The 71,603-nt window shown below is 39.9% G+C and overlaps 4 protein-coding genes and 2 long non-coding RNA genes across 7 annotated transcripts in view; 5 read left to right on the top strand and 1 right to left on the bottom strand.

Annotated features, from left to right (window-relative positions):
• Nucleotides 1–1,828, top strand: part of LOC119485802 — a 3,042-nt gene extending 1,214 nt beyond the window's left edge. Inside the window, exons 2-3 of the long non-coding RNA XR_005206372.1 lie at nt 295–410; nt 716–1,828. This is a non-coding gene — a long non-coding RNA (uncharacterized LOC119485802). The remainder of the gene's footprint in view (nt 1–294; nt 411–715) is intronic.
• A 2,669-nt stretch (nt 1,829–4,497) lies between these two features.
• LOC119484920 lies at nt 4,498–10,674 on the top strand. The gene is made up of 6 exons (XM_037764102.1): nt 4,498–4,623; nt 5,910–5,941; nt 7,330–7,445; nt 8,451–8,486; nt 9,668–10,341; nt 10,424–10,674. Exons 3-6 carry the CDS (start codon nt 7,330–7,332, stop codon nt 10,672–10,674), a joined length of 1,077 nt encoding a protein of 358 aa, XP_037620030.1. The 5' UTR covers nt 4,498–4,623; nt 5,910–5,941.
• A 5,393-nt stretch (nt 10,675–16,067) lies between these two features.
• On the top strand, nt 16,068–22,887 carry commd1 (copper metabolism (Murr1) domain containing 1). The gene is made up of 3 exons (XM_037765347.1): nt 16,068–16,276; nt 18,104–18,394; nt 22,516–22,887. The coding sequence occupies exons 1-3, from the start codon at nt 16,103–16,105 to the stop codon at nt 22,621–22,623; spliced, it is 573 nt and encodes a 190-aa protein (XP_037621275.1). The 5' UTR covers nt 16,068–16,102; the 3' UTR covers nt 22,624–22,887.
• A 3,429-nt stretch (nt 22,888–26,316) lies between these two features.
• b3gnt2a (UDP-GlcNAc:betaGal beta-1,3-N-acetylglucosaminyltransferase 2a) lies at nt 26,317–32,444 on the top strand. Its single transcript, XM_037765871.1, has 3 exons — nt 26,317–26,813; nt 28,257–28,387; nt 30,101–32,444. The coding sequence occupies exon 3, from the start codon at nt 30,101–30,103 to the stop codon at nt 31,334–31,336; it is 1,236 nt and encodes a 411-aa protein (XP_037621799.1). The 5' UTR covers nt 26,317–26,813; nt 28,257–28,387; the 3' UTR covers nt 31,337–32,444.
• An 877-nt stretch (nt 32,445–33,321) lies between these two features.
• zgc:66455 (uncharacterized protein LOC393502 homolog) lies at nt 33,322–41,305 on the top strand. Of its 2 annotated transcripts, XM_037765869.1 has the most exons (10): nt 33,323–33,537; nt 33,624–33,654; nt 34,592–35,196; nt 36,732–37,167; nt 37,406–37,447; nt 38,387–38,487; nt 38,620–38,681; nt 39,136–39,302; nt 40,561–40,716; nt 40,807–41,305. In XM_037765869.1, the coding sequence occupies exons 1-10, from the start codon at nt 33,448–33,450 to the stop codon at nt 41,184–41,186; spliced, it is 2,070 nt and encodes a 689-aa protein (XP_037621797.1). In that variant the 5' UTR covers nt 33,323–33,447; the 3' UTR covers nt 41,187–41,305. The 2 variants fall into 2 exon arrangements, with proteins under 2 accessions (XP_037621798.1, XP_037621797.1); XM_037765870.1 differs by lacking the exon at nt 37,406–37,447 and having other exon boundaries at nt 33,322–33,537.
• A 19,004-nt stretch (nt 41,306–60,309) lies between these two features.
• On the bottom strand, nt 60,310–70,242 carry LOC119485500. The gene is made up of 4 exons (XR_005206283.1): nt 70,233–70,242; nt 69,485–69,490; nt 60,810–60,813; nt 60,310–60,426 (listed from the first exon to the last, which is right to left on the bottom strand). It is a non-coding gene; the product is annotated as an uncharacterized LOC119485500 (long non-coding RNA).
• Nucleotides 70,243–71,603: the final 1,361 nt, after the last annotated feature.

The raw sequence follows: 71,603 nt of genomic DNA, 5'->3' as shown, positions 1-71,603 counted from the left end.
GGGTAGAAATGGAGCAAATATGATTATAAAAAAGTTATTTTTATAAAATTGAGACATATAATCTGAAAAAAATCATGTGCCTCTGTGTCCTCCGGTGCTCCTAATGGCATTTGCAAGATTTCACATACCGGAGGAAAACAACCAATCAAGTCTAGTTTTCTCCCAGAGCACCTAAATTACAATATTCTGAAAGGTTATTATAGGATTTTTGCCCAATGATGCCAAAAACGTTCTGCCTTCTGAAGCTTTAAGTTTAAAACTCTGCTAATCATAATAAACTTGATCTGTGTGCAGATGGCTGGCCTATGCTGGATGGCAGTGATGCTGGTATTCTTCCTGTCTGCTGAAAACGGTTTGGCTGTTGTGGACCAGAACACGCTTGCAACGATTGTAAATGACATCTTAAGAGAGTGAGTCTCAGACCAGTGTTCCCCACAAAGAAAGCAATTCATCCATGCCATCATTTGTTTTTCCTATGAAATAAAGTTGAACAGAATTGGCATTTTACATGGAAGACACTTCAGCACTACGGAGTCCTGTGGAGGACAAACCCAGAGAAATGCTGCATTCTCCACAGAGTAACTGGTGCAACGGGGCCACTTTGTGGTTAACTTAGGTTACTGCCTTACACATCCATGTATCAAACTGCCTGCAGTATATTGTGTTCTGTACCAAAACATTTAAGATACATGACTGGATGTTTTTCCTTTGACAGGTACAACCCAGGAGGCATGTTCAGTCTGGCTGTAAGGATCCCATATGACCAGAACCAGAACATTAACACTGCCCTTCAACAAGTCTTTACAAGTGATCCTGGTAACAACGTGGTGAATACGATCAACAACAACAACCAGGACGTGTACAACAGAGGACGGGTGGTTGCAGCCAAAGTTCGGAGACGGCCCAATGGAGGAGCTGATCATGCAGAGTCGCGCGTTGTGAACCACTTGAAAGACTTGTTCAACAGGGGTAATGTGAATGATCACGATTTGTTGCTTTTCTATGTTTATTCCTCCCCATGTATTGACAAATGTTCAAGCGACCGACATCATGAGAGCATCATCGGAAGGATAAAAAACATTAAGAAATGGACCAATTATGCTCTGGTGTTTTCTAAAATATTCAAACCCAACAATGATCATACCTATACAAAGGAACAACTGATGGACGGCCTTAAGCGTATTGGGAATGCAATCGGTCTTAACAACATATTCCGTTGTGACAGGCGGTTTGGTCAGATGAAGTGTACCAGCTGCGCCGATGGTCAACGGGTTGCAGATTATTGTGTTTCTGATCCATAGCCAGCCTCCACTTCAGGTTAAGGGCAGCAGACTCAGTCAAAGCGGCAGTCTGTAGAAAAGTTCTTGGGACTGCTGTGATTCAGGTCTTATAGATCTGCAGGGACTTGAAGAATATACTGGCTATGGTGGGTCAAACCACTGCTGTATTGCCCTCAAACATAATTTAAAGGGATTGTTTGGGTTTTTTGAAGTGGGGTTGTATGAAGTACTTATCCATCGTCAGTGTTACCTACAGTAGAGCACGCCCCCAGTTTGGAGAAGCAGCCAGGGAGTTAGCAAAGCAACCAAAGCAATGTACTGCTGTGTACGGGGTCGGCAGTAAAACTTATTTTAGCCACCTAAAAGAAAGGCCCACCTAAAAACATCAATATCAGCTTAATTGTATGTGTTAATATTTTCGCAGGTTTACCTTGCCGTCAGACAGCTATACAGTCTTTTATACTGTATGTTTCCGATGACAAAATAAAAATAAATTCGTTTTTTCAACGGAGTCTGGTAGCTTTGATGGATATACAATGGCTTCAGTTCCTTTTCGGAAGCGGCCGTCTGAGAGCAAGGTAAAGCAGTGAAAAAATTCTAAATATAGCATACACATAAACTGATAGATTTTTTTTAGGTGGCTAGAATATGTTTTGCTGCCGGCCCGTCCACAACAGTACATTGCTTTGGTAACTCCCGTTTGCTTCTCCAAACTGGGGGCGTGCCGACTGTCATCTACTGTAGGTAACACTGACTATGGATAAATACCTCATAAGACCCCACTTCAAAACACCCAAACTATCCCTTTAACTATTGCTGGTGCTGTTATTGTAATAATTACAGCCAAATTATATTATTGTTATTATAGAACAAAAGCATCGGGTGATTTTGGAATAACAAAAGACAAGATGAGACACAATCTTAAGAAAGACCCAGTTCAGAGAGTTAAATGTATAAGTGAAGTTTCTTTTAAGCCATGCTCGCGGGAGATGGTTGGATTGCCATGTCATTTGACAAAGACATTCATGGTCCCCAGAGGATGAATCATAAAAACGTTAATACCCTGACCTTTCATCAAGCACCATCTTCAGGTCAATTATATGTCCAACAATTTGGTTTGTGACTAAATATCTGCTAAACTAATGATTCCCGTCAGCCTCAGCTGTTCTTTGTGTGTACTGCTAATTAGCAAATGTTAGCATTATAGCACACTAAACTAAGATTGTAAACATACCTTGATACCATAATCAACCTGTTAAATATTAACATGCTACCATAATCATTATGAGCATGTTAGCGTGCTGATGTTAGCATATAGCTCAAAGCACTGCTGTGCTTGAATACAGCCTCACAGAGCCCCTAGCATGGCTGTAAAGAGTCTACTGTCTTGCTAAATCTTGTTTTACAATAGTTACTGTGTGTGTGGACAAGTATTTCATTAAGATGTAGTGAGCCAACATTAGAATGAGGAGACCCACAATATTATTGCACGTCCCTGTAGATTTGTTAGAACCTGGGCTCGAATGCACAGCAGTCCCATGATCCCACTGTACCATCAACTAATGTCTCATGACTGAATACAAACCCTGAAACATCTCATTTGAGAAGCAGTTTGTTCTCCGACAGAGAAAGGTTATATAAAATTGGATTGTACCACAAAGTCAATAAGATATCTTCCTCCTTTTTGGGCTCTACGGTTCTCCGTTCCCTGAAAGGTCAACACTGTCAAAATAGCTTGCAATTGATCAACGGTGCCAAAACGCATACCAAAATGTACTAAAGTTTAATTTTCTGTTATCTAACTTAACCTCAGTATTTACAGTACTCATATCATTATACTCTATACTTCTGTAAAGCATTACCAAATGCTCTGAATTTCTTTTCTTTGTGATTAAATCTTGGCTGAGCATCTATCTGGTCAGTTTGTGTGTCAATCATTTGGGAACCCTTGCATAACAGCACTATTATGAATTATCATTTTAATTTCTTTTGTTTCCTTATCATTTACTTTCACAAGTGCTGCTCGTCACGCTTTACTCAGGTCAGAGAATTGTATAATTGCTTGTGTAGAGAATCTATACTGAAAAATCCAGTACTTGCATATATATATATATATACACATGTATATATATGTATATATATATACATATATAAGTATATGTATATATATATATATGTATATGTATATATGTATATATACATATACATGTATATATATATATATATACATGTATATATACATATACATGTATATATATATATATATATATATATATATATATATAGCTGCCTCCCACATAAAGAGAGATACAGCAGTCAAGACGTGAAGTAATAAAAGCATCTAAGACTGTCTCCAGATCTCCAAAACAGAGGACAGTTTAAATATTATTATCAACCTAATATGGAAGACGTTACTACTAACCACAGAGTTTATTTGTTTATTAAAGTCTAAAGCAGACTCAAGACTTACACCCAGCTTTCTTGCATATGTTTGGACGTTTGAAGGCCCAAGAAAATCTGCTTCGTCATTAGTGACACTTTCAGGACCAACGATAGGGACCTCTGTCTAACTCTGGATATCCAATACTGTAGATATCAAATATTTGCCTGTTCAGCATTTGACATCCTTAAGAGAACTTAAAAGAGCCTAAAGGTCTAGTTTAAGGAGAAGTATAGTTGTGTTTTGTTTGTTAAAACTTTAGGGTACACCACAGGAAACAGTTTTTATGCCTTTGGCTGTCAAATGTGTGCAAGGTGCTCAGAATTAACCAGTGCATAATGCTAACAGCCATGATGAGAGAATAGCAACGTTCTTAGCACTGGTAAGTTAGCTTTATCCTTAAAAACCTTTGTACATTTGTATACAGTCAGAATTACATGATTGGAAAGCATACATTTCAAGGACTGGAGAAGAGACTCATCAGAAATCACTCTATTTTTCAGGAAAACCAAACTGTAATATCAGATTGTGTTACTGAGAAAGTGTTATTGTTAGTTTCAGCATTATCTTATGTTGTCTTAAAAAAAATCACTTATACAGAAAATATGTGAACAACAGACCTCCAAAGGTTATCAGTCAGGGTTAAGTATCAACACTTATTGTGCGATGTTCAACTTCCTGAATGAAATGGCAGAATGTCTTTCTCCTGTTCTTCCTTCTACATAATTTTTTAGAGACGTGTTCAAATAAGGGCATGGTGCCACTCTGAGGGTTTGGCCAAGGTCAGGCTCTCCTTTCTAAACATGTCACTTCCTTCTGACTGCATTCACTGCGACAGCACCTTGCACTGAGAAGGAAACAGAGTCAACAGCATTTGATCAACATCTTTCTCCACCAAAGCAGGTAATACGATTTCACTTGGCTGGATTTCTTACTTAAAATACAGAACTAGAAACTCAAAAAGGTAAATGGGGGTTTTCTCTTCAACACCTCAAAGCGAGGTGTTGTAATGGACTGAAAGATCGAGAAAATAAGTGGTATTCATTTCCATGCCTTGAATGTAAAATTTAAATGTTTCACTCTTTGATTTTGGTAAAGCTCTCAGCACCAAAAAGACATTTTTGCTTGCTTTTTATGATGTTTCGGAATTTCAAAAGTTCAAAAGGTGCAGTTTGGCAAACTATGTGTTTGAACTAATAAACAAGTTTTAATTAACCCATTTGTGCCCAAAGACTATATTTAGTATGATTTTTTTTTATTTATTTTTATTTTTAGTCTATTGCAAACACAGTACTCACATCATGTGCCCAAATACTAGATATAGTGTGATAAGAAAAACTCACTTTTGTTTTTTGACGGAATTTGAAAATGTCTTCACATTTGTGCTTAGGCAAGCCCAGAGAACACTTCCAACAAAGGAAATTAAAAATTTCAGTTGCAAGCACAAATGGGTTAAAGACTGTATTAACAGTAAACCCTTGTTTTTACCCGTTTACAGGTGTTCTTACATATGTTCTTTTTACTAAGTCCTAACATCTTGCAAATATTTCAAAAGCTTTTCAATAAAGCCACATCAAAGTGAGACTACGTAACCTATGCTGAACAATTGCAGGATGACGGCACACTGAATTCCCCTTCGTTTCCCAAGATTGTCACGAGTCAGTTGCTTTACAGAAATCACCTTTAGGCAACAACAAACATGTCTACTGGTTAGATACGGTATGTTTACTTATTGAGCTTGACAGTTCATTTTTCATCAGGTTAGTGTTATACTACAGAATCTTTTTATATTTTTAGCATAAAACTATTTTGATAATCAATTGTTTCAGTCATTTTTTATATTCAGCTTCTCAAATGTGAAAGCATATCTTTTATGTGCAGGTTGGAGGCGGTGGGTCGGACAAAGCAAGACATTTGAAAACGTCACCTTTGGCTGAGGGAAACTGATGGATATTGACACGACATTAAGTAGACAAAACTAAGAATTATCGAGAAAATAATCAGATAATGAAAATAACCAATAGTTGCAGCCCTAGAAAAAACACTGATATGTTTATCTTCTGCGACATAATAGTGTTAAAGTAGCACAAGTAGAAAGGAGTCATGAAGTCAGGGAACTGACTCAGCAACAACAGTTATAAAATACACATTTTTCCTTCTACTAATGGTTTTGTGTCTCTCTCTTGTAGGGTTTTAGATCCTGTTGGCAGCAGCAGTGAAGGTGAGCATTCTCATGATCCTATTTTTGTGTTCCCTTTTTCTCTGGAAAGCCAGTCTTTGTAAACTGTGAAACTGCAGAACATGTACTGTCCAAGTTCAGGGCACTGGACTGAAGAACGTAGTCTGCAGTGGTGGAAGAAGTACTCAGAGCTTTTACTTGTGTAGCAAGTAGCAATACCACACTGTAGAAATACTCTTTCACAAGTAAAAGTTCTGCATTGTAAAGTAAAAAGTACAAAATACACTTAAAGTCAGGGTTGGGATGGCTACTTTAAAATGTAATCCAATACAGTCACTAATTACCTGTAGTCAGTAAGCTAACCCAAGTACCACAATAAATAAGTAATGCAATCTGATTACTTTCTGTTACTATTGGATTACCTCAATTCTTAATATACAAATAAAGACAAGAGAAAAGAAACATGCTGAAATTTCGCCATTATTGTTTCTGGTCCTGTAAATTATTAATAATAATTTGAATGTCAACGTTATGAATGAAGCTTTGAACTATTCGGTACAGCCCCACAAATTTCTTTTTTTTTTCTGCAACTGTAACGGAATACAGTTACCTTGTTTTGTATCCTAATTAGCTAACGCCGTTTCATGTAATCCGTTACTTCCCAAGCCTGCTTTAAGTACCAAAAGTAAAAGTACTCATTATGCAGAATGGCCCATTTCAGAATAATATATATTAGATTATTAGATTATAATTATTGATGCATTGATGTGTTCATCGTTTTAATATTGCTTGTAGCTTGCAAATTTCCCCCTGGGGACCAATAAATTATTAAAGATTTAATAATATCATAATTTATTTATTGATTAAATATTGTAGTATTTATCTGAATCTGCAAAGTAACTAAAGCTGTCAGAAACATTTTGTGGAGTAAAAAGTATAACATTTCCTTCTGAGATGTAGTGGAGTAGAAGTTTGAAGTAGCAGAAAATAGAAATACTCAAGTAAAGTACAAGTACCTCAAATTTATACTTCAGTACTTTTGTAAATGTACTTAGTTACTTTCCACCACTGCTAGTCTGTAGAACAGATCAGACTGAATCTAATGAATTTACTCAGCCAAAGACAAGGGACGAGTATGGAAGACAGATTATTAAAGTTTTAAACTTTAGCCAAATTTCTAAACAATCGGCAAAAGATTTGACTGATTCTTCCACATTACTGATGCCTCACTAAATTTCAAAGAAGGAACTTTAAATTCCAGTTCTTTTGTGGCAAATCTTAATGTTACATCTAAAAATGAGTGTAAAACTTAAATATTAAATAACCTATGTTTAATTACAACAACCTGCTGCAAATTATAAACATTTTAAGATTGTAATGTAGTCTCATTATCTTAATCATCCCTGATGATATTTGTTTAAAACACTCAGATGGCTGCCCTGTGCTGGATGGCTGTAACGCTGGGCTTGTTGTTTTCTGCTGGAAACAGTTTGGCTGATGTGGACCAGAACCAACTTGCACGAATTGTTAATGAGGTCTTGAACAGGTGAGCAGGCTCGTAATAAATATCAGACTGGTTGAACACCTTCATTTTCCTTTTCTCTAAACAAAACACATCCAATAATCCCTCAGATATAGGGCTGTTTTCTCCCATTGGATTTAATATCAGTGGACACTGTGGACACCTTTAAAGGGGACATATCATTCTCATTTTCATACTTGTATTTGGAGTTTCTTTCTTTCTATAACATGTTTAAATACTTTAATGTTCAAAAAACTATTTTTTTTCTCATACTGTCAGTCTGAATATACCTGTATTCACCCTCTGTCTGAAATGCTCCATTTTAGCGCATGTCTCTTTAAGCCCTCCTCTTGAAAAAGCCCAGTCTGCTTTGATTGGCTTGTGAGAAAATAAGCCGCTCCTTTACAAAGGTATAGTTCTCAAGCTGTGGGTGGAGATGGGGGGCAGTATACTGTATATATATATATATAATGTATATATATATACATATATGTAATATATATGTATATATATATACTTTTTATTTCTGTTATATGGTTTTATGCTGTTGTTTATAAAGGCATATATAAAAAACTAAAACTAAACAAACATTATATGACAACCCTCCTTTTTGCAACACCTGTTGGATTGATAATTTCTAAATATTAGAAAATGTGCGTAATGTATTGTGCCATTTAAAAAAACAAAAACAATAAATGCATAAAAACAAAATATGTAAACATGACAAATTTTAGTGAAGTTGCTTTTGTTATTCCATTTCATATTTTTTTTTTAAAGAATCAGCAGTCTAAAGAGCAGCTAATATTTTGCTTTTAATTGATTTTTATGCTGAATTGGGCTCGTAAAATACATTTATATTGATACAAATTTTATATAATACACTGTGTGTTGATTGTCTCTTTTTAATATTTAGTTTCTATCAATTCGATGATCAGTGCATCCTTCCATCTATCAGACTTTCTGAACTTCTGTTCTGTATCCAATGATCACACATACCAGCGACATTTTGTATCTGTGTTCATTTGGCAGGTATAGACCAAGCTACGAGGGCAACAAGGGTCACAGGTCAGTAAGTGGTTAAGTAAACATTACTCACAGAGTACTTAAAAATAATAATATTTATAATGAGCTTTATAGCAGAGAGAAAAGACGGAAAAAGAAACAAATGGACCAGACCACTATGAAAACAAGCACCAGAGACTGACAGAACAAATGCTACATTACGTAATACGTAAGCCCTCGATGATTTTCCATATTCCCGCTTTTTAATTCACCATATCAAGAAAAAATTACATCTAAAATTCAGGACAAACATTTCAACTTTGACTTTCTATATTTAACCAAAAATAAAGAGAATAACAGATGTCCGGAGTAACATGTGACTGACATCTACATTTTAATCTGATTTCTATTAGGACTGTCAATCAATTAAAATAGTTAATCGCGAATAATGGTATGATTGTCCATAGTTAATCGTGATTACTCGCAAATTAATCACATATTTTGTATCAGTTCAAATGCACCTTAAATGGAGATATGTCAAGTATTTAATACTCTTATCAACATGGGACTGGACAAATATGTTTGCTTTATGCAAATGTTTGTATATATTTATTATTGGAAATCAATTAACAACACAAAATAATGATAAATATTGTCCACAAACCCTCACAGGTACTGCATTTAGCATAAAAATATGCTCAAATCATAACATGGTAAACTCAAGCCCAACAGGCAACAACAACTGTCAGTGTGTCAGTGTGCTGACTTGACTACGACTTGCCCCAAACTGCATGTGATTATCATAAAGTGGGCATGTCTGTAAAGGGGAGACTCGTGGGTACCCATAGAACACATTTTCATTCACATATCTTGAGGTCAGAGGTCAAGGGACCCCTTTGAAAAAGGCCGTGACAGTTTTTTCCTTGCCAAAATTTAGCGCAAGTTTGGAGGGTTATTTAACCTCCTTCGCGACGAGCTAGTATGACATACCAATGGATGGTACCTGTTGATTGCTTAGGTTTTTTCTAGTTTCTTATGATGCCAGTATCTTCACTCTAGCTTTAAAACTAAGCCTGGTACAACCTCCGAAAGATCGATTGTGTTAATGCGTTAAAGAAATTAGTGGCGTTAAAACAAATTAGTGTTAACGCGTTAACTTTGACAGCTCTAGTTTTTATACCTTATTAGAGTACTGTTTTACATGACACCTGCTTAACATTTTGTGTATTTGTTTCCTTTGACAGAAGATTCCCCATGTTCAGTCTGGCTGTAACCATCCCATACAACAGTGACAAGAGAATGTATGACATCAGTAAAGTCATTGACTCAGCTGACCAAGTGAAGAATACGATTCTAAGATGTGAAGTGTACACCGGCACGAGGGTGGTGGCAGCCACAGTTCTGAGATGGCCCAATGTTCTGGATCAGTGTCCTGATGAACGTGTGCAATGGCCTCATGTTCTAAGACAATGTCGTCAAAGGTCTATGACATGGGCTAATGTTAAAGAACAGTGCCCTGATGCAGTTTACGATGGTAAAGCTGATCATGCAGAGTACCGTACTCTGCAGCACTTTAACACCTTGACAAAAAATTGTATCAAAACTGATCTGTTACTTTTCTACGTTCTCTCTTCCCCATGTGATAAAAGATGTACAAGCGAATCAAGTCCCGGGAGCATTCTTGATAGCATAAATCAGATTCTGAATTGGAGTAACCATGCTGTTGTGTTTTCCAATGTATTCATGCCCAGAAATTGTGTACACATACCTGAGGATAACCTGAGGGGAGCCCTTGAGCGGCTTGGGACACATAAGGGTTCCCTAGGATCAATTGGTCTAAGCAACATATTCCGTTGCGACGTGGACGACGTGGACGACGTGGACGACGTGGACGACGTGGACGACGTAGACGGACGATGTGCAGTGCAGTGCACAAGCTGCTCCACTGGAAAACAAGTCACCCGCTATTGTTATACATATGATTCATCACCTCGTTTCAGCAACAACTTGCCATCCACTTCATTCATACAGCCTCAACGTGGCAAAAGTGATTCCACACAGGTACAGAGACAAAAAAAACAACATTAATACAAGGGCAGGAGATTTCACTAATGTTGACAGTAATACAGAAGGGGTGGTGGGTCAGGGTGGCAGTGGAAGAAGAGGAGGGGAAAAAGCAGAAGTGGGGGTAAACACAGAAGAGCTAGCAGGAGCAGAGGAGGAGGGAGGTGCGGAGGACAGCGCAGGATGAGCTTAAAATCTATAAACTGCTATAACTTTTAAAACGTGCTCTTACATCCAAACTGACTCATTACATGTCCATGTGAAATAAATGCAAGTTGCAGAGTCAAATCAGAGACAGTTCAGAAAGGAGACGCACTGAGAGTCAGGTTCCTGCCTATTTCTTGAATAAAATGTTTTCAGAAACATCTTGTAGTGTACTGTTTAACTGTAAAATGAGAAAGTTTGTGACCTGGCAGCCATGTTAAGATCTGTTGAGGAAATACCAAGCACCGCCCACCAGCCGGAGCAAACTTTATGATATGATATGATTGTAGCTTCCATTCAACCTAAAAAGTTACTGTGACTCTGAGAATAAAGCAAAAACATATTCTACCCAATTACAAAAAGTCAACGAGTAACATTTTACACTTACTTCATAAAACTACAATAATGTTAAATGTGGATGTTATATCAACCTCCGCATTAGGAGGACTCATGTCATTGTACTCAATACTTGTGTAAAGCATTACCAAATCTTCTGATTTCCTGCTCTTTCTGATTAAAGCTTAGCTCAATATTGTGTGTGTCAATCATTTTGGAACTCCTGCATAACAACACTGTTATCTGTAACTGTTTGAATTATGTAAGTTCAACCTACTTTTCTAACAGTATACTTCATAGTTTAAGTGCTCACACCTGAAGGCCGGTGGCGGTGTGCTACAATAGCACAAAAAAGAATGAAACAGGTGTAGATGATATAAAAAGATTATTTTGGAGGGTGTAGTTTATGGTGCTGCTGAACTGTATTTCATACAGAGAGGTGTCTCTGTTATTTAGTCTACGCTCATTGATATAAATGGCATGAATAAATTAATACAAACACCTGTCAGTATAACGCAATACAATTCAACAGCACCTTAAACTACATCCTCCAAAATGATGACCGTTTGAATGCATTTAACATAAATGTCAGTATATGGGTGCTCTAAAGTTGTACCGTCGGCCAATTTGACCACGGAGATGCCAGATTCAGATTCAGACAACTTTATTGATCCCAAGAAGGGCAATTCAATTCACAGCTTACCCCACAAACACACACAGAGACAACATCCGGACAAACATCCAAAATGTTATGTCAATCACAGATCAGTAAAACTGACAAACAGAGGTCGGTGAAGGACAGCAGATAAGTTAATAAAATATAATAAATAGCAATAAAATAGATAAAAAGAGAAAACAAATAGATAACAAATAGACATTGTTACATGATTTATCATGTGAGGGTCAATAAAAATCTCACATGAAATGACTACTGTCTGAGTTTAATAACCTGATAGCAGAAGGAATAAAAGAGTTGGAGTAACGGTTAGTTCTCCTCAGAGTTGCCTGATAACGGCGACCTGAAGGCATCAATGAGAACTCAGGAGACAGAACATGAAGTGGTTGGCTGATAATATTCTTAGCCTTCTTTACCACCTGATTCTCCCAGAGGGAACACAAGTCTCTTTGTTGTACTCCAGTAATCTTGGAGCAAACCTTAATAATGCTATACAGGCTGTTTTTATCGTTAATGGTTTAGCCACTGAACCAACAAATAAAAGAAAAGGTTAGAAGACTTTCGATAAAAGAACAATAAAAGTTACCGATGTCTAGCTCTGCTTTTCCTGGCAATGTGTGAAACCCAGAGTGTTTCCATACTTTACTGTATGTGTAGTGTTTACCACTTTGGATTTAAAATGTGAGGATGCAGGTCGTATCCATGCGGACCCTCCGCCGTTTACTTTGTAGTTTCAGCTCGCTGTGGCTTGTTTTGGTTTTTGACGGCTACATAACGGATATGACGTCACGTTACTCAGACTACAACAATAAAAGCGGTAACTTCCTTCTACCTCCGCATTGACTCAGATGAAGCAAATATATCACTTCTGGCATTAATAAAACAATTTCAGAGTTGTAATAAAAGAAATTACGATACGTAGGTGAATAGACTTCTTTCCCCACCCCTAACATTAAACCACATTTCTGTTCACATTATTTGTTTATTTTGTAATTACTGTACACCTGTCTACCACAATTATATTCTTTATTTTATATTTTAGTTCTGTAGTTAGTTGACTAGTAATGTATAAAACAACATCTAACGGACTCTCCGACACATTTAAAATAGAGTAATTCAATAGTTTTGCTGTAACAATTATGAAACTACAGTTTTTGACTATAATCATTTTGACAACAAGGGATTAACCTTTAACTGCAGTCTCATAAGGCCAAACGTTCAGTAGATGTGCATCCACAATGAATGTCAACACAGAGAGCATACAAAAAGTGAATACAAAGTAAAGAATTAAGAATTAATATCAGACACTCACAGTGTGGCTCTCCTTTGCCGGTCAGTCACTGATTCAAGCGGGGAGGAGATCATTCAGTTGAACCCCAGGACTCACAACGACACCAATTCCTCCCATCAAAAGGCTGAAACAAGGCAAACTGTCCAGAGCAAGATCTTCATCTACATTAAAGACAAATAACAACAAGTGAGATCATTTGTTTCTTGCAAATCCAGGAATACTGGCATCTTTTAAGGTTGTCATGTAACAAGAAAATTACCTTTAAAAAATCCTTTATTTCTTAGGTAGAGCACCTCAGTAAGTAAGTACAGTAATCACATAGAAGTAAGTTTCTCTGCCAAAAAATGAGTTGAAATATACCTCCACACGGTGAACTAAAACAAACAAGAACATTGCACAGTTGTACCCCATTACAGTTATTTAATTTTAAATTGTATTATTGTCTCAAGCATGCAACATATGGCCTCTTTAAATGGAGATAATATTATGTCTGCTAAATGTAGTCTATAACAGGATCTGGAGACATTTTTTGTTTTAGAGTCCAGGCAAGTGCAGAAAAGAAGTCATAGCTGATAATAATCACAACAATCTAATGTTTATTCATACAATCACATAACATTCAAATGTGTTTATTTACAATGACTTCTTTGTGTTAATCATTTCATTCTTAAACACTTCATTAGTTAGCTAGTTTTAGGAAATGTTTTTCTCTGCCATAGTGATAAGTAAAGTAGTTTTAACCTCAGCTTTTGAGGAGGACATACCAATAGTGTTTAAGTGATTATGTAACTTTGACCCAAACAACACAGGTTTAAATCCGCCTTAAACCACTGCTAAGTTAATTTACTGCTTGATTCTGCTTACTGCAAATGGCAAAAAAAAAAAAAAAATTAGGTAGTAGTACTAATACCACAATGTAAAAACACTCCACTACAAGTAAAAGCCCTGCATTCAAAATCTTACTTAGCTAAGTAAAAGTTAGCAAGTATTATCAGTAAACCGTTAAAGGTCCCATATTATAAAAAAAGTGAGATTTTCAATTTGTTTTATTATAAAGCAGGCTTAAGTCCTATATAAATACTGTGAAAGTATTGAAACACTCAATCCACAGGGAAATACACACAGCCCGTATTCAGAAACTCTGCATTTGAAACAAGCAGTAAGGATTTCTGCCCATGCGTGATGTCACAAATATACAATATTTAGACCCTTGACACAATTTTAAACGTAAACATTCTAAATGTGTCCCAGTTTATTCCTGGTTGCAGTGTATGTGAATGTCATCAGCTGACAGGAAGTACACATGGACCCAAGCTATTGCCTAGTAACGCAATTCTGTTGCAATTCTGTCAAAATGCGTTAAAACGGAGCGTTTCAGAAAGAGAAGGTAAATACAGGCATATTCAGGCTGACAGCATGAGGAAAATAAAGTTTTTTTTTAACTTTACAGCATGTAAACATGTTCTAGTAGAAACACAAAATACAAGTATGAACCTGAAAATGAGCATCATATGGGACCTTTAAGTAAACTGGACAGGAAGGGAATGAAAAACTGTAATCTGACAAGTAACATTAACTGTCAGATAAATGTAGTATAATAATATATATGTTATATAAATATGAAGTTGCATGAATACTCAAGTAAAGTAAAGTACCTTGAAGTTGTACTTAATGTACTTACCGTTAGTTACATTCGGTTACATTCCACCACTGAGATAAACGGCCGTTCCTCTGAGGCCAACAGATGCAGGTGCCTCTCCGTTAGCTGACGTCATCTAATGCTAGCTAAAGTTAATCACTAAGCTATCTTAATTGTCACAATAAGCCACCGTTTGTCTCAAAAAACAAATACAAAACAAACTCAAAATCCCCGCTGGTCGCTTGATAACATGTCCATGTTAACGAAAAACACGTTTATAAAGCTGGAACAAAAATAAGCCGTCTGCTACACAGTGAAGAGGATTTTTATTTTAACCAACTCCAAAGTTTGCGTGGTTGCGTCACATAACGTGCGTACGACCACGGATGTGCGTCATTCTAAACAAAGATGGCGGCCGGAAGTATTCAGCTGTCTTCCTGTCCGTCGTCTTTTTGCTCGTTTTGTTCAGTGAAAGCAAATAAATATATAAAATAACAGTGAAATATGAGATACAAATAGAGAGACTTGCTATGCCATATAATATAAATAAATTAACATGTGGATGTAAGGTACATTTTTGGTGGAAATGTATTAAATATTAAATATGGGTAAAAACTTTTTGTTTTTTAATCCAGCTGGTTGAAAAAGCTAATTGAATAAGGAAATATCTACAAAACAGAGGTGAGTGTTGTCAAATGACCAGTGACGTTTTTTCTTTTTTCAAAGTTTACTTTGAAAAAAAAACAAAAAAACCTAACGTAACTAATTTTATCCGACATGAGCCTCACTGATAACTGCTTGCTCTCTTAAAGCAGTAGCAGAGCTATTAAGTTACTGCTAATAACCCAATTTTCCTACTTCTGCTTCACAGTAAAATAATTTACCTGGAGAACCATAGGGTGGGTTCAGATTTTTTCAAGTTTTAAATTAATTGAATGTTTTATTAATAATAAAGGCAGTCTGGTTATAAGAAGTATTCAAGCTTTTATAGAGCAATCTAGATTTTGCTCAGCTAGATTTTTTTTCCTAATCGGATCTGGGCCGGATGAGCTGCTTTGCGAGCGGATACGGGCAGTGTCCAGGCCAGATCTGGTCCGGATCCATGATCCGTATCTGTTACGGAACCGTCCCGCCGTGCAAGTGGACTCCTTTCCGGACCCGTTTTGCGGATTCGTTCCGGGGCCTAACATCCCTCCGTAGCGGATCCGGTGCGGAGTTAATTTGCTATCTAGGACACTTGTTAAAATGTAATTAAAGTTTCAAATAAAACATAACCTTACCTTATTGATCCATACCTAGCTAATAACTCATCTTCGGTGATAACGGAGCAATTTTAATGGGAAAACTGTGAATAATGAACGATAAACATTCCTGTAACTGTAAAACTACAAGTCCCACAATGCCGTGTTGCGAGAAGACATCACGTGATATGATCCATCCGCTTCACGTGACCACGTTGAGAAGAAACCATGGCGGATGCAGAAGCAACGAAATCTTTGAGCGGACTGTTGAATGGAATAGCTCAGAAAGTGTATTATAACAACAAGGAGATCACAGAGGAGCTGCTGAAAGATGAGTTATATGCCGAGCTGTCGCAGGAGGAGTTCAAGGTTTTACATGAGAAAATGAAAGGCCTCCTAAAGGTAATAAAACACCCTCATCCTGGAAGTAACAGCAGAAATATTAGCCAATTTATAATAGATTTACTTTACAGTTTAGACATTTAGCAGAAGCTGTAGCTAAACTGTCTTATACACATTAATGCAGCAGTAATATTAATCCAGAAACATCATAGTAAAACACTGACAGGGAACATTTTACTCTACAATAAATACTTTCATAATTTAAGTATATTTTACTGATAATACTTTTACTACAATTAGGTTTTGAATGCTTGACTTTTACTTGTAGTGGAGTATTTTCACAGAGTGGTATTAGTACTTTTACCTCAGTAAAGGATCACCAGCCACTGAGTGACAAGTGAACAGTGAAATGTCTTTTTTGTCACTTATGTCAAGGTTCAGCTTTATTGTCATACAATACAGTTGTTTTCCCCTCCACAGTACACCAACAGAAAATGTATGAACAGATATTCAAATATTTAAATTAGATTAGATTCAACTAAATTTTCAGGTACTGAGACAACGAAATGCAGTTTAGCATCTAACCAGAAGTGCAAAAAGCAGTAAAGAGCAGACTAATATAAAAAATATCTAGTGGTAATATATATAATAATTAACAGTAAAGGGTAGATATGAATAATAAAGGCAGTGCAAGTACAAGTATAAAAAATAGAGCAATTAATGCTAATAGTAGACATAATATAGAGAATAAACAGCTGGAGGAATGATATGAATACGGTGTATACACTATAGATCCAATATGTAGGCTACAGTATAGACAGTGGTATAAATATGAATACTCTATAGGTCAGTGCAGCAAACAATAAAATAGGCAACAAAGTATCTAAAAGTAGCACTAAAGGAAGAAAAAAAAAAGGTAAACTAAATTATATTTACACTGAAGATATACAGTTATGTACAGTGTATATGTACAAGTACTACACATATACACACACAAAAAATCAGCGTTATATGAAAGTTATAGAGCAAAAACAATTTAGGTAGTATTGGGAAAGAGGGTAGTTTAAAGGTAATAGTAATGTGCAGAAAACAGAGTAGTTCCATGTACAATTCACAGATGCAGCGCAACAGCAAAATGCTTCCAGAAGTTGAGCTGAATCTACAGTTTTAAAAGTAGGAGCAGATTCTGCTTTGTAAAGGTTTTCAGGTAGATATATAGGTTAATAACTGTTGTATATAAAACCTGATTAGACTGTCCTAAATGTAAATGGTGATGGGTCAAACTGTGTGTCTCACCTGCTGCCAGCAGGGGGCAGCACTAACACACATTAGCTGTTAACACTGCTGTTCCAGTGCTGTTCATATTATTGGTGCACTGTGAGTTGCACTAAGGTCAACCACAGTCACTTTTATCTTCTCCTTTATTTAACCAAGTAAGAGTGTCATTTAGATTGAAATTATTATTTTTATAAGGAGAGCCAAATAACACAAACAATTATGGGCACGTGAGCATCAGAACTGGACAACGGAGCAATGGAAGAAGGTGTCCCGGTCTGATGAATCACGTTTTTCTCTTACATCATGTGCATGGCAACAAGTTCGAGGTGTTGACTTGGCCTCCAAATTCTCCAGATCTCAATATATAAATGTGTATATATATATAATATGTTTGTTTATTGTGTGGAATTTGGTCAAATGGTTGCTTTTGACATTGATCAATTCTACAATAAACATGTATTAAGACATATAGTTGGTCGCTCACTTGTGTTTATTTGTAAGAATAAATCTTGACGATGGTATCCCACATTGTTGCAGATATGAACTCCAGTTTTGTACAGCACCTTACTGTAGTTGATCCTCCTCATCCTCTTTTCCTCCATCTCTCAGTCTATCGCCACAGCAGACATGGACCATGCCCAGCTGGAGGCATTCCTCACAGCCCAGACCAAGAGGCAGGGCAGCGGTGGGCTGACTGCCGAGCAGGCCGCCGCCCTCTCTCGCTTCTGGAAGAGCCAGCGAGTCCGGGTGAGGGAGAGCCTGCTGGCTCAGAGCCGCTGGGAGCCCGGCCTCAGGGGCCTCTCCTGGAGGGTGGACCTCCAGACTGCAGCCAGCCGGGGGGATGCAGCCCACGGCGGCCCGGTTGCCCTGATGGAGCTGGAGCTGGGCAGAGCGGGACAGGTGAGACTGGCTAGCGTTGCTTCATCATTCAGTTTCCTATATTCATGCAGGGAACCAGACCAGTACAGCCCCAGTCTTCTACTGCTGCATGCTGAGGGATCAGTGCCTTGCTCAAGAGAAAATTTACATAAAACATAAATTAAACTAAACCAATCACAGAAATGTATAATATAACTACTAGAGCTGTCAATCAATTAAAATATTTATTTTGGCTTTTTGTCGAGGGAACCCAGGGCGGTGCTAACTTCCTGGTTGGCCTACTAAAATACGTCATCCCTGCAGCACTCTGTTTTCCAATCTACAAGCCACCAGCCTTCCAATTTAATTTTGGGGCTCCTGTTGACCATTTGTTGTTTCATTTATCCCGTTGTAGTAGAAAATAGCCAAATCCATACTGATGACTTTACGTGGTACAGTTCGACCAGTGCACTCAGGCCATAAACACAATAAGACCGTGGTTATTATTCCCACTATATTGTAGATGATTGATTGGGCTGAGTTCATTTGTCTGTAGAAATCAGGTAAAATTACATTTGCTATGCGATGGACGCCATGAACCCAGATGTCCCAAGTAGATTATCTATTGTTGTCTGAGAGAACGCAAATGTGTGTGTGTGTGTATATTTTGACCACCACGGAAGTCAATCCAGTGCAGGTCTGGAGGCTTTCCTGTCTGCAGAGTTCATCCTGTTTGTCACTGGGCTGGTTTCCACATCTTCTAGTTTGGATTAGGGTCTCTGCAATGCCTCTACCTGTCTCAGTAACAAGACAACTTGCAGCGATGAAACAAAAGTTATGCCTCTACCTACTGTGATGACGATGAAGCACTACCTCCTACTATGGACAGTACAGTATGTGCAATATCAGCCAGGACTTAAACAGCATAATGTAGCATTTTATCATTCTTAGGGGTAGAAATGGGGCAAATATGATTTAAAAAAACGTTATTTTTATAAAACGGTCACTGTATCCTGACAGTGGTGCATGAGGTAATCTGAAAAAAATGATGTGCCTCTGTGTCCCCTAACCTTTTAAAGGCTTTTCTTTCTGAAAGTTAAGGTGCTGTCCTGGTGAGGAGTTGACATTGTGTGTGATGTTGATGACAGTTTATGCTTCAGGAGTCCATCATGTCCCTGTTCTCTATGAATGTGGCCCAGTCTGCAGGTCCCACAGCTCAGAGAAAGCAGGTCAGCAGACTGGAGCAGCATGCTATATCACTCTGCTGTACTGTACTGTACTACTGTTGGATACACACACTGTTATTGGTCCATTCAGTTCAAATTTAATAATAGCCAACAGAGGCCTGAAGTAGGTTGAGGATGTAACACTTACCATCAAGGTGTCCTTAAACCCTTAAATCCCACTGGAGCTGGACAAGACGATGCCCTTCATCAGTGTGGAGGAACTTCAGACTGGAAATGAGGCCAAAATGTTTCCATTTACTTCTCCATTAACTTCAATATTATATGTTCTGTTGTAATGAGTAGTTGTTTAATCAGTTAGTGGATCAACAGAAAATTAGTTTCAAACAATTTTGCTAAAGTTTTAATAAACTTTAATTAATTTAAATTTATATTGCCAAACTCTCTCTGGTTCCAGCTTCTCAAAATATGAAGATTTGCTATTTTTCTCTCTTCACAGGGTAATTTTGATATTTTTCAACCCTATTATTCTTGTATTTGTGTCCAACTGTCTATTAGGTGCAACAATTTCTGAAATTGGTCCAGTATTGAGGGAGAGCGCTGTAGACGGCTATTGCTCACAGGCTGTAATGTAATCCTATAGGGGCAAGCTGGCACCGTTCACTAAAAGTGCTTGTTTTTGCCATGAAAGGCTGTGATTGTTATTATAAGTGTCTGACATTATGGAAAGAGTCTCGCTCAAGGAGACGTCTCGTTCTGAAATCTGGCTAGGTGACGTGTTGCCGGAAGACAACGGTAGAATAATGGACTACATCCATGGTTGAAACGCGAGTGCCAGCCGGGCAGAGTTTGTTGACTTGGAGTACAGAAAGTGCAGCTTAGTGTTATCTAAAAGATTTCCAATGCCATGACTGAATATGTCAATGATTTCCACAATGTGGATGAGGTCTTTGAATTATTTATTTGAGCCAGAGTATACAGATATTCAGATTTCACAACGAGTCTTCTCCTGGAGCTGGACTTGGACACAATAACAAACAGACCGGATCAAGCGAAAGGTTAGGAAAAGGTTTCATTTCTCTGTAGTGTCCTTTCCATAATTGTGTCAGACACTTATAATAACAATCTAAGCCTGTGGCAAAAACAAGCACTTTTGTGAATGAATGTAACGTTACATTGACGCTGCTCGTTTCGCGGCTGCTGGTTACAGCGCTCTCCCTCAGTACTGGACCAGTTTCAGATATTGTTGTCCTCATTAGTCACAAAATCTACCACAACAATGTGGAATATAGGGTTGAATTTGAAAAATATCTAAGTTACTCTGTTATACTTCAGTACAGCACAGTTATAGCTACAGTGGATCCCTTCAGGTTTTTGGTACTGTTGGTTGGACAAAACAAGCCCTTTGAGGATGATACTTTGGCTATGATGAGCATTACTGTTTCACTATTCTTTCCCTATTTTCTGACAATTGTAAACTGAACAATCGAGAAAATAATCAGGAGATTAATTGATAATGGAAATGATCATTAGTTGCAGCCCTGATTATGTTAAAAGTAGGGCTGTCAATTGATTAAATTGATTCATCGCATGATTGTCCATAGTTAGAGCTGAAGCAGGCGAGATTAGAGCAAATATGATTAAAAAAAGTTATTTTTATAAAACGAACGGTCGCTATATCCTGACAGTAGTACATGTGCCTCTGTGTCCTCCGGTGCTCCTAACGGCATCTGCAAGATTTCACAGACCGGAGGAAAGCAACCAGTCAGAGCTGATCTGAGGTCTGCTGTTGAAACAAATTATTATCGCGTTTACTTTGACAGCCGTAGTTAAAGGTATGTACTATTATCAATATGTACATTAAAAAAACAAGTCATGAGTATTTGCCACTGTACATATTAATAAAATTTGCAATAACAATTTTCCCCAAATGTTTGTTATATTAGTGCCCAATCACAACTTTAATGTCTTTGTGCTAAGAGACATGGCTCTAACCGAGCAATAGACGATGCAGAGAGACAATAGCTGTATCCATGGAAACCAGAAGAGGGATCATCACGGTGTGACGTCCATTCTTGAGAACAATTGGAGGACACAATGATGGGGGCAGATGGGATACCGTCATATTATAGCTTCATTTTTAATTAGCATGTTATGAACACAGTGCAGGTCAGTGCAGAAGAGTTCATGTTGCTGTTTCTAACTAGTGAAGGAGTTTTTTAAGTCTGCATGGCCTCCTCCAAACACTCCCTTTGCAGCTACAAAGAGCGTCTTTTTTTCCTGTGATTTCTAAGTGGATATGGACGTTCCTGTTCTGTGCATTCAGATTTGAGAAGAAACTGCAAGTGATTATCATAAAGTGGGCATGTCTGTAAAGGGGAGACTCGTGAGTACCTATAGAATCCATTTTCATTCACATATGTTGAAGTCAGAGGTCAAGGGACCCCTTTGAAAATGACCATGCCAGTTTTTCCAAATTTGCAAATTTGGAGCATTATTTAACCTCCTTCCCGACAGGCTACCATGATATGGTTGGTACCAATGGAAACCTTAGTAGTAGTCTAGTTTCATATGATATCTGTATTCACTCTAGCTCTAAAACGGAACCTGCTACAGCTTCTGAAAGACAGTAAGGTCGGTCGGCGTCACCCGCGATCCAGCAGGTCTCAGAGGGTTAAAGTGATTCTCTACCCAAAATCTACAATCAGACTCTTAAATTTGGTAGTTTGCTTTTTCAAAGAGAAAACTGCTGTGTATTAGGAGACTTTAATATGATGTAGAGAGCCATTTAGTCAGAGTAGTACCACAGAGCTGCAAAAAGAACAACATTGAAAAGCAATTTTTTTAGTGTGCAATGTTTCACTGTGTTGGACCAACCGACCGTCTAATAGTTTATTTAAATGCTCTGAATGTCTGCACTATAAATCGGAGTATTAATAATGTGTTGTAATATAATGTTTTCTCCTTCTTCTCTTTCAGGACTCCGAGTTTGTGTGTCTGGAGTTTGATGAAACCATAGTCAACCAGGTGCTGAAGAAGATGTCTGATATCCAGGAGGGCATCGACAGAATCGCTCACCGTACCTGAAACTGTGTGTGAGAGTTTTTCCTCAGAAACAGTGAGACTGTGTGATTCTGACTGAGAGACAATGTCTGACCAACTCCAGCCATCTCCTCCTGCAAATGGCTGTTTCCTCTTTTGTTCTCTCTCCAACATGGCTTTTGCACCTGCCTACAGACTCCGAGAGGACATACTGTATAAGATATGAGTTCATCATTTCAATATACAACTTGGCATTTAGACATGTTCACATATTAAAGGGACACTTTGGATTTTTTGAAGTGGCCCCAATCGGTTAGTTTGTTTGTGTTGTTGTGTGACTTTGGTGCCTTAAAGGTATAGTTCAGATTCACCAAAGTCACACAATAACACAAACAAACTAACCGATCAAAGCATAGGTAGACCAGCAACTCCGGTGTTCTGAGAGGTAAAATTACTGTTTTTGTCAATGGAGTTTGAAGAGAACATAGATAACCCATGTCAGAAAGAGCTGTCTGACAGCATGGTAAAGCGGTGAAGATATTCTAAATATAGCGTACACTTAAACTGATATGGATTTTTTAAGGTGTCTTAGGCCCTGTCTACACGTATACAGATATTTTTAAAAACGGATATGTTCCCCTCCGTTAAAAAAAGAAAAAATCTGTCCACACAACCTTCGTTTTACAAAATATTTGTTTATTCTAATGAAGTAATATTCCTGATTGAACTGCATGACTCTCATCAACTGTCTCTTTACATGCATAAATGAGGAAAGGGAGGTTATCCAGGTTTATGTCCAAAGCCCTTCTGACTGCTCCAAAACCCGCCTTCAATCGCCCAAATGCACATTCAATCACCATTCGGCCTCCACAAGTTTAATGTGTTCCTGCTTTGGCCTACTGTGACTGGAACATTTTTCAAATGTTAAGTAGTAATTAGTCTGAGCAGTGCTGAAAAAACGTTAAAAAGCCGGTAGTCTGCCATCTTTGTTAATGTTTCTGGGGCATGCTCATTACACAAAGCCACACAATGTTGCAATGGAACAAACAATTGACTTTCGCTTCTTAGCAATACATGTTCTTTGACAGGGATGTTTGAGCCGGTGGCTAGCAGCTAATGGTGCTAACAGTACGAACAACTCTAACCACGGCAACAGTGCTGTCATAGCTGACAGTTTTAATCTAGGGTGAATTCTATTTCAATGGCGTTATGCTTACGTGACAACGCAGTCCCGCCACTATGGTTCGGGGGACGGTGTAAGTATCACTTTAAGGGTATTGCTATTGGTACTGGCCTTATAATTTTCTAAACGACACCTGCCCCTAAACACATACCTACCCAGGATACTGTTAAAAGTGTTTGCACAGCAAGGTAACCGAAGCATCAAAGCTCAAAGTACAGCTGATAAAGTCCAGTTTAGACTGATAAAAGTTGGCCTGTTGTTGCCATTAACTTTGTCGGGCAGCTGAAAAAAGTTTAGAGCGTCCTGTTCCTTTTAAGATGGTGGTGTCATCATCCAGTCCTGAGCTCACCTGGTGTCAGGTAGATACAGGTACACATCACCTGTAGCTCATTAATTCTTAAGAGGAACAAAAGCCTGCAGGACATCAGCAACAGAGGGTAACACCATGAATCAATTCATTAATTCAGTTTTAGAGTTTTCATCTAATTAAACTCTCCTTACAGATCCAGTGGGATACATTACTTCCTTTAAATCAATACTGGGGGCTTCATGACTCCAGAGATGGATGACCGTGACTAGATTATCTAACATGCAATAAAATGCTGAAATCAGCTTGATAAATAAACTATTAAATCAGTAAAGTCTGAACCAAATAACCCCTGGTTCAGATCACAGTTCTGCTTTCGAGCCACAGGATTGCACACAGCCCAACACACGTTTATGTTCAGACATTATTGTAATATACTGTATATAACATGTTCTTACACACAGATTTGTGCCAATTAAGATTAAAAGTTGTGTAATGATGGAGTCATAATGCAAAATAGAAGTTGCCTTCATGTTTCTTTTATTTCTTCAGTTCTTTACGGCATCTCAAATACAGAAACAAAGGTCGGTTTTATTGTTTGACGGCCATAAATACAACAATAATATAATCTCTCTTAATCCTTGTGATAAAAAACAGGATTTGTTGGTGCTTGCATGGTGAAGCTTCAGGGTGCAGAGATGTTTCTGTTTGTCCATTTTTTAAGCTTAAAACTGCTCAACGTAAATATTTTAGGGCTTTCAAAGTTAACGCGATAATAACGTGTTAATGCAATTAATGCCACTAATTTCTTTAACACATTAACACAACTTGCGATTTTTAGGTTGTAGCGGGCTCAGTTTTAAAGCTAGAGTGATGATGCTGGTATCATATGAAAATAGAAAAACCTAAAGAATCCATTGCTACCATCCATGTAATACTAGCTTGTTGCGAAGGAGGCTAAATAACTCAAAACTTTGTATAAGAAAAACTGGCTTGGCCATTTTCAAAGGGGTCCCTTGACCTCTGACCTCAAGATATGTGAATGAAAATGGGTTCTATGGATACCCACGAGTCTCCCCTTTACAGACATGCCCACTTGCACATGCAGTTTGGGGCAAGTCATAGTTAAGTCAACACACTGACAGCTGTTGTTGCCTGTTGGGGGGCTCAGTTTGCCATGTTATGATTAGAGCATATTTTTTACCCTAAATGCAGTACCTGTGAGGGTTTCTGGACAATATTTGTCATTGTTTTGTGTTAATTGATTTCCAATAATAAATATATAAATATATTTGCATATAGCAAGTATATTTGTCCACTTCCATGTTGATAAGAGTATTAAATACTTGACAAATCTCCCTTTAATGTACATTTTGAACAGATAAAAAATGTGTGAATTATTTTGCAATTAATCGCGATTAAATTTTTAATCGATTGACAGGCCGGAAAATATTTCCTGGCCTTTTTCATAATAGCTGTGTAAATAAACTTCAGTGACATCATGTTGGAACATCAGCTTGTCATGTCTGTTAACCGTTGATTGGCCCGGTGAGGCCAGGAACACTTTATCAGTGGAGACAGACTCACACAGCTTTGATAAGACAGCTGAGACTCCACCTTGCACCTAACTCCTCTGAGTTTTCTCATGATTTATGAACTAAATTCCCACTCTGTTTAAATGTTAGTTTGAGAATGAGACTTGTGCCATTTTCCATTACCATTTTCTGTTACTTTATACTTATACTCCACTACATCTTAGAGGTAAATATTGTACTTTTTACTCCACTACATCTATCTGACAGCTTTAGTTACTTTACAGATTACAGGTTTTCATCCCCTTCCTGTCCAGTGAAAACCACATATCTCCAGATGTGTTGATGTTGATTGCTTGGGTTAAACTGCTACGAAATTACGCTAAATTTTGGTGAGGAATGGCGATTTTCAAAGGGGTCCCTTGACTTCTGACCTCAAGATATGTGAAAGAAAATGGGTTCTATGGGTACCTATGAGTCTCCCCTTTACAGACATGCCCACTTTATGATAATCACATGCAGTTTGGGCAAAACCATGCAGTTGTTTGCATGCAGTACAAATGTGTTATTTTCACCTATTCTAAAATAGCGTGTTTGAATATTCCTGTATACTGGGGTCCCTAAACAGACTTGGAATTACATAAATTGGGTACCACTGTAAAGCTGAGACTCTTGTGGATCCAATGAGCCCAATTGTATTCATGTGTGATGAAACATCAGATATAGTAGTAAAACACTGACAGGGAACATTGTACTGCACAATGAGTACTTTTATAAGGGTTTGAATGCAGGACTGTTTTACTTGTAGTGGAGTATTTACACAGTGTGGATTCATTAGAACTTCTACTGAAGTAAAGGATTTGAATACTTGGACAGTCAGTATAGCCCCCGAAAGTCCCAACAGCACAGTTCAGACCACACTAGTTCTATCTCTGGCTCTGACAGTCAGCTCCCATTCAGCCTGAGGGAGGAGTCACTGCGCATGGCTTCGCACAGGAGAGACGCACACTTGTGCAGAAGCTTTCTCTACCTTTCTCCTCTCAGTGAACAGAGGATGTGACTTCATGTTGGAGATTTGAGGATTGACGAGGTGCCACAGAGTTCATATATGTACACAGTATATCCAGATCTCCAAAAGCGCGCAGCAAGTTCAGGTCCAACTCTGGACTTCCTTTTTATGGCACAACGTGGACGCGAGGAGCCAGTCTGAACGGTTAGTTTGTCACACAATAAACTGTCTGTATTACGGCGTTTTTATGGCTGAATAGATGTAAAAGTACGAAACAGAAAGTGCAGTTTGCTTTGTGCTTGTAGACAGCGTTTTACTGTATCTGTTGAATGGATCAGGACACTTTTGACTCTCCCGAATTCAAAATTGTAACCTTCAGAGTATGTAATACATATAAACAGGTACACAAAATCACATGTAGTGGTTCAGATTTGAATTTGTAACATGTTTATTTTTTATGGTATTCATCACTTATTCTTACTAACAGAGTAAACTTAAGGTGGTCATACTTTTAACCAAAACATGCCGTATGATTTAGTATTGCTTTTTTTTTTACAGTATGTTTATTTTCTGCCCAAATAAGTTCACTATTAAAAGGTGCGATTTTTATATTCAAATTGTGCAAAATACCCCAAATTCCTGACTTTAACTTCCCTTGGAAAATTTCTGAAAATATTTTGGAAAATTACAAACCCTTTGCAACCCTAGTAAACATACAATATGGGTATGAATCAATTAGCTCCTTTTAAAACTCCAGGTATCTTTCAGTAAAATTGAAAAATTAAACCAAGCAATGACTCTCCCTATTCTGTAAATACTGCATTAGTAGTGATGTTAATAACAGCTCTGCAGATGAAGATATGACCAGACAGTGATTTTAGAGCTTTTATAACAAGTCATATCACTCTGTACACAGGGTCAGGCTTTATGACCGGCAGTAAATTAGATTTACCTTTCAGTTAACTTTCATTGTCCCTTTGACATTCCACAGGTGTTGCTCCACCTCTGTGTGAAGAGTTCACTTTAGATCATCAACTCAGGTAACATTGCTGCAGCCAATTTGAATACATACAAAAAAATTGATTCACCGATGTATCGTAATTTTATTTTGACAATTTTGAAATCTATTTCTTAATGCCAGAATCCATATATTTGCTTGGAAATAAGATTGATTGGATTATATTCACCAGAAGTATAAAACATTACATGTCCCATATAAATTAAAAAGAAAATATCACTAATTTGTGAGGGAAATGTCTTTATTCTTTGATTTTTGGGTTGCTGGAAGAAATTTATATGCCTGACAATGACTGATATGTTTGACTTCAGGACATCTCTGACTACATACATGCTGAAAATTAAACATTTTTACTGTATTAATTTAGATATTTTCCGAAGTAGAAAGTCCCTAAAAGTGTATGATTAAATTTTTTCCCATGATCTAGTGTTAAAAAAGTTAACAAAAAGCGCAATAAATCGTAATATTGAATCACAATACTTAAAATCGCAATACATATCGAATCGGCACCCAAGTATCGTGATAGAATCGAATGGGGAGATAGGTGTACCGTCCCGGCCCTAATAATCATAACGTTTAGCCCAAAACAGACCCAAATACTCACAGTAGTTTCCTTCCTTAAACTCCAGATGGCTCAAGAAACAGCAACCTGGTTCTTGTTGGAGACCTCCTTCTCCACCCTGCAGCTCATCCACGAGGCCAGCAGACGTCTGGGTCTCCACCCGACTCAAGTGACCCACCAGCTCCACACCAGTCACAGGTAATATATGAGAGCAACACATGATGAGGTGGCCTAATGTAAATGTGTTCCTAAAAATAAGAAAGAACCTACACCTGAGTTTGTCCACCCCATTTCTATGGGGGACTAAATATTATAAACAATTAGGACTGTCAATCGATTAAAATAGTTAATCACGATTAATTACGCATTTGTCAAGTATTTAATACTCTTATCAACATGGGAGTGGACAAATATGCTGCTTTATGCAAATGTATGTATATATTATTATTGGAAATCAATTACCAACACAAAACAATGATAAATATTGTCCAGAAACCCTCACAGGTACTGTATTTAGCATAAAAAATATACTCAAATCATAATATGGCAAACTCAAACCCAACAGGCAACAACAGCTGTCAGTGTGTCAGTGTGCTGACTTAACTATGACTTGCCCCAAACTGCACGAGATGGCCATGCCAGTTTTTCCTCACCAAAATTTGGTGTAAGTTTGGAGCGTTATTTAACCTCCTTCTTGACAGCCTATGACATGGTTGGTACTAATTGATTCCTCAAATTTTTCTAGTTTCTTTAAGTAACTGAAAAACATGGTTATTAATTAGGGCTGTCAAAGTTAACACGATAATAAAGCGTTAACGCAAATTCTTTTGAATACCACTAATTTCTTGAATTCATTAAAGCTTCATATTTGATCAGCGCTGCCAGTTTGACCATTTGATCAAGTTCTCAATTGATTGACAGCTGCTCAGAGACGGCAAGGCTCCAGATCAGCTCTGACTGCTTGTTTTCCTCCGGTCTGTGAAATCCTGCAGATCCCATTAGGAGCACCGGAGGACACAGAGGCACATGATTTTTTCAGATAACTTGTCTCATGCACTACTGTCAGGATATAGTGATGTTCTATAAAATAACTTTTTTTAATCATATTTGCTCCATTTCTACCCACTGCAGCTTTAATGCAATCGATCTTTCGGTGGTTGTAGCAGGCTCAGTTTTAAAGATAGAGTGAAGATACTAGTATCATATGAAACTAGAAAACCATGTTGGGACCAAAATAACTAAAGCTAAATAATGCTCCAAACATAGTACCTGTGAGGGTTTCTGGACAACATTTGTCATTGTTTTGTGCTGTTAATTGATTTCCAATAATAAATATATACATACATTTGCATAAAGCAAGCATATTTGCCCACTCCCATGTTGATAAGAGTATTAAATGCTTGACAAATCTCCCTTTAAGGTACATTTCGAACAGATAAAAAATTTGCAATTAATTGCTGTTCAATATTTTAGTCGATTGACAACCCTATTATTAATATGGGTGTGCTCTTCTGTGTCACTCAGTAGACAATGACAAAGACTGCTGCCAGTAAACTGGCGTCATGTGCGCGGCTGAATTGGAAACGTGTGATTCCTGTCTGAAGGAAGAGGAGGAGGGAGTAAGGAGGGCATGAGGAAAGAATGCTCATGGGCCCGTTCCTGCTGGATTAGTGATAAAAATGCGGCCTTGTATGCAGCCGGTCTGAGCTCTGAAAGCAAACGGGGAAATCAAGCCTCTCATTGAACTGCTGCACCAGATTCTTCCAGTCTTATTCTTGCTAAAAGCTTCGACTGAGCGCCTCCATGTTTCCAAATGTCCCTTTGTATCCCGGCTTTGTTGTAAGTCCTGATTCTGCAGAATTCTGTTTCTCGTTGATTTTTGTTGATTTTCTTTTGTTGTCCTTTGTGCAGATGAAGAGGAGAGGCAACATGCCTGTGGCCCGCAGAAAAGGGAGGGTGTTCTGCGTGGTGATGATGCTCAACGTCTTCATCTGCATCCTGGTGGGCGTGTCGTGGAACCATGGACGTGATAAAGGTGGCCAGGAGAAGGTTCGAATCCCAACCAAGAAGTTTTGGCACAAGGAGGCACGGAGCAAATCCTTCTGGAACAAGGAGCAGCAGTACTTGGACTTCATTTTCAACGTCATTTACAACCCCGCCATCGACTCTGTGCTGTCTAGCAACACTCTCATCGAGCTTCCCGATTGGCTGAATGACACTGGACCACTCAACCTCTGTGAGCCAGACTACAGAGTCCCCACGCAAATCGTGGACTACAACTCCCTGCCGCAGCGCTTCCAGGATTTTCTTTTGCACATGCGCTGCAGGACGTACCCCATGCTGATAAATCAGCCCCATGTTTGTGATGAAAAGCCCTTCCTGCTGGTGGTGGTCAAATCGCTGATCCCACATTTTGAGCGGCGGCAGGCCATTCGTGAAACATGGGGTCGGGCGGGGGTTTTGGCCAATCGCACAGTGGCGACGGTGTTCCTGCTAGGCAACACCTTGTCAACGGACAACTTCCCGGACCTGCAGTGGATACTGGGCCACGAGGCGGAACTTCACAAAGACATCCTCCAGTGGGACTACAGGGACACCTTCTTCAACCTCACCCTGAAGGAGATCCTCTTCCTGGAGTGGTTCAGCCACAACTGCCCCCAAGCCCAGTACATCTTCAAGGGTGACGATGATGTCTTCATCAACACCTTCCGAATTATTGACTTCCTGGAAGGCTTGTCCGAGGTCAAGGCCAAGGATTTGTTCATAGGTGATGTTATCAGTGACGCCAGTCCACACCGAAGCGAGAAACTCAAGTACTTTATCCCAGAGAGTGTGTTTGTGGGGTTGTATCCGCCTTACGCAGGAGGCGGAGGATATCTGTACTCTGGGGAGTTGGCGCTGCGTCTTTACAACACATCTCGGCAGGTAGTCTTGTATCCCATTGACGATGTCTATACGGGGATGTGTCTGAAAAAACTAGGCCTGGTTCCTGAGAAGCACAACGGCTTCAAGACTTTTGACATTAGTGAGAAGGACAAGTCCAGCCCCTGCACCTACCAGAGCCTGATGCTGGTTCACAGCCGGACGCCACAGGAGATGTTGAAGATCTGGCCGTGGATTATCCATCCGGAGCTGAACTGCCAGTGAACACCTTCATTCATCTTGTTTGCACTGTTGATATTTCAACACCTTTTAATTATGTTAAATCCTCAAGTCCAAGCAAAACCTCTGAGTTCGTGTTTTAAAATCATCACGTCTTTATTTGTCTGTTGTCTTTTCCACTAGCTAGGGTGAATTAAGGCTGATTGGGACATCAGGTCAAATGGAACAGTATAACTATACTGGGTTTGTTTTCTCGCCTGATGAGTGAGAATAAAAACTTTTTTGCTGAGCCCTAGCTCTGAAACCACAAAATCAAAATTGCACGGCCTCATTGATGTAACATCAAGTAGGTGGGCGGGGCAAGCATGAAACAGGAAGTTGACCTTGCAAAGCATAAGGTGAGGAAAATGCATGCCCCCAGGAAGAGCGCGTAGTGGTCAAACAGCGGTACTACAACTTCCGTGTCCGTCACGTGATGCCATTGGGCCCAAAAATATTTTTTCCCATAGACTTTAGTCAATTATAGTATATATAGTAACTATACCGTGATATGCCATAGCCTACAGTAAAACTAACGCCAGCAGAAATATATAGTATAGTAGTATAATATATAGTGAATATTATATGTATTTATTGTTAAGGTTTGGTTCAAACAGAGCCAGAGAGATAGTGGACAATGGGAGCTGTAATCACATTTGGTAGCAGATTGTATGTAGAGTAAAACTTTAGTAACAGTAATATTTTACTACTACTACTACTACTACTACTACCAAAAACTCACAGACCTCAGGATAACCTCTGAACTGATGATCCCACACACACTGTTTTCTGTTTAACACAAACGACACATAATCCCACAGACTTTCTTAAACAACATTTTTTACATTTGTACAGTAATTATGAAACACTCAGTGTTAATTGTTTTTAGCATCCCAGCTGGGATGTTGCTGCTGTTACTGGGCATTTGTATGTATGTTTGTATATAAAATGTGTGTTTAAATAAGCAATATATTGAGTTTGGTTCACATGAAACAGATTTTTTCAGGGTTGGCTTCAGACATGTCCTCTTTTCTGTTGTTTGTTAAAATTGTTTTGGTCATTACAAATCTTTTCCCATTAATAAAAAATAAAAATAAATATATTGTGTTTGTGTCTTGTATGTGTTTTTCCTTTTTGAATATAAAATAAATAAATAAAGATAAAATATATTTGATCCTATTTTGATTTATTTTTGTTGTTAATACAAATGACAGGTAAGCATTTGTTCTACATTCTTCTTCTTTTAGTTAAATTTCTTGTACAAGATGTCTTGTATTATTATTATTATTATCATCATGATTTTTATTATTATAATCATTTTCTAGCTTACCATTGTGTTTAACAATGCTTTTTTAAATATTATTTATGGTCTTTTATACAACAATTGATAATTTCTTCTTTCTTTAGATAGTTACTGACACAAACAGCTAGTATATCTATGTAGTCTGTAAGTGTAAAAAAAAAAGTGCATGTTGTGCACCGCTGCATATACAGTAAATGTATAATGTATAATGTATAATGTATGTATAATGTAACTTGGAGCATCTAAGGCGAGGCACCCAGGCAGAAACACTGTTTTTCATACACTGGTCAATTATGAGATTTTGCTTCCATAGCATTTCTTCTTTCAGACTAGTGGAAAGAAAACATCCAAAATACACATTTAGGTGTTTATTTTACTACTTTGTCTATTTGCGTCTGTAGATTTCTCCCAAATTCACCAAAAGTTAGTATTAGATAATGCACCTTTTGCATATTTAAACATAAAATTTCATAAAACTTGTAATAAAAGTAAAAAAGTAAGAATAATTGCTGTAATGTAAGTAATTGATTGGGGAAGTTTCATGGTGATATCTATTAGTTAAAAATGTTACCCTATTCCCCTGTAGTGTCTCCCCTTCAGAGCAGAATGAAAAGACTAAATGTGAAATACAACAGGGACCTCTGGTGGACAAATCTGATGCATCCAGCAAAAAGGAAACTCAATCAGCTAATTGATGAATTTCACCTGCTCACATGCAGGAAAGGAAAACAGAAGTTAAACTGAAGCTGTGAGGCTCAACTTGACCTTTTTCCATACATTTACGTAGTTTAACAGACAAGGTTTTGGTAGTAAAATGACACGAAAGAACAGCAATAGCTTTAAAAGTGTGCTGTTCATATTCCTGCTGATATTTAGTGTATTTTGGAAACACTGTGACTCACAGGTGAGGCTGTGAAATCTGCTTGTTTTGTGTTAATGCTTTAAAATTGGTGTAATATCATTCTGTGTGTTGCTTTATTGTGTTTGCAGGTGAACAGAGAAGAAGCCAACAAACCTCCAGGTGAGAGGGTATTTTTCTTGGGATTTTAATTGTGAATGTGCGGCTTCCCATCTGTGCAATAATTTGCTTCAGGATTATTAGCGGACCCGTAAAGGTAAAATACAACACAGTGTCTTTTTTTAGAAAAGCAAATAAAGTTAAGGTCAAAAATGGGGAGGAGAATGGGATTTTTCATTTCCTGCATGTTAAATGTTGTTGTTTAACTTTTACACATGGGAGTTTGCTTGAATATCCAAAGAGTTTTAAAACCTGTCCCCTCAACACATTTTCATCCCAACTCTTCACATACTGCCGCTTCGTCACACCCCTTGGCGTCACTTTAGGTTTCGGCAACGAAACCATTTAGTTAGGTTTAGGAAAAAAAACAACATAGTTGGGCTTAAAATGACTATGTTGACATGAAAATGACACTGGATGCTGTGAACACGGGACACAAACAGCAGTCTCCTGGATGAAAGCCTTGTGTTTGTTGGACTCATCCAACTCCCCTCCCACCGTGTGTGTGTCTTTTCTCTCTTTAAATTACGTCACCACACTCCCGGCTCACGTTCCCTGAGCGTTTACTGTTGCCGCGGATGGGTTTACATTGTAGTTAATGGAAAGCCCGGTGCGTCTCATACCGGCGCTTGGGTGCTTTGTGTCGACGGCCGTGACAAAGCCCTCGGTATTTGATGCCCCCGGAATGAGAACAGGCTGGTCCCCTAAATGTTGACTGTCCATAAACTCTAAAAAGTCAAAAAGTCTCTCTCTTGAGTTTCATTCTATAATGAAATGAATCCAGTGTCTTCCTGGAGGGTTGGAAATGAACCTAAACATTAGAGATGCTTTAGGAAATGGTTGGCAGTACTTTATAATACAGACCACTTGTGTTTGTAATGAGGTGAAACATGAGAAACCACTAGTATGTTTCTCTACAGTTGGTCTGTTTCTTCCTCAGATGGACAGGGGGGTGACGGCAGTGCCTTCTTCGCCCTGCGGAGCTGCCACCAGCTGCTACAAGGCGACGCCGGCGAGTTCTTCTCCCCGGACTACCTGTGCTCCAACCCTCCTCTGTGGTGCAACTGGACCATCCAGGTGGATCCTGCAAAGAGGATCCATCTCCACCTGGAGGACCTGACCCCAGATGACGGCTGCCGCCTCAAAGACGACCAGGTCCACGTGGACGAGCCCGCTGGACATTTTAGGGGTCACAAGGTCCTGCAGAAGTGCTGGCGTGAGGCCAAGTACACCTCCTCCTCCAACACTCTGTATGTGGTGCTGCTGATCGGCGGCCGGCCCAGCCCGCCCTACAGGGGCTTCTATGGCCGCTACCAGGCGTTTGGACCACCGGTGGTTTACAACCCACAGGAGGGCATCCCAGAGACAAACTGGAAGTCGGAACCAGCTCCTGGACTCGTGCACTTCAATGAGCTTGCTATGAATGGTGAACAGATGGAGCATCCGTCGCCAGCAAATACTGATCTCATGTATGATTATTATGGTCAACCTTCAGTCTTGATGGCAGAGCTGGAGTCCGAGGAGGCCGCGGACACAAACACTGAGGTGGGAATCAAACCCTCAACTCTATCAGTGCTAATGCCTGGCTCTACTAACTAACTAGCTCCTTTACATATAGCTGACAGCTGTTTAAAGCTGCACTAATCAATATTTATATGTGAACAATGGGTCAAATGATGTGTAATGTGAACGGTGTCGCTCATGGTGATGAACATACTGTACAGAGCATTGTTGTTGGCAAACAACTGCTTCCAGTGGGGAATAAAACTAACATTTATTCAAGTAGGCCTACTTTACTTAAAGTCGAGATAAAATTAAAAATGCCTAAACATACTTATTAATATTATATTCCATTTCTGCCAATAGATCCCCCTAAATGTTACACACTGTTCCTTTAGATAATATTTTTAGGTACTTGTACTTTACTTGACTATTTCTATTTGATGCTACTTTATACTTCTACTTACATTTTGGAAGCCAATGTAATACCACATTTATTTGATTCTGCTTAATGAGTAGTTTTTTGGTGGCATCTAGTGGTGAGGTTGCAGCCAACAGACAGTAACTGTGCCGTAAGATAAAAAGTAATGAGTTAAAAGAAGATAAAAAGCTCCGTAGAGCTGCAGAGTTGGTGAGGATTTTCTGTGGGGTCATCACTACAGGTGACACCGTATTACACATCATTATTTGAGTCATTTTGTTAATATAACAAATATTGATTAGTGGGGCTTTAGAGCAAGATTATGAAACTTTTACTGAACAGCGAGCACTGTGGTCACTAACTGACCACGACCCTCAACGTCAACCCCGGTTTAAATCCAGCCAGGGACCGTTTGTTGCATGCTGTTGCCCTCATTTCCTGTCATCTCTACTGCATGTTGCTTTGTATACAGGCCTAAAAAGTGCCAATTATATGATGATACATGCTAAAATCTAGACTAACAGTAGCACAAGAATGAATTGAGGAATTATGAGGTCAGTAAACAGACTCCGTATATCTGAAGTTTATACCAGACCGAGTCTGTCTGTAGCATCAAAACAGACAGAAGAGTGTGTTGAATTGAGCAAGGTTTTATTAATTAATTATGAATTCAACTTTTTAATTTGAAAGAGGAAGATACTGTTATTTCTTCTTTAAAAAGTTAGACATAGTCTTGCTCATTGTTAATTTATATTTGTTTATTTATTTAACTTTTACCCAGATTTTTATGGTCCTCTGATTGTAATGTCTGCTGCTGCCAGAGGACTCTATTCAGTAAAGTCTATAATATTTGGGGTCCTCTAGTGACGAAGATGGCTCAGGATACATTACAACACTAATAGAAAGACAGAAAGAGCTTCTGATAATCCTACAAATGAGAGTCCCTCCAAGTCAATGGGAACAAATACTGTGATAATGTTGCAGCGAATGGTATTTCTGGGACCAGATTTTCACCTAGATTTTTGCAGGTTGACTTTAATCTAATAAATCACATCATCCAGTGTAATTTTTACCTTCTACTGTATTTATCTGCATTTTGTTCTGCTAAACACCAGACAGTATTTAGAAAGTATTTATTCCATCCTCTATCTTCACTCAGGTGGGTGAAAACCACCATCCAGCCTCGGAGATCTACAGCCACATCTACCTGTCCACAGTCATGCCCACGGTACCAGCATCCACACAGGGGACCTCTCGATCAGGAAGAGGTGCCGCACAAACCCCTTCAGGTCAGTCTGACTCAACCGTCCCTACCGGGTCTCCACCGCAGCAACATAACGATCAGAACCAGGAACTCAAACCCACCACAAGCAGCCCAACAACAATACAAATCAATGTGGAGGAAGCTGCGACACATCCAGAGGAAGCTGCTGTTCCAGAGGAGGAGAGGTCTGCAGACGGTGAGAACAGGACGGATGTCAGTGAGGCCTCAGACCAGCTTCCTGCCCCCTCTGGAGCACCAGAACCAGAGGAGACTGAGCAGTCTCATCCTCACCCCAACATTGTGGAGCCACTGTTGGACCACAGAGGGAACCGTGAGTGCATTTGAGTTTGACTACATGTACACTCAGCCACCCAGATGTTTCAGATGTTTTACATGAGCTAGTGATGTGCTGTCGGATATTCAATCGTATAATTGTGTCATTGTGCTTGTAACTTAAAGTAAAACGTGCTTTTTGAAATTTTAGTCTACCTCAGCACAAACGTATTGCACATGTCAAGTATCATTTACATCTTAATTCGGTTTGATTTTTTTTTGTTCCTCTCTTGTAGTCAACATTAGAAATCACTCTGAAATTTCACATCTTCCTGGCGGTGAGTATTGGACTGATACTGTACAACTTCACAGGAATGTTAATGCTACAAAAATGTATTTTCTTTTCTTTTCTGGGACAGCTTTTGTGTTACACAACACATCAGATCACAAGTTATATTCAACATATTCTGTGCTAAAGTCATGGGTGGATTGAGACAGCAGATCTCTGAGCAAAGACATACAACAGGCCCACTACGTGTCCTACATAGGAACAAGACACACAGACTTTATAGTTGTTTGCTTTGATGTTGTTTTGCCTCGGTAGTTGTTTTGTGTCTCTTTGTAGTTGTGTTGTGTTGTGTCTTTTTGTAGTCATTCTGTGCCTCTTTGTAGTAATTTGTAGTCTCTTTGTAGTTGTGTTGTCTTTTTGTAGTCATTCTGAGTCTCTTTGTAGTTGCTTTGTGTCTTTTTGTAATCGTTTTGAGTGCCTTTGTAGTGGTATTGTCTCTTTATAGTTGCTTTGTGTCTTTTTTGTAGTTGTTTTGAGTATATTTGTAGTTGCTTTGTGACTCCTTGTAGTTGCTTTGTCTCTGTTGTAATTTTGTCTCTTTGTAGTTCCTTTGTGTCTCTGTGTAGTTGCTTTGAGTGTGTTTATTGTCATTTTGTCTCTTTGTAGTTGCTTTGAGTCTGTCTGTAGTTGCTTTGTGCCTCCTTATTGTCATTCACTCTCTTTAGTTGCTTTGTCTCTATGTAGTCATTTTGAGTCTCTTTGAAGTATATTTTGTAGGTGAAGGCTGACAAAATCTATGGTTTCCAGAGACACGATTTGGGATCAAATTTAATTTGAATGTATTTCATGTTTTGACTCGATCAAATGTAAGATAAATTTATTTGCACGGTGTCAAAGTGTTGGTCAGACTGTTGCCGTTTGCTTTAGCATTATAATACTGTTTGTTTCGGTACTTTGACACCACAGTCATGTCTTTGCTCCCTGACAGATCACCTATTTGAAGTGTCTGTTGAAGTGAACTTCAGTCTGGATGTGGAGGAGTCCTGGGACGACCTGGCCCAGTCACTGCTGCAGTCAGTAAAGGATTCGGTATGTTAATGACGACAAAGGAAAGACACTGAAGGTGCTTTGTGTAGCATGTTGTGTTTTTTCTTTGGATTATTAGAAAGAAAAAGAGCATCTGATACCTGAAGATACAGTGAAGTTGTTGTGTTTCTGTAGATCAGCAAGCAGCTGAAGGCTCTGCACATGCCGCTGTCCATGACTACTAAGAGACGAAAAAGGTTAGTACACAACAGCCTCACACACTGCTAAAATACAAGCTGGAGTGTAACAGAGAGAGCACAGAGTTAAACCTGTGGAGGCAGAAGAAGGTCCACTAAAAGATATATGAATGTCAGGTTGTACGGCTCTTCTCACATGTTTATTTCCTTCAGTGTTTTCACTTTCACTTGGACCATCTCAAGTCTCTTGTTTGCATCCTTGTTTCCTTCACTTGCATCCTCTCCTTGCATCTTAGTATTTCAAAGACGTGATGAGTGATGCATGAAAAGAGGAATCAAGGAAACATCAGTTTCTATCATAAATGTTTTGGTAAAAATTGGAAATTATTATATTACTGGTCACATCAAAACAAAAAACAATCTGAACTCAAGGTCCACTTACTAGTTTATGTATCTGTTGACATGTGAGCTCAGTAGCTGTTATGAATGATACATCCCGGTTGTGTGTGTGCAGGCTGAGTACAGGAGTGCTGTACATCCTGTGGCTGCAGATTGGACATGTCCCTGGGGGTCTGCAGGCCCACACGGTCGTCCGCTCCGACCTGCAGAACCTCACCACCACCCACGTCAACGTCAGAGGAAACCACGTGAAAGCTGTCATCATGTCTATGTCGATTGGAGGTACAGCAAGGCTCTAGTCCTCAGTATGAAACGGAGGAAATGTTACTTTGATTTACACTGTCAACATTGTTCACAGTTCACACGTTCAGTGATGGAGAAAGTATTCAGATCCTTTACTTCAGTACAAGTACTAATACCACACTGTAAAATTCTCTGTTAGAAATACAAGCCCTACATTCAAAATGTTACTTGTAAAAGTATGTAAGTATAATCCAAAGACTGTAAATAAGAAGTGGATGTAGTCACCGTGACGTCACCCATTGGTTTGTGAACTGCCATTTATGGTCTATTTGACTCTAAATGGGACCATAATTTACTAAATGAACATCATGCTGTATTGAAGAAGACTTGAAACTAGCGATTGGGACAATAAACTCATGTTTACAATGTTTACTGAGGTAATAAATCAAGTGAGAAGTAGGGTCATTTTCTCATAGATTTCTATACAATCAGACTTCTTTTTGCAACCAGAGGAGTCGCCCCCTGCTGGCTATTAGAAAGAATGCAGGTTTAAGGCATTTCCGCATTGGCTTCACTTTTCAGACCCAGAGGTTGCCCACTGGTATTATCAGGAAAATGTATTAAAAGTATAAAAATGTTATATAATGTTAAATGTTATAATATTATATATTCTATCATCAGATTATCATTACCTTCGCCAAGGAGGTTATTTTTTCGGTTTGGCTTGTTTGTCTGTCTCTCAGAAGGATTACGGAAAAACTACCGACCCAATTTCCAAGAAACTTGGTGGATGGGTGTAGCCTGGGCCAAGGAAGAACCCATTACATTTCTAAGTTAAATCACGGGGAGGATACACTAATCATTTTTAACTTTAGTTAACATTGCGAGATAGGGCATTTGGCCTTTTAACTTGCACGGCAGCTGGATTCTCGCATGTCATGCGAAAATCCATCTTGTCAGGCTTCAAGTAATGCGTTTGTGTCTGCCCAGATGTTTTCGCTCTTCTCACGACTGGCTTCGGGAAGAGTTTGATTGACAGATGGTTCATCCAATTCCACTGTCAAGTATTTTTTAAAAGTGCCTGCCCTTTTCCTAACTATTTCCAATGACTGCTTCACAGATGGTTCTGTGTAACAAACTATCTGCAGGATTTTACTGTTGTAGTTGGTTGAGGTGGAGCTCATTTTGAACTATTAACTAATGATTATTTTCATTATGGATTAATCTGCTGATTATTTTCTCCATTAATTGTTGGATTGTTTGGTTTGTGGTCTCTCTCTCTCCGTGTGTGTGTCAGATGTAAATGAGTGTGGGACTCAGCTGGTGCTGTGTGACGTTAACGCAGACTGTGTGAACGAGTTTGGTTCGTACTCGTGCCGCTGCCGGCCGGGCTTCCAGGACCGTTCCCGCCTGGGCTCAGGAGGAACAGTCTGTGTTGATGTGAAGGCTGCAGGTTAATTGAGCTCTCGGCCACACTGCTTTAATTTGAAATAAAAGAAGTCCAGAGGTGAACAGCTGCTGACTTCCTGTTGTGTGCCTGCAGGTTGCAGATCCGGCCTGTCTGCTGAGACTAAAGGCGTCTATGTGCTTTTCTTCCTGCTCGGCTCCCTCATCCTTATGCTGCTGGCAGCGGCCGGCCTGCTGTACCACCGTCACCACCGGGGGGCGTTCCTGGTTCGGTGCCACAGCAGCATCTCTCATCCTGACCCCAACAACAACCACCACCACCACCATCATGATGACAGCTACTCCTGCCCCGCTGACTCTGACCTGCTCCCCCCACCCCCACCTGCCCGGGGCTTCAGGGAGGGCTGGCCTCAGGTGAAGGAGCGCTGCCCGCCTGTGGACCTGCCGCTGCTGCGCTTCAGCCCGCTGCTGCCGCCGGACGCCTACCTGGAGCCGCAAGAGGGCGGGAAGATGTGAACGGACAGTTAACACAGTATCTGAACCTATTAAATCCTGTTTTTTATTTCGTTTTACTTTCTGTTATGTCTGATACTGTTGTTTGTAATCTGTTGAATTAAAGTCACAGCAAAACAACATTTCCTTGCTGTGTTGGCATTTTTTTGCCCTTTATTAGATACCCAAAGACTGAGAATTATATTTACTAGGCCTACTGCAAATTACAACCGGGGCACCAAAAGTTACGATATTTTAGGGCACTCCCTAAATTTCTGAAATGAGGCTTTCTGGGGAGCCGAGATCCTCGTCTCGAACGCGGGTTGGGTCAAATCGTTTATTTCTGCGTCCGCATTCATATGTCAAATTTGTACTTCTTAAGAGAACAGAAAATAGCCTGTTAACATGTCCATTTTTAACTTCTAAAGGCGTTTGGACCATGACGTCTTCCATGCTATTTCTTGGCGCCAACATACGAGCCCTCCTCCATTTGTGCGGGTTGGGTGGATTTCTGCCGGTAATTTTGAACTCTGGTGACTGAAGAAAGCAAAGAATGGCCTCCAGAAACTTTTTAAATATAATTCAAACCAACTGAATTAAAAAATAACGGCCCTTAGCTGTACTAAAATGTCATTATTAATCAGAAATGATCATAATACCCCAACCTACTCAAAATTCAACAGGTTGCCATTTGTGCTCTAAAACTACCATCTGGTGGGCACTTTGTTGAACACACCACATTAACTGAAAAGCCTATGTCAATTGACATCAGGGAATTTTCTCTCTTGCAATGATTGGGTTTCCCCTGAGAAACTGATGAAGTGGTAGCACCCAATTTTAAATGCCTTTACCCTGTCCACACATCCATTTTTTTTCCTTCTTTTTTACATTTTAAGGCTTAACATGTCTTGTGGCTTGTCTTAAGAAGTACTAATTTTACATTAATGCGGACCCAGAACTAGACATTTTGGTCCAATCCGCGTTCAATATCCTCGTAGCTCCCCGTATTTCAAAGGCTGATCAGAAGGTGTAGCAATCACTCGTGATGATGAATCAATAGACAATTTTCACCCAACAAACACAAACTTTCTATCATAAACCTGGACTTTTATTTTAGACTTATGTACAACCTAACTTCTCTGTTCTAATGTAAATATTGCATCCCAAATCTGATCAAGGAAGTCGGGGACACTAGTGTGCATGTAAACCTACTCAGTTTTGTCTTTGTGTTGTTTGAACATCAGGATCCACAATGCCCCATTTAAATTGAGGAATGATAATAATCCTGATTATCCAGAGTGGCTCTCTGGCTCAAGGACACTCCAGCAGAACACCCAGCCCGAACCTGTGACCTCTCAGCTTCAAACTGGCCACCCTGCATCACTGTGTGCAGGGAGTGAAGTGTAGTCCAAACCACTTTAATAGGCTTACAGCAGCTAATCCAGGGCGGTGTGCTGTCACATGGGGAGTCTGCTGACCTTACTCTGCTTTATTACAGGGTGCTTGTTCCTTCAGCCCTTATCTGCTAAAAAAACAAACAAGGATTTCCTTTACCATCTATAGTTTCTCTAGTTTCTCCTCCAGTCATTGGGATACATTTTTTTGTATGTAAAAGTTCCACTTTTTAGCCTCTTTTAGCTCCTAGTTTTGGTTTTACAGAACATTTCCTGTCTGCTTCAGTCTCAGTGTTTCCAGCAGCAGCTGATAAACGCTCTGTCCACTACCTGCTCAGCAGCAAACATCAGACAAACACAGTTGGAGACCAGTGGGCGAACATAGTGGAGCATCTAACAGCTAAAGACACAGATATTTCCCTCAGGAGTTGGTGGAGACCAAAAACAGAGCTAAAAGAGAGAGAGAGAGAGCATTGGCCTTCAATGCCTCAAGTGGACAAAAAACATGACTCCAACATGTTAGACATTACAACTTTGTAAGCTGGGTGCAGGGCAGTACAAGTACTGTACTTAAGTAAACATCTGAGGAACTTGTACTTCAATTTAGTGTTTCTACTCTCTACTCCACCACATTTCTGAAGGATATGCACTTTTTGCTCCACTACATTTATTTGAAAGCTTTAGTTACTTTACAAAACATTTGATGAGCTTATAAAACAGCGCTTACCCCTCCCTCATTACCACCACTGAGGTGCCCTTGAGCAAGGCCCGTAACCCCGACCACTCCAGTGGAGCTGCTCAGTGGCCAGCAGATCAGACTGTGGTTGCACTGCGCAGCTTCCAGGTGTGAATGTGTAACTATGTCAACGTGATCAGGGCGTTCCTGCAAAAGAGAGTATTGATCTCAGTAAACCTCCCCGGAATAAATAATGGTGAAAAAAAAAGACATGTTGCATTTTCATAGATTAACAGCCCAACAGTGTATAAAGCAGTTAAAATGGGGTCAACCTCAACCATTTACTGTATTAACCTTGTATGGTAGCGTCCGCCACCAGTGAATGAATGTGTGTGTGAATGGATGAATGATGACTTTTGTTGTAAAGTGCTTTGAGTGGTCGCTAAGACTAGAAAAGTGTCTGAATGCTCCTCACGTCCTGCAGGTAGAATCACAGAGGACAGCATCACTGGGCAGCGTGAGGTGGAGGAGTTGATGCATCAGTAATAATAATAATATAATGATATAAAATATAATAGTAGTACACTCACAGGGACCATTAGAGACCTTTTACTTCTGATACTTTAAGAATTTGTACTATTAATAATTTTACTTAAGTAAGATTTGTTAGTATAGTGTGGTATTGCTACTTTTATTAAGGAAAAAAGCACAATACTTCCACCACAACTGTAGTTGTCTGCAATAATAATAATAATAATAATAATAATAATAATAATAATGAACTTTATTTATACAGCACTTTTCAAAACAAAGTTACAAAGTGCTTAACATGGTTGAACCAGGAATAAAACATGTAGGACTGAAATGAAGCAAATAATATCAGATTAAATAATAAGAAAAATAATACAAAATAAAAAGGAATAAAATACCCAACAATAATATAAGATAAAATATTATTATTATTATTATTATTATTATTATTATTATTATTAACAATAATAATAATAATAACAACAATAAAACAGATTAGACATGTTGGAAATAAAACAGTGTGCTAGAGAGATAAATTAGTTTTTTTGTGATTTATGCAAGGCTTCTTCTCGCTGCACACAGTATGAGGAGGGTGGTGGAGGTGGAGGTGTTGGTGGGGATCCACCCTCCACACTCAGCCTCCTGTCTCTGCTGGCAGCCTGAGGAGGGCGGTGGAGGTGGAGGTGGTGGTGGGGATCCACCCTCCATGCTCAGCCCCCTTCCTCTGCTGGCAGCCTGAGGTCGAGGAGGGCGCTCCTCCTTCGTTGCTCCCCACGCTGGGCTTCACCTGCCAGGCAGCATCCTCCACCCATAATCCCCTGCTCCCCCCAGCTCTTGATAGTCACTTATCTATCAATGTGTGGCAGTATGTGTACAAAATCCTGTCTTTTACAACATTAATAAATTGTAAGTCTTATGAGTAATGAACAATTTTAGTCACAGAATAAAAACAAATAATATAATGAGCAAACTAAACATGTATTTGTTTCACCTGAATTCTCTGTGTATTCATAACCATTAAAGCTAATAAATCTATTTGAATTGAATTACAGAATACCAACCTTTATTTTTCTAACATTTGTGAAGAAAATTGAAACACTTTTCCTCTTTTCTAATGGAGTATTTCGTCCTGTATGACAAACAAACATTGATTTCAAAATGACCGTTCTAAAAAGACATCCTTGCTTATTGATACATTTTTGTTGTTGTTTTACTGTCAACGTTTTAGATCTATGAGAAATTTTCTGTGGCCAAAATACACTGCAGCTGCTGGAAAAATGTACATGTGGCCTTCAGAGAATTTGCGGAACAAAACACAAACTACCTCACAAAAAAGTTTTTTTGTTTGAGTGTTTCAAAGTATCTTTTTCCTTGTTCCTTTGGTGAAGCCTAAAGGTGTCATATGCTAGTTTATATGTTTCTAAAACATTCATGGTGTTAAATCTGGTTGTACAAACAAAAAAGGGCAAAAAAGAGATGTTGGGAGAGAAGTTTAAACCCCATCTGGCTGGTGAATCGGTCAAACAAGTACAAATACAGCCCAAGTTTCATGGAAACCTGTTGAGTTTCCATGAAGCTCAGGGCGGATCCACCAGCTGCGCTGCATCACCATAATCAAGATCTTCTCAAAGACCCTGCTCAGCCATCTCCACCCTGCCAGTTTGTCGTTGTTACCACAGTTAGTGCAGCCACGCTCAAGTCATCTTTTACTATTCTGTGTTCTCTTTTGCTGTGTGTTTTGCTTGCTAGTAACCGTGTGTTTTTAGTCCTGCCAGATTTTTCATCTTGAGCCACCATCAGGCCAAAGATTTCAACATTGACCTCAAGATATTTTATAATCTTAAAGGCAGATTGACACTGAATGTGCAGAGCAAAATCCAGTTCTCAAGAGGAGGAACACTTTTGATTTCAATGACCTTTCTCCTCATGTCACCCGTTATCATGGGGTGTAACGAACATTGCTTGCTAATGAGGATTCAGACTTGTAGTGGCGTTTTCATATTGATAAACTAGCAACCCAGAGACCAGATGGTTGTTGCAAGTCTTTCAGATCATTCTTTGTCTTCTTATCTCCGTCAGCAGCGTGTCGCTCTCTGTGTGCAGTCTGAGGCCGCCAGGCAGCGTGTTGAGGACCACAGAGGCAGAAAAGCAGCGATCTGCTCCGTTAGAGCCACATGAACGCCACGCAGACTGACCGACCAGTCCTCACAGTGTCGGAGCCTAATGAGCCTCTGCTGGCGCTGCAGCAGCAGCAGTGTGGGTGGCCAACAGGCCTCTGCTCAGGTTTACATGTTTACAGACACTCTTATCCAAAGGCTGAATATGTTCAAATGAACCAGTAATCCAACATCACAGGCAGAGATGTGGTACAGCTGGGTGGCCACATATAACTATCCACTAGCTGAGAGCCTCAATCAGCTTGTTACATGAACTCACAATTTCTGCCAAAGTTACAACAGTGTTGCTTATTTCACATGAGAGATTTCTGTATTTGTGTTTGGTGGTTTGAAGTGGGCAGGACTCATTTAGAAAAAGCCCTCCTGTGCAGCAATCAGGATTTACTTTTATTATTTGTATCAGTATTTGAATCAGAATATGATGACAGCTGGTGAGTTGTCGCTGTCAATCAGATCCAAACACACAGTCCTGAAGAAGCACATTAGCTGAGTTTGTGTTTTTTTAAGTCATGAATACTCAAAGTTTTCAGGGGCTTTCTCCTGAAATGTAACAAGACTAAAGAAAGTAGCCCAGAGGTACAGTTGTATTTTTGTGAAATTGCGTCTCAGCTTTGGTTTAGCATGCCAACCCGGTCTCAAAGGAAGACGTATACATACCACAACATGACATCGTCATTCCGCGTGTCAAGTGTACGCATTTGAGCCTTTTCGCACGTCATTTGCACGCCGCATACGTCCGCAGTTAGATTCAGGCAAGAAAATTACTTAGTTAGGTTTAGGAAAAACGTCATGGTAGGTTTAAAATAAGTACGTTAACTAAGTGAGACACGTACGGAAACAGCTACTGAAAACACGTCAGAAAGGTCAATAAAAAACACGCGACAATCGTCTCGAACAAGGGTCTCCTGGTTAAAAGTCCGGTGATTGCGCTTTTTATACTACATCACTAACTCTCATTTATACGTGGATGTGTTTCCATTGCAGTCAGTACAGGATACATGGCGAACAAATGATATGCGTTATTACTACTAGCGGTTTGTTTAAAGTAGAAGTTTGGAGACATGTTTCAACTTCTTCTGTTAACTTTGTTCACGTCTATGAGGGACACAAGATTGTTTTCATGAGAGCTACTCTGGATGACGTATTGCCGGTCTGATGTATAGACGAGCCTAGCACATAGCATATCTAGCCTATAAGTATAAGAGTAAAGGGGAAAGTTGACCGAGGTTCTGCCGTGTTCCAAGCCTCCTCGACAGAGCGAAAGGGGCGGGACTTAGGAAGGGTCAATTATATTTAATTGAGCATTTTAATGGGTTAATCTCAAATAAGATGACATTGCTATTTACAGGAGGGTCACAGTATTCCACTGTGTGTATGCGCGCGCGTGTGTGTGTGTTTGTGTGTGTGTGTGTGTGTGTGTGTGTGTGTGTGTGTGTGTGTGTGTTTGTGTGTTTGTGTGTACATTTGGCCTGTTCTGACCAAACAGCTGAGGAACGCTGACCTTGCATCTCCCATCAGGATGAGCTGGTCAGTAATCCCATCAGTGTTTAATAACCTGATCCCAGTGTTATGGGCTTCATTATATCAGAGGAATCAGGCTCCGGTTTTCTTCTCATGGCACACCGTGTTGGAATTGGCTCCCCGGCAATTTATTTTTCTATTAGCCGAGCCGTGTGAAGTGTGATTGGGCGGTGAGCCGCAGGTTGGCGGAGGAGCTGCTGGGCCTGATAAGAGGCGCGTCAGAGATCCGTGCTCAGCACACCGACTCTCTATGCTGATTGGGTGAAGATATGAAGCAGAGGACTGGCCAGCAGCTTACAATCCCTCAGACACCCAGAGACCCAGCAGGAAAATGTTGACTCATCTTTTTTTGTTGTTGTTATAATTTAAGTATTTTTAAGATACATTCCCTGATTTTGTTACAGTAAAAATAGACAAAAAATACTTGAATATTTTTACTTAAGGTTTTAAATGCAGGACATTTAGTTGCATTTTTTACTTGTATTTTTAAATTGTGGTATTGTTACTTTTTTTTAAAGGGACTGTTTGTAAGAATCAGAAATTGGAGCCGATAACGTAACACGCTGCGGAGCCCTGTCGCTTCACAAGACACGGGAAACCTCTGTTGGTCTGGAGGAGCTGCAGCATTTAACTTCCACTGTACATTTACTAGATATTCTCAGAGCTAAACAAAGTCTTCTGCAGTGTGTAGTGTGTGCGCATGCACGTGTAGAGGTGGAGCGAGAGAGGGAGAACGAGCGTGGTGTGTGAATGAAGGCAGAGGAGCAGAGTACAGCAGAGACTCCGGCCCTGGAGACCAAAGCTTACATTACGTTCCATTAAACTTACATTGGGAAAGAGACATCTGTAACTCAGCGGGTAATTTTTTTCCGAGGCGAATCAACTTCCCAGTATGAACACTTAAATAGCCCTTATTTAATCATTAGGTCCTTAAAGTTGTGAAATGTGAAATCCCACAGTGTGTTTTTTAGTTCATGGAAGTTGAAAATGTCTTATTTAGCATTCAGTTGTACTTAGCTTCACCCTCTCCTGTCACTTCTGGTTCCAAAAAAACAAGATGGCGACGACCAAAATGCTGAACTTGAGGCTTCAAAACGGCAGTCCACAAACCGATGGGTGATGTCATGGTGACCACCACAGTTGTTCCGATACCGATAACAGTATCGGAAATGCGTTCGATACTGCCCAAAATTCGGTAACCGGGTATCGGCGAGTACGCCAGTCAACGCACCGATCCAATACCATAATTTATTAACCCAGAAAAAAAAACAACTTGGATAGCCGCAAATCAATTCTTCTTCGCCACTCTAAAACAGTAGCCTTCACTGTGCTGTCGTCCTACTGTTTTAGAGCAGCAAAGAAGAACTGATTGCAGGTAGTTTGTCACGTGACGATAGCAAACAGCAACAGTGCGGTGCTGGTGGAGAGTGTAACGGTAGTCGGAGCGAGGAAAAAAGTCAGCCATTTGGCAAACAGCCATTTCACAGTGGAAAATCTGTTCATGTTTTACAAAGGGTTTAACCTGAGCCAGGCCATACAACAAAGATATTCATATCACGTTCATTTTTTTGTCATTTGTAGTCAGTGCAAGTTTAGTGGCATCATATAGTTAATCACACTGTGGTCAGTCAAACAGCAGGCTGTGTGTGTGTTGCAGAAACATGCCGTCAAAAAGGCCCAAAGCTCAGTTAGTCTCTCTTCATCAGCCTAAAATATCACAAACTATAAAAAGCTCTCTTTTTAGCAGACAACTGGGACACGCATCAGTGACATGAGAAGTCTATAAGCTTGTTTTTAGTTTCATCACCGTTACAGTGACAATAGCCTGAGCTCAAACCTCGCCATGATGCAGGGAACAGTAAGCCCATTCAGCTCTGTAGTAGTCCTACACTTCACCACATAAAGCATGTCACCGGGAGCAGCACTACCACTCAGACAGGGTGCCAAAAAATATTAGAGCCAGAGCTGCTGTGAGCCGGATTATCCTACAGGGGGCAGTGCGTAGCCTCTGCCTCTCTCTCTGTCTCCCTCCTCAGGCTTTAATCATTCGTCAGGCATAATAAGAGAAGCATTTATAGTCATATCCCTGTAATAAAGGAGGTGTCTCTTTGTCCTTTTTCATTCAACACATTGTCACAACCCAGAGCCTTAATCCTGCAAACTGACGGACAGTTGCATCCTGGGAAAAGAGCCGCATGCCATTGTTTGAGTGAGTCAAATCTGTTAAGCCCTAATTCTTTTGTGGGCATTTGCATACTCGGAAGTATTCTTTTACTGAAGGGCCAAATCCTCCTTGTGTGTGATGCGAGGCATTTTTAGTATCATTTGTGAAGTATCTACATGCACTATTAGCGCTGCATAATACCCACATATAATACGGCGGCATAATCTTGCAGATAAGAAGGGTTTTTCTAAAGTGTAGCATTACGTCGGGATGAAACGCTGCAATTTCAAGCAGATTCAAACAGGCTCAAATGTCATCAGAAATGTCAAGTGGCTCTGCAGTCGCTGGATACCGGAATGCCTTTTTTTATCGTTTTCATCACCCGCCTGATTCCTCAAATTTACCTCCCAGTTGAAAGGCCCGGCTCGGCTGAGACCGCTGCGGTGTAATGGGTCTGGTGCTGTAATAAAGACGGTTACCTCTGACTCACCTGGCCTCTCTCTTCCTCTTTTCTCTGCCTCTTTTCGTCTTGCTCTTTCCACTTCTTCCTCCTCCCTACCACTCTCTGATTATAGCAGGATGGCTTTCCCACTTCCAACAGAGTTTCTCTGGCTCACTGATAAACTGTTTGTTATCTGTCTGTGGCGTTCGGCACACAGTGTGGTTCACACATTCACTTCCTCTGCAGGCCTTTTCTCTGCTGCTCTCTGGAGTCCCTTCTGCAAAAGCTCTGATAAGATTGTTGGGTTGAGATGGCAGATGGAGAATCGAGGAGTGACGGTGAATTCTGTTAAAGCAAAACTGTGACAAACCTTTAGCTGTCCAGAATGTTTTCCTAACATAGCCTACTATACATTATTATTATTATTATCTGAAGTTGTACAAAAATTGAAGTTTGATCATCTGAATCAGGTTTATTTCCAGGTAGGTTTTCACATACAATTTGTCTCGGTGTTTTGGTGCTTGGCGGTCACAAAAAACAAGTACTGGGTCTGATTTTCTGACAAAAATGTGACTGAAACACTGTTAAGCCTCCAAATTGACAGTCTTGGACAATGGGCTTCCTCTGGGTCTGAAAAGTGAAGCCAAAGCTGAAGTGCCTTACACTTGCATTCTTTCTGATAGCCAGCAGGGGGCGACTCCTCTGGTTGCAAAAAGAAGTCTGATTGTATAGAAGTCTTGATTTATTACCTCAGTAAACATTGTAAACATGAGTTTATGGTCTCAATCGCTAGTTTCAAGTCTTCTTCAATACAGCATAATGTTTATTTAGTAAATGATGGTCCCATTTAGAGTCAAATAGACCATAAAGCAGGGTATGCTTTAGGGCATGGCTACCTTGTGATTTACAAGTCGCTACCACGGCGTTTTCCAGAATGGGAGTTTACAATTTTAACCCTTTCACAGTGTTTTCAGTTCATGAAAGTTAATTATACCCTTTTCGGTCGCCTAAAAATGTCTTATTCAGCGATAGGTTGTACTTAGCGGCACCCTTTCGTGTCACTTCTGGTTGCAAATAACCAAGATGACGACGGTCAAATGCAGAACTCAAAGCTTCAAAGCAACAGTCCACAAATCTATAGGTGACATCACGGTGAATACGTCCACTTCTTAGTCTATGGGTCCTGGATGATGTATCCTCCAAACAAGATGACTTCAGGGTGGAAATTTACGGTATAGATCAGGATCATCATAATGAATTTATCTTTGGACTGAGGCTGCTCTTCCCACCAAATCTGAGCCAAATATGTAACTTTTGTGACATCTGGATAACAAACTGCTGGTGAGAGCAGACACTTCACCCTATCTTTTGAGTGTAGCCTTGTGGAGCAGGTATAAACACTTTTTCCTCAAGATGTGGTTGAATGACACGTGCAACCTAGCTAGTTTGAAGCACCCTGAAGCCTTTACATTTGTCCGTTACTTCAAATCGATTTTGAAAACATCCTGACCAAGTTGAATTCCAGCGGGTCAAGAAACACGAGCAGTCAGACGATAATACAAGTTGTTAACAAACCCCTCGGTTAGGCAAGCTTATTTGGAAGAGAAAACAGTAAAATTATCAATCAAACTGTCTGTCGTGAAGACCGCTAACGCTACAACATTATGACCTAAGCTGTAATAAACCGGAATGATCCTTTAGGATTTAAAGGCAGGGTGTGAGAGAGCCTTTATCTGTCTTTCATGTAAAGCTCATGTACAGTATGTATGCAGCCTTGGCTCTCCATTCACAGTCAGTGTCTTTGTTGTTTGGATGTTTCATCGTGTTGCACCATCACTTTTCTTTCTTTCCAATGTCACACAGTCAGAGAGAGAGAGAGAGACGGAGGAATCTGCAGCCGCTCTGCATCTGTTCTCTGGCTGCTGTTTGTCTGTTTGTTTTGTTCTTTCCTCCTGTGTATTTAAGCGTCAATTTCTGCCGGCGAGGGACACATGAAAAGAGCCATGGCACGAACAGAAAACAAGCCCTCAGAGACGAGGAGGAGGAGGAGGATGAAATGACAACACGAGGAAGGAAACAAGGCCCGGAAATAAGCTGCGATTAAACCGAAAAACAATCAAACTGCAGAGATGAGAAGAAGAAGACAGAAAAAAACACACACAACAATGAAAGCAAATAAAACAGGCAAACAGGGAATGCAGTGTGTTTGTGAAAAGACCCTGGCGAGGGCAAATTACGCCGAGTGCCAGTTCTGGATGCCTGGCATCAAAGGGAAGCAGAAGAGTTTTTCTGTATAAATGACACCGTATCACTGTAAGAGACGGAAACTGGGATCAGGGTAAGCAGCAGTATTGTTAACGCACAATATCAAACAAACACATTGATTACATCTTCACATCAGAGGTGAGGATGGAGGCCGTGTCCGCACTAGTGCAGATAAATCTGAAAAACAGCATTCATGTGTCCATAGCAGGGCTGTCAATCGATTACATTTTTAATCGCGATTAATCGTATGATTGTCCAGTTAAAGCTCATAAAACTGAGAGGATTCAGCTGATCATTCTCTGGAGGTTCATGCAATTCATTTCATGTTGTCATTTTTCATTTGATGCTTTGTTATTATGAAGATATAATGATTTTAGCCACCTTAAAGCTCCTTTTGAAAAGTTGTCAAGTGCCTCGTAAACATGCAAGAAATATGTCATGCAGTTACAGAATCATTCATCACCTGCTATTATTTGCTATATACACAATATTCAGAGTGTTAGGAGTGACGTCATCTTCCTCGTAGTTCACTGACTGGTCCAAAATGTTAGACTGATAATCCCACTAAAATGTCATTATGTTTTACTCTCCAGACCTGCCCTTCTCCACCTGTCCACCAGATGCCCTCGGACCTTTCCACCAATCCTGGTCACCTGACTCCCACATCCACCTGCTTACCTGCCCAAATCAGTCCCACCTGCCAACACACCTGCCTCTCATTATCTCATCAGTCCTTCAGTGTATATAACCAGCTCCACCAGCAGGTTCCCAGTCTGTCATGTTGTCACTGTCATGATGGATGTTAATGTTGTGGGATAAAATGCTCTGTCCTCATTCAGTACAAAAAAATGTAAACAAAAGTTAATATGAGGCTTCAGTATCAAGTGATTGTCTACCAGAGTTTCACTCTTTTTAAAACTATCCCAACACCAGAGCTGATCAAGAATCATCTGTCTGGGGAAGAACAAAGAGGACAGTTTGGATAAAAACACTTTTAATATCCACTAAGCAGCCGTTTCTAAGGAGTTACTAAAGCAACAAACAAATCTTTCAATGTGCATGTGGGCATGTGAATGTCATATTAAGATAGACAGCGTAAGGGACGGCGTGTCAGTTTCTGTTTATTACATGCAGTGTCTCTTTTCAAAATAAACTTCCAATTAATTTTAATTTTAATTTTTAGGTTTACTCGCGCAACAAAACTACTTGGTAAGGCTTAGGAAAACATCGTGGTTGGGGTTAAAATAAGTAAGTTTGTGACATAACTACGGTAAAATAAACCAATGCTGACTTGGTTTCACACGGGACACGAACAATAGTCTCCTAGGTGAAAGTCCAGCCCGTTCTCATTCCCAGGGTGTCAAATACCGATGCTTTGTCACGGCCGTCGGCGTTAGATGCCGCCATACGAGGCGTCCTTTAGCGTTGGCATGAGACGCACCAGGCTTTCCATTAACTACAATGTAAACCCATCCGCGGCAACAGTAAACGCTCAGGGAAAGTGCTGCGTGTGCAGGCAGGAGGGTAGGTGGATGGGTCCAACAAACACAAGGCTTTCATACAGGAGACCGCTGTCCGTGTCCTGTGTATGAAGTTTCACGTTCACTTTACAATCAGCTGTTTGTTTGTGTCCCGTGTTCACAACGTCAAGTCACATTTTCACTGTACAAACGTAGTAATTTTAAGCCCAATCATGTTGTTTTTTCCTAAACCTAACTATAGTGGTCTGGTTGCTTAAACCTAATCAAGTGTTTTTGTTTAATTCACAACATTAAGCATGTGTTTACTGCGAGCGAAAAAAGATGCAGAGGGATCTGACAAAGCGTCAGTATGTGTTGAGATGATCCTCCTGTTTGTTTGACCAGTCCATCCCCTCCCTCCTACCCTAAGCGGATTTTCCTGCTCTTTATACTACGTCAGTTGCTCTGACTGTCTAATAACGACGAGTTGGGAGTGAGAACTGGTTCAAGAAACATTTTTAAACGTTTTTAAAACATGAAAAAGTGGCTGGAAAGTAGAAACCTGAAGTTGGGTGGAGACAGTTGCACATGGGTTCCGTTTTTCGACAACTTCTATAAAAGACTAAAGTTCAGTAATTGGCTGAAGCTCTGCAGTATTTTTGTTCATTTTGAAAGGAAGTTACCTGATTAGCTTGTTACATTAGCTTAAAATGAGCTAATATTATTAGGGCCATGCTGGAGCAGTGAAAAGACCCTGATTTATCTAATTGTGTAGCTTATGAATAAATTTGACAGCAGTGTGTCGCCTCTCTCGTACCTCGCCGGTCCCTCCGGCGCTGCAGTTCTCTGGGTTTCATGTTGTTCCAGTTCAGCGGCTCTCTGACGTCCCGACACCGAGGCTTTTATGACAGATGAAGACTTTTTAACCGCCTCTGTGTGGAGGCAGTGGACTGGCTCCTCTTAATTAGCACTTTGTCTCTGCTCTGAAGTGACCTTTTCTCTTTTGCACTTTGGTTAAATTGACTCCCACTTCTCTGCTGTGTGTTTCCTCTGTTTTACATGGCTGCTGGTGCGTGGCTCTTTGGGTGCTGCAGGACTTCATGTAGTTCAACTGATGTATTGGCACGCCAGTATAGCAAGCTCCTGTTAGGATCTATTTTCCCTTTTATTCAATATTGGATAATGTCCAATCAATGGTGTCCACTTCAAACCTCCATCCTACCTTTTTTCTTAACCGTTAAATGTTTTTTTGTTTGTTTTTTTGTTTTAATTAACCATACACTGTATATAAGAAGATATAGTCACCGTGGCATCACCCATTGGTTTGTGGACGAAGGTTTCGGAGTCAGTGTGCACAACATGAGGTCGTATTTATTTTTAAACATGTTACAATTTTGGACGAAAAATATGGACTTGGTGTGCAAAGGCCGAGCTCTGAATTCCTTCTCTGATGAAGTCTTTCGTGTCCCAATGCATCGGCAGATTGCTAATCAATCAGTTGTGAATAAAATGATCACAAAAGACATGAAGTGACTCTTTCTTCCTAATATCATTTCGGGGAAATACAGTGACAGTAGTAACTTTCCAGGAAGAGGCAGCGATCTCTGAGGCCACATAGCTTCATGCTTCATTGGTGAGTAATGATCTTGCTGCGGTGACTAATGCATCCAAAATAACACACACACTCAGAGACCCTCCACAACCATCGCCTCCTCCATTTCCAGAATCAGAGATGACCTTTGCATGAATAAAGTCAAAGAGGATTAAGGCAGAAGAGACCTTCGCAATGTCGGCCGAGGGGAGAAGCGGGTGCATCCTCCTTTTGAACGTGGGTTGAGTGTCGATGTCTCCACCTGCCTGAAGGCCACGCTGTGTGTGTGTGTGTGCGTGTGTTTGTGTGTGTGTGTGTGTGTGTGTGTGTGTGTGTGTGTGTTTGTGCATGTGACGCGTTTGCATGGAGGCTGCAGAAAAACAAAAGAAAACACACCTTTAGGAAATGGGAGGAAACGTGTTTCTAATCATATTCTGATGGTAAATGTTGAGTTACTGTCAAAGTCTTTCATCCGTCTCACTGGAGGTGATAATATCTCTGGTTAATATCTGATTTATATTGTTCAGCGACCTAATCCATATGTTACAAGATGTACAAGCACAGAATCTATTTGCTTAAGTGTCCATCATACCACCAGGATTACAACAATTTAGATTAGCTGCCTTTCTTCTTTACTGTGTGATGTCAGCTGTGCTATGCTCCCATCGGGATTAATAAAATCAGATTTTTACCAGTATAATGCCAGATGTCAGAATGTCAGAATCATCTGGAACTGAGAAATGTACACCTTTTTAAGAAGCGTTGAAATGTTGAGATTAAATTAAATAGACAACACTCTCATTATAAAATCATTTCAGGAGATACAGATTAGAAACAAGCGGCAACCTCCGGTGCTGAGACATGAAGACTGCAATTCATTCCAAAAGTGAGTCAATCATAAGAATTGGATGTAGTCAGCGTGACGTCACCCATTGGTTTGTGGACTGCCGTTTTGAAGCCTCAAGATTGGCATTTTGGCCGTCGCTATCTTGTTTTCTGCAACCAGAAATGACACAAGAGGGTGGAGTTGAGTACAATGGAACACTGAATAAGACATTTTTAGGGTACTAAAATGTTATAATTACTTTCATGAACTGAAAACACACTGAATGGGTTAAAGTTCTAAGACAAAAACACAGACAACTTCCAGACCGGATGTATGGTAGCGACCTCAAGGCAGCCACGCCCAAAAGCATACCCATATACACCGATCCCCATACGCAACAAACTGCGATGCACTGTGTGTTCTGACACCTTTCTATCAGAACCAGCATTAACATTAACTTTTTCAGCAATTGGAGCTACGGTAGCTCTTCTATTGGATCGGGCAACACGGGCCAGCCTTCGCTCCCTACATGCATCAATGAGCCTCTGGTCTGACCCTGTTGCCGGTTCACCAGTTTTCCTTCCTTGGACCACTTTTGGTAGGTCCTGACCACTGCAGAGCGGGAACATCCCACAAGAGCTGCAGTTTTGGAGATGCTCTGACCCAGTCGTCTAGCCATCACAACTTGGCCCTCATCAAAGTCGCTCACATCCTTACGCTTACCCATTTTTTCTGCTTCCAACACAAAGTTCAAAGTTCAAAATGTTCACTTTCTGTCTAATATATCCCACCCACTGACAAGGGCCATTGTAACGAGATAATCAATGTTATTCACTTCACCTGTCAGTGGACTTAATGTTGTGGCTGATCGGTGTATATTCAACCCTACAATCTAAGGAAGGAAAACTGAAAAAAAGGTTTTTGCATTGATCTGATGAATGAAAAATGACAACTGATTTCAATTTCCCAGTTTCCTTTTATTTATTTTTATAATAGAATAAATTAGCGCTGCAGACACCTGGTAAATATAACATGTTTGTGAAATACCTGAATGCACCATTAAACAAGTGACTGGCATGCAATGCGATGCGGAAGAATATACTGGTTGTCTCCTCTAACAGCCAAGATTTAGCCAAATTCAGACCGCAAAGCTCATCTTTATTTGGAGGAGTTGACTCTTTTAATTCCTACAAGATATCAGAAAACACTGAAATAAATCCTGGTGTATTGGTTGTGCAACATGTTAAATGCTGATGGACTTTATTGAGACTCTCCCTGGTTTGCACCTCATTGTGTGTGTGTGTGTACGCTTTCAAAATAAGATACTGCTACTGATCACCCCACCATGCTCACAGCTCTCTGCTTGTTTTCTGAACCACTAGTGCTCCCCTAGGAGGAACAACACCACCCACAAATTAGTAAAAAACACAATTGTCTTTGGGCCCCTGCTCCTCTCTCTGCAGACTGGGGGCCATCGCTGAAACATTTTCCAAGATCACTTACCAGAAAAACAAAAGGGGGAAAAGAGAACTGTAGAGCGGGCAGGCCACAGCCCTGAGGATTATTCTCCTAGTGTTACATGGATTAGCAGCAGCCCAACCTTTGACTCCTGTTAGGGACGACTTGACTTGTGGCTCTGTTCAGGTGGGGAGGGGGAAGTTATGTACACATGATTCAGTCAGAGTAGGAGAATAAACTATAGGTGACCTTGTGCCGTCTGTATGGGCCCTATAGCTGCCACGCCTGACGCCATACTGGGAGATACAGCAGTAGAAAAAGCACTAGGTCTGTACATATATATATTACTTACTGACGCTTTTTCAGACCCCTCAACGTCAAACAAAAACATTCACTTAGGTTTAGGCAACAAAACCACTATAGTTTGGTTTAGGAAAGAAATACATGGTTGGAGATTAAATTATTGATTTTACAGTGCAAATGCCCGCCCAGTGTGTCTCTTTTGCTCTTTTAAACTACGTCATCACAGCACTTTCCCTGAGTGTTGCCGCGGATGGTTTTACATTGTAGTTAATGGAACTGGATTGTCTATGTTGTTTAATCATTATGTTGTTACTCTGCACACACGACATCTATTGGACATCTGTCCATCCTGGAAAGAGGATCCCTCCTCTGTTGCTCTTCCTGAGGTTTCTTCCATTTTTTCTTTTTTCCCTGTTAAATGTTTTTTTTTTTTTGGGGGGGGGGGTTTCCTTATCCGATGAGAGGGTCGCACTGTAAAGGACAGAGGGTGTCGTATCCTGGACAGATTGCTATGCCCCCTGGGGCAAATTTGTGATTTGTGATTTTGGGCTATACAAATAAAATTGACTGACTTGACTTGACATGATCTTTTTTTTTTTACTAAACCTAACCAAGTAGTTTTGTTGCATTTTTGGCTGGACCGCAGAGGGCCAGCCCTGCAAACACAAAAGTCTGTCACTGACTGATGAAGTAATGAAGTTACATGATTGGTCGGCGGAGTTTCCTCATTGGCTTCGTCCGGCTCACAAAACTTGGAGCAAGCTGTCAAACCAGACGATCTAGTTCTAAAATGAAACGAGATTCAGCAGTGGCACAGCCTATTTCTCGCCTCAAATGTTTTCAGAAGTCGATTTTGTGGAGGACATGTACTGCTGGATTTAACATTATAGATATGACTACTGACTATGTGTGTAACAATTTAGCCACAAATTCACAGACTAAAGATACACAGGCCAGCCCTATACTCGGTTTTGACCGAGTCTTGTTTTTTTTTGTTTTAATTTAACCACATGTTCAAAAGTACGACCATTATCCGGGAGAAAATACATTTCCCTTGCAACGTAATTGAGAATGCAGTTTAGTTGTATGGGAACGTAATTTTGTAGCAGACAGGATTGGTTATATATTATCTCTATATTTTAATTTCTGCAATATTTGAGTTTTTACCTGGATTTTATTCTTAAAAATGATTTCTAAAATATATAATAATTAAGCCAAATGAATAGTTCTGGTGTCTCCTTGTTCAAACAACACTCATCACACTTGTTTTTTCCGATCTTTTCTCTTTGTATCCACTCCTTGACTTCAGTTTCTACGGGGCTAAACCTCTTCATGTTCTCAGTCAACAGAAGTGGAGTAAGAATAGCTCACAGAAATGATGCTCAACTTGTGTGTGTATGTGTGTGTGTTCAGTTCTTGTGTTAAGTCCCTACAGATCTCCCAAATACCCATGCACATGTGTATAGAAACAATTTACAAAGCCCTGTGTAATCTTCCTTTTTACGGCGCTCTTAGTTTCATCTGCAGGGGATTACTGTACCACTTTTTTTGTGTGGAATCTGCAAAAGGAGGAGGGACATACAAAATGGCGGAAAAAGGAAAACAAATTGTAGCGTAATCTCCGCAGAGAAAGGACGGCTGAGCGAGGGAGTCCCCCAGACCCTCCATCTTTTTTTCGGGCCAGAAAATCCCATAATCCTCCATGTTTGATGTCTCAAAGCTAATGGCGTTTATTAGGACAGCCCAAAAGGCGCTTTGTCCGCGGCGCGGTTGCCGTTGAGGTTTTGAATGACATTGCAGGGAGAGAGCTGGTAACTTTAGCTTAATCTGGGCTTATCCGGCCCCGATGCATGCACAGGTGTGTGGCCCTTAAGCCCAGAGGAGGCCGGGCTCTCCTGTGCGAGCCAAAGATCAATCCTGCTGCAGGGCCCGAAAACGTCCAGAGGAACACACACTGCACCTTTAACCCACGAGGCTTTAGCCTCCTCATGAACCGAACTGCCTATTATCACATTTTAATTAAACGACTGCTCCCCTTCCCTCTGTCTGCTCAATAAGATATGGAACGACCTTTTCCTGCTGAGTTTACATTTCATGTAGCGAGTCATGCAGGTTGAGTTGCATATATTCATCTGGAGGATTTTAGTTTCACCCCAAAGCCTCCTGCTTTGTGCTGTGGCCCCAAATCCTGTCAGTTCATATATATGTTTGGCATTTATGTTCCACTACATATTCAGTACATGTGGAAGTATAAAACAACTTTACCTTAAAGGAACAGTGTGTAACATTTCGGGGGATCTATTAGCAGAAATGGAATATAATATTCATAACTACAATTCTACAATTTCATTTAGCAGACGCTTTTGTCCAAAGCGACGCACATCTGAGAGTTCGTACAACACAAGCAAGGATCTAGTTAGGAGGGAACAACATAAGTAAGTGCCAACAACAGCTAACTATGTGTTCATTAGTGTATAATCCCCTTAATCTAAGAAATGTTGTGTTTTCGTTGGCTTAGAATGAGCCCTTCATATCTACATATGGAGCGGGTCCTTCTTACAGAGTCCGCCATGTTTCTACAGTAACCCAGAACGGACAAACCAAACACTGGCTCTAGAGAGAGCCTTTCACGTTTTTACGTTACCTGAAGGCCACCGTAGTTCTCCGACATGCTTGTGAAACTGCGGTAACTTGAGTCACAGAGTGCAAAACCTTGGTACCGCCATCCGCCGTCCTCCTAAAGCAGTGTTATTATTTGATTATGTACACATATAAAAAAATTAAAAGGATACAATATATAATTTGCAAGGATATGCAATCTGCAAGATTACCTAGAAACGTGCCTAGAAGCTTGAAAAGTGGCATTCTCCAGGCAGCATATTACATGTAATAATTACTGTAATGTATTGTACACGATTTGTATGTATCTATCAATCATTTTAGTGATAGTAAAACATAGGGAAAAAACAAGACATTGTTTAGCAAAGTACTTGACAACAATGCATCCCGTAAACACCCATCGGTTATACAAATATCAAAAAGAGTCATTCATAATTCACTGTCAAAGACTAACTTAACAAACTAAGAGCATGTGATTATGGTAAGGATGACCTGAGCGAGGCGAACAGCGTTACCACGGTTTTGCACTCGCCGGCTCACATTACCACAGTCTTGGAAAGGGAGGAGTGAGCGGAGGAGTACTCAGTTAGATGCTGCCAAATCTTACACACTGAACCTTTAAAGGAACAGCGTGTAACATTTAGAGGGATCTATTGGCAGAAATGGAATATAATATTAACAAGTATGTTTTCTTTAGTGTATCATCACCTGAAAATAAGAATCATGTTTTTGTTACCTTAGAATGAGCCCTTCATATCTACATAGAAAGCGGGTCCTCTTCACGGAGCCGGCTGCCATGTTTCTACAGTAGCCCAGAGCAGACAAAGCAAACACTGGCTCTAGATAGGGACATTCTTGTTTTCACGTTTTCGCATCCGCCACCTTATTTCTCCTACACGCTTGCCACACAAAGAAGTTTCAGTTGGTTGCAATCTGCAACCTCACCACTAGATGCCACCAGATCCTACACACTGCTCCTTCAGAGGCAGCTTTCTTAGATTTTTGGCTAACTTCAAAACAAGCAGACACAAACAACATACAACATAGTATCACCTTATAAAGTTGTTCTGGTTAACATGTTAGCAGGTATTCACACATCCAGCAGTCATAGAGCATCATGATCATCATAGGAATGATGTTTGTGTCCACTTGAGTCCAATATTCACTCTTTTTTAGCTCCGGTTTGGTCTCCACCAACTCCTGAGAAAAATATTCTGGCTTTTCAGCTGCTAGATGTTCCACTTTCTTCACCAGCTCGTCTTATTGTAGATCCTGAAGCTACACAGTAACTATACACTCTACTGACTACACTACTCTGTGTTTGGTCAGCATGGGTTGCTTGTGTTGTCTCCTGCCAGTCTCTGATGCCAGTACGGATATTCAGAGTGAAGACACATTGAGGAAGTTGATAAAAAGACTCCTTTTCAGAAACACATCTAACAAAATCATTTTTATTGCACATTTTCTGCTCCCTGCGACCTCCTTTGACCAACATGTCGGAGTCGCTGCAGCTAGGAAATGATCCCCCAATGGCTTCCCACTCACAAACACAATCCTTGTTTATTGCATGTACAACCAGTGGTGGAGAGTAACTAAGTGCTGTACTTGTACTTTACTTAAGTATTTCCATTTTATACCTCTTTATACTTCTAGTCCACTACCTCTCAGAGGTAAATATTGTACTTTTTACTTTGGCTTAATAATATAAAATATAATCAGCTAATAAATTATGATGTATTATTATAGATGAAACTACCCAGCAGTTTATAAGGTAGTTAAAATGAGCTCCACATTTACCAGCTGCAACATTAAAGAGATGAACACACTAATGCATTGGTAATTATAATCCAGTAAAATAATTTATATTATTGTGAAATGGGCCATTCTGCATAATGAGTACTTTTATTTCATTAAAATGTATTTCTACACTGTGATGTTTCTACTTTTTAAGTAAGTAAGTACTGCAACAACAGAAATGCCTAAAATGAATTGTTTGCAAATATGACAGTTGTAAAAGTGGAAGTAGCGTGATGCACCTAAAAAAGGAAGAAGGTATGGATGGTTGGACAATAAAGCGTGTTCACATCCTGTTCATCCCATTATCTTTAACCAAGTAGTGCCAAAACCTAACCAAACTGAGACACTATCACGCTTCTAACAAAACTAATATTGCCCATATTTAATATGTAGTTTTAATATGTGAACACCATTTGTATGAGATAAAGACACCGGCTGACCTCAGATTCAGTAGATTTACCGCTCACAGAGTTTGTGACCAAGCAGTCACAAATCCCACAAAAATCAGTTTCTAATCTCTGATCTTTTAATCTTTTGGCATATTTTGGGTATTTTTTTTTAGAAACAGAAATCAACTCCTTTACACCTCCTCCATTTTTCTGACCAACACATGGAAGGAGAATGACATTGCTGCTGCTTCTGAATGGTGAAGGCTTTCTGACCAAGGACTGCTGACTGTCTTATTGGATTTGGAAGCCACTCCTTCAATAAAAAGAATGAATTTCCCATAATTCAATAACAGAAATCAAGGCCAGCGGCCCAGTGATCCATAAACACTACGATGATGAGGTCACCCCCACCCCACCCCCCTGCACGACACCACATGATGCAATATCCTCATCATGACAGCATGTGTTTGATTTTCAGATTTAAATAAAGTATATTTTTGGACACCTAAGATGTACAGTGTGACGTACAGTGTTTAGTCCAAGGCCACTCCGATTTTCCCATTTTCACACCTTTGGGCGCCCACAGCATTTTCACCAAAAACCCCTCATGATGTATCCAAACCCTGCATTTCTTCAATTGCTACCATCATCCTTCAAATAACATGCTTCATGGTTTTATTTTCCTGCGGGGGGGATGGTGCCCCCTCGGCCCTGCGGTCACACTCCCTGTGGATCCACACAACCCTCATTTTCCTTTCTTTTTCCCACAGAAGGAGCCGTTTGCATGGACTGACACGCCACGCATCACTTCCTGTCAGGTAGAGAAACGTATCAGCATCATAAATATTTCACTGTTGGTGTTTAAACTGTCTCACCTTTCGCCTCTCAGATGTCGGTGTCTGCGATTCACGACTCAAAGCTTCTTTGCACCATTTTTGGGCAAAGCAGGATGATTTCCCATCCGTTCATCACATCCACAGTTCAGAAACGTGTGTGAGGTCGACCAACAGGGGGCGTCAACCGGCAGCTTAAAGTGTATCTGCAACCAGAGCTGCTGCTTTAACTCTTCTGTCACTGGGGAAGCTCAAACAATGCTGCTCAGCTCAGCTACAGTCTCTCTGAGTTAAACTGAAAAGAGTCAGAACATGATTATGATTTTCTGTGACGCTTGGCAGATTCAAACCAGTGCCTCTCTCTGTGGTGGAGGAAGTATTCAGAAAGTACAAGTACTGCTGCCACACAGTAAAATACTCTGTTACAAGTAAAAGTCCTTCATTGTAAATGTTTCTTCAGTAAAAGTATGTAAGTATAATCAGGAAAATTTACTCAAAGTATTAAAAGTATAAAAATGTTCCCTGTGACTGTTCTATTATTATATATTATTAAATATATTCTATCATTAGATCATTATTAGTCATGCATTAATGTAAAAGCAGGATTTTACTGGTGTAGTTGGACCTCATTTTTAACTATTAACTAATGATTGTTTTCATTATTGATTCATCTGCTGATTATTTTCTTCATTAATTGATTGATTGTTTATTTCGTAAAAATAGTGAAAATAGTGAGAAATGCCGTCACAATGACCCGGAGCCCAATGTGATTCCTTCACCATGTTTGTTTTTTCCAATCAGCAGTCCAAACCTCAACATTATTAACATTATTACTAATACATTAACATTATTAACATTATTACTAATACATTAACATTATTAACATGATTACTAATACATTAACATTATTAACATTGTTACTAATACATTAACATTATTAACATTATTACTAATACATTAACATTATTAACTAATTACTAATACTTCAACATTATTATTAATACATTAACATTATTAATATTATTACTAATACATTGAAATTATTAACATTGTTACTAATACATTAACATTATTAACTAATTACTAATACTTTAACATTATTACTATTATTTAAAAGGATGAGGAGGAAATCTTCACATTGAGAACCATTAAATGTTTTTACGTACTAATCAATTAATTGACAAATCATTTCAGCTGTACTTGTATAAACTTGTATAGTTTAATTTCTAACAACACATCATATTTTATAAACTCTTCATTTGTAAAATACCTAAAGCTGTCACATTCATGTAGTGGTATAGAAGTAGAAAGTGGCATGGGAAGAAAATACTTAAGTAAAGCACCTTAAATATAAACATGACAAAAGATGAGCCCAGTATGTATCAAGGGTGAACTTTCTACACATTGGCAGGCAAATTAGTAATTAGTTCTCTCAAATTGGTATTTTTTTACACTGGAAATACTGAATTCATCTCCTTGTCTTATATTCAGGCTGATAAAGTCAATGTGAGAACAAACCACAAACAATCTGTATAAAAAATAAAAGGGTACTGTGTTGAACACAGAAATCCTGAAGTATGTCCATGTATTAATTATGCTTTTCGCCTTTCCTTCCTCTTTCTCCTTCCTTTCCAGAACTGCCTGAAACATCTTGCATGAAGTCCTGCCACTCACAATAGTGGGCCAGCTGACCAATCAGAGCACACTGGGCTTTTTTTGGGGGGGGGTCAAAAATGACTCTGAAAGTAACTGTATGATGTGACTGCATTTTTTGTGTATACGTGTATCACCTCTGCTGAAGGCAACGCTTCCCGGTGTGTGTGTGCTTCCTTTGAGAAGAACAAAATGAGTGGGAGCATCGTAGATGTTTGTCTGTCATAACAAGATTACTCTCCTGAATCCTGACGTTTTCAGACCAGCTCTCTAATCCAGCACTCGATAAGGCTTCAAAGCAACATGCCATTAATGATGTCTTTAGCGTCATCCACGGCGACGAGCAAATGACCCTTTATTATGAGAGTCATTACTTTATTCACTCTGTAGAATAAGTATGCCTGCGGGGCTGTACTGTTTTATTACAGGCGACATAAAGAATATAACCATTTATGCCTCTCAGGGACCGAGATGTGAGCGACTAATCTGACGTAACACATTGCAGTGATGTTACTTTGGTGTTCAGCCACAGGAATAATACCTGAGAGAAGGTTTGTTACTGCTGTTAGGTACAGAGGTGATGCAATGAACGAATCAGAGTCAATGTAATCTCAGTGTACTCCTACTGTATGTGTTATGGCTTTTATACAAAGGTGACACTTTGGCTTTCTAGTAGTACACGGAGACTAGAATTTAAAGGGCCACACCGATGTAAGTTCTAGCCCCTTTGATTGTGTATACATATTATAGAGAGCTACAGGAATGAGTCCTAAAGCCCGGAAATGAGTTAGCATTTTAGCACTTCCGGTTCCCTCGTCTGGAAGTCAATGGGTTTTTAGTTAGATGTCTGAAATAAGGTCTGTGGTTAACACAAGCTGAAGAAATTTTACTTAATCGTCATCACGTCGACTCGTCCTCCTTTACAGCCTCGTTGTGTATACTCGTGTATACTCGTGTATACTAGCTTTTTACTTCTGGTGAAGTAAAGTTGTGTTCATTTGTGAAGATTATCTTGCTGAACAAAATGTGTCAGTATCATAAACGTGTGTTTGCAACAGAGCTTATTTTCTGCAATAATCCAAAACCCAATGGAAAAATCACATTGGCTTTTTGACGAGGGAACCAGGACGACAAAAATGTGCCATCCCTGGAGCCCTCTATAGAATACACTGCAGTATTATATTGTTCAATGTTTTTTTCTTTTCTTCCAGATTGAAATATCTCAACAACAATCGGATGGATTTGCCATTAATCTTTTCCAGCGCCATCGTCAGGTCAACATTTTAATTTGTCGAATTTATGTGCAAATACCTGCAAAACTAATGACCTCTTTATTTTCTGTACTTGCTAATTATGTAACAAATGTACTTAATTTAACCCAGACCACGATCTTTTCCTAAACCAATCCAGTAGTTTTGTTGCATAAGTAAACCAAAAAACAAAGGAAACCTACAGTTGAAGTTTATTTTGAAATGTAACAAGCGTAAACTGTATGTTTCCTGTGAACACTAAAATTTATTTTGAAAAGAGACTATGCATGTAACTAGCGGAAACAGACACGTCGTCCCTGACACATCCCAAGCTGACGTTAGAGGGGTACCTAGAGCATCATAGTTTGAAGCGTAGGGCAACTGACCAAGCGTTGGAATTTGACGAGTTGGGAGTGAGAATGTATTTCTTTAAGGCACAGAAGCAAATGTTTTTTCGCCCCTTCGCTGGCATAGAATAGAAGTGAACGGGAGGCAAATATTAATTTTGCGCATATGTGACCGTGCCTTTAGCAAGATGTAATGAATTACTGTATGACCATGGAGAGTTTGTGGTTATATTGATTTGAGTGGCGCTTGAGTGTCATGTGTGAGCTGCTCAAAGACGTGAGTTTAGAGGCTCGCCAACGCTCGCAGATGCCTCGCAGACACATTCCAGACATCTAGCGTGCTAAATATCTGGACCTATCAGGGACTCCGGCCACGAGCTACAGCCAATGAAAGCGCGAGACACGGGTTGAGGGGAAACCTGGGGGAGGATGGGTTGCCTGTAACAATAGGAACTTACTGTAGTAAGTTTTGCATTTGCAACACGGAGCAAAGTTGTTGTTGCACCTAGAGTAATAAATTGTAAAAAAGAGTGTGGAGACCGATGGAAACAGGCTATTTTGTGAAGACATGTGCCAACAACAACATCAGCAATGTGTCTTGTATATGGTATCACGTAATTTACCGTGTATTTCTCGCATTTTCGTGACAAAACATAGTTTGGAGAGCACATCAGGGATCCCTCCTCGAGAAAGATCTTGTAGTGTGTGACCCCCTGTCGCCGGTCAGTCATGTAGTGTGAAAACCACAACGACTTAAAGACTCCCGATTACAAGACAGCAAGTTGTTTAGTGTGAACAGTAGACGACTTTGAAAGGCGTGTAGCGTGAACTTAATTTGCTTCGGAGCAGGTTCATTTCAGAGGATAAGATAAAAACCTGCCATCAGCCAGACTACTGACCAATTAGAACTAGAAAAACAGAGTTGTCATTCAGGATCCTGACAAAAGTACTGACTTTACAATAAAGTGATAAATAATAAAAAACAATAAATACTTTTACAGATTCCTCTGGGTCACTGGTTTTAAAACAGAGCTTCTAACAAACACATTAATGTTCCCCTCACAGCTATGCCCCAGTCTCTCCCCCAGTGTCCTCTCTGTTTCCCTCTCCGGCCGTGTCCCCTGTTTGCCTCTGTCTGTGTTTGTGCGAATTGTTCCTGTGCTGCCTCACACTCTCCTGGCTCCTGGATCTCTGAGCACCTGCCTTCAATCGGCTCATCAGCCCTCCCAGTCCGCTGACCGGCCTCTCATCAGTTCATCAGCCCTGCAGGATTTCAATCCCGGCTCTTCACACATCCCCTGCCAGATCACTGACTACATTTACATGCACAAAATATTCTGTTGTTTCCCCCTTATTCTGAAAAAGACAATATTCCTACTAAGCTGTTTACATGGCTAATGAAAATGAGTATTCCACTAATATTCTCGTTTGTCTGTCGTTGTTGATAATCAGCTTTGTGGTAATGGTTATCCAGGACGGCCAATGTTTGGCTCAGTGCAGACACGTAACCCAAAGACAGACAGATTAAGTTGAATTTGTTTTGTGATGCAGGCCCTATTAATGACTGATGTTTTTTATAAATAATCTGTCCATATGTGGAGCATCAGGCGGACTCGGGTCTTGTGTGTCCCAAACAGGCGCAGCGAGGGAGTCGCCCTGCCATGTGCTCCTAACGTGCCGTGCTAATTGCAGCCTTTTGTACTGAATCAGACTCCTGCTCTGCTGCTTTTTGATGTGACTACACTCATTTCCCTCTCCGTCGAGCTCTCGCTCCAGCCATGCGTGGCTCACTGTTTTCTCTGCGAGCCTTTGATAGCGGCGCAGTAGCGTTAATTGTTTTGTACTGTTTGGCGGCCACTCCCTGTAGGTGGGCTCCATAATCTATACCGACACCAGAGATAGACTCCTGTGTGATGTCAAGGCCCCCCGCTCTCAGAAAATTGGTAATTAGGGGACTGACGTTCGGAGCAAAAGATGACTCTGTTTCTGTTTGAAGGAATGAAGAAGCTTCAGAGACATTTCATTCATCATCAACTGTTACATCTACTGTCAAAGCTTTGCTCCTCATAGCGTTGTTGATATTAGAAATAATTAAAATAGTTCATTTTTTAAACTTTTTATTTATTTTGTCTGCTTTGTCTTCTTCCTTTTTGGTTTTCTCCTGATGTAGTTTGAGTTTCTCTTGTCACTTATCATACTAACTATTTCTATTATATAACTATAACTATCTATAACGAGTTCTTCTCCTGCTGACACAAATATATTACTAATAATCAACCTTTAGAAACTTTATAACCTTTATTGGACCTAAATCAAGATACTACAAAGAGTCAAGTTGAACTGTTTGTGATGCTCAGAAATGTGTATCGGAGACATTGTGGTCTGCCAAAATCTCATCACAGATTGACAAAACAATTGTTTCAGTTGGCTTGGATCTTCTTCTATTGTATACTGCAAAAAAATACTAGGGAACTAGGTTGCTGTGGAGTACACTGTGTATAAGAAGTGGATGTAGTTACCACGACATCACCCATTAATATGTGAACTGCCGTTTTGAAGCCTCAATTTTCCCCATCTTGTTTCTTTGCAACCAGAAGTGACTCGAGAGGGTGGAGCTAAGTACAACCGAACACTGAATAAGATGTTTTTATGTGACCAAAAAGGTTATAATTAACTTTCATGAATTGAAAACACACGGTTAAAGGGTTAAAGTTCTGACTCACTGACTTCTTTTTGCAACCAGAGGAGTCGCCCCCTGCTGGCTATTAGAAAGAATGCAAGTTTAAGGCACTTCAGCATTGGCTTCACTTTTCAGACCTGGAGGTAGCCCACTGTGCTGGAGGAAAATTGATCGATACAATGTACACGTCCTTTTTGTAAAATAATTAGTGAACTGTTCATCATAACTTTTTTAATTTGTGAACAAATACAATTAATGAAACATTATTTAAAATTTCAAAATATGATTTTGCAGGAAAAACCTTTCCAGAAGAATTAAATGTTCAGGAAAAGGCTGTGATATGTGTAAATAATAAAATAATTATTTAACTATAGCAAGTTTTGTTAAAGTTTAGTATGGTATAGTTTTGTTTGTTATCTATGGTAATAATAATGGTCCATAATTATGTGAAATTGCATACTTTTAAGTCAATAACATAACCTTCTTGGGGGATGACCCCCAAAACCAATTTATTCACTATAGAAATTGAGAATGTAATAACTTTTTTCCACTTCAAGCACTGGACAGCTCCTGTTATCACACGAGTTGGCATGTCTAAAAATATGGAGGCTTAAAAGTGTTTCAAACATTAGTTTTGCAGATATTTTAATAGGAAGAAAATGCATTAAACGGATGAAACGCTGAATGTAAACACAACACAAAGTTTTATAAGAAAGCTCCCGAGGTTACCTTTAATTACTGTAGGCTAGATAGCTCTAGATAAAGGTGTCAGCAAAAATAATATCAAAGTGTCATTGTAGTAGTTCCTCAATTAAATGGTAAACAGTGAAAAACGTTTTGAATTGTTTTGAGAGCAGTCACTGAAATGGGAATTTGTCCTCAACAGGCCGTTAGCACATCGAAGCGGCAGATTCCCCGGGCTTCCTGGTCGAGGCAATTAGCGTCCCAGGAGTCATGGAGGCAGAGGCATGTCGTCAAACAGAGGAGAGTCCAGGTGAGCCTCCTCCTCGTGATCACTGGCATGTTAGAATCAGTTTAATTGGGCTCTGTTTGATTTTCACCGACGACAGCCACAGCGCCCCTTCACCGCCTCCAAACACTCCCACACACCAGCAGATCCCCCCCTCCCCCAACCTAATGGCAGAGCGGTGACTCGTCAGAGTTGACAGTGACCTCGCTGTCGGAGGGAGGCGAACGGCTCAGAAACTCCTTTGAAGTGTCAGCGACTCCCCTTCGGTCTGCTTCTTTAAAGAGCCACATTTTTGTCTTTCTGGACGAGCAGCTTCAAAACAGATTGACACCTGCAGGCCTCACTTGGCTTTAAACACCACAAGGTGCTTTTCTGGTGCCTTCAGTGGGATTATTACTCTCTCGTTAAAAGAACAGGAACACGTTCTGATTGCTTTTTCCTGTTTTCTTCAAGAAATGTAAAACCTGCAGACTGAAAACTGGTCCGCCGTGGTTATTTTTAGCGGAAGTGCACCCCAAACAGAAGGGTTCAGCTTTTTCTTGTTGTTTCATGTTATAGCGCACCTATAGCAGCAACTCCCAGACTGCAGCATCCCCGTGGGCTACTTATGTGGACCATGTTAATGCCCTTACTTTGCACCACTGGAGTCCTGTTTCTGTGATGCTAATATAGCAAGCCCCCAGGAAGAGCGCCGGTCGTTGATGCCAATTTTCATAGTGGCCAAACGGCGGTACTACAACTTCTGTGCCCGTCATGTGATGCCATTGGGCCCAAAAACATTTTTTCCTATAGACTTACATTGGTAAAGAGACGTCTGTAACTCAGCGGATCATTTTTTTTTGAGGTGAATCAACTTCCCAGTATGAACACTTGAACAGCCCTTATTTAAATCATTAGGTCCTAAAAGTTGTAAAATGCACTAATAGATGAATCCAGAGTTATTTTCCTTCCTCCATTCATGTGAATGAGACCCAGACCGAGGCTGGAGCGAGGGCTGGGAGGCTGATTCTGCTCAGGCCTGGCTCATCTCGAACGAGCCTCTGCTGTAAAAAAGGCCCATTGGAGTAAATTTCACCAGTACATTTTGGTCGGACT

This window comes from Sebastes umbrosus, chromosome 3 (assembly GCF_015220745.1).
Source record: "Sebastes umbrosus isolate fSebUmb1 chromosome 3, fSebUmb1.pri, whole genome shotgun sequence".
Taxonomy (NCBI): domain Eukaryota; kingdom Metazoa; phylum Chordata; class Actinopteri; order Perciformes; family Sebastidae; genus Sebastes; species Sebastes umbrosus.
The sequence above is the reverse complement of the archived record's forward strand: the minus strand, read 5'-3'. Positions and strand labels throughout refer to the sequence as shown.

What these genes read in the sequence shown, in the direction of transcription:
- LOC119484920 (XM_037764102.1), top strand. Translation starts at nt 7,330, where the DNA reads ATGGCTGCCCTGTGCTGGATGGCTGTAACGCTGGGCTTGTTGTTTTCT. An exon ending in GTTAATGAGGTCTTGAACAG is followed by an intron (nt 7,446 to 8,450) that starts GTGAGCAGGCTC and finishes TTCATTTGGCAG; the next exon opens with GTATAGACCAAGCTACGAGG. An exon ending in GGACGACGTAGACGGACGAT is followed by an intron (nt 10,342 to 10,423) that starts GTGCAGTGCAGT and finishes ACCTCGTTTCAG; the next exon opens with CAACAACTTGCCATCCACTT.
- commd1 (XM_037765347.1), top strand. Translation starts at nt 16,103, where the DNA reads ATGGCGGATGCAGAAGCAACGAAATCTTTGAGCGGACTGTTGAATGGA. An exon ending in AAATGAAAGGCCTCCTAAAG is followed by an intron (nt 16,277 to 18,103) that starts GTAATAAAACAC and finishes TCCATCTCTCAG; the next exon opens with TCTATCGCCACAGCAGACAT. An exon ending in AGCTGGGCAGAGCGGGACAG is followed by an intron (nt 18,395 to 22,515) that starts GTGAGACTGGCT and finishes CTTCTCTTTCAG; the next exon opens with GACTCCGAGTTTGTGTGTCT.
- b3gnt2a (XM_037765871.1), top strand. Translation starts at nt 30,101, where the DNA reads ATGAAGAGGAGAGGCAACATGCCTGTGGCCCGCAGAAAAGGGAGGGTG.
- zgc:66455 (XM_037765869.1), top strand. Translation starts at nt 33,448, where the DNA reads ATGACACGAAAGAACAGCAATAGCTTTAAAAGTGTGCTGTTCATATTC. An exon ending in AATTTCACATCTTCCTGGCG is followed by an intron (nt 37,448 to 38,386) that starts GTGAGTATTGGA and finishes GCTCCCTGACAG; the next exon opens with ATCACCTATTTGAAGTGTCT. An exon ending in ACTACTAAGAGACGAAAAAG is followed by an intron (nt 38,682 to 39,135) that starts GTTAGTACACAA and finishes GTGTGTGTGCAG; the next exon opens with GCTGAGTACAGGAGTGCTGT.